Genomic DNA, 72089 nt, shown 5'->3' on the forward strand with positions numbered 1-72089 from the left:
TAGAATAGTTCTATCTCATCTCTCTCGAAAAAGAGAGATCTTATATCCTTCGAGTTCTGATCAAACATAAAATAAGTAATCCTTGACAGCGTTTAATTTCATCGATAAATATTAAATTAATAATTAATTTTAATTTTTTATACCAATATTAAAGCATAATATTATACAGAGATTTTATAAGAGATATCTGATTAATATTTACTTCAATAAAAAATATTAATCAGATCTCTTATAAAATTTTGTATAAAGTTTTTTCAATACCATATTGCCCCACGATTACAATGATTTTCGAGGTAAATTTTAAGAGAAAATTTTCTCCGTGTACAATATTATAATTTAAAATTGCATGGTGTTAAAAATTAAAATTTAATTAATAATTTAATATTGATGAATTTTATAAAATATTTTGTAAGAGATCTGATGAAAACCTCAATAAAAAATATTATACAATATATATACATATACCTGTATATATAGTAAAATTTACTATGTACATATATTAATATTTTTTATTGAGGTGAATATTCATCAAAGATCTCTTATAAAATTCTTTAGTTTTTTCTTAATAAAATTTACTACGTACATTATGTAGCATATCTTATTATGGTAGATATTTTAATATTTTTTATTGCGATAAATATTTAATCAAAGAAACTCTTATATAAAATTCTCCTAATACTTATCGTATTGTCCCACGATTACCATGATTTTCAGGATAAATTTTAAGAGGAAATTCTCTCTGTGTAATATTTTATAATTATATAATATTGATAAGAAAAAGAGTACGAATTTTTTTGTCCAACTCTGAAGAAAAGCCCCGCCTGTCGCGAATAAATAATTTTCTTCCTAATTTAGTTACATTTTCCGAGATTCCGTGCGAATATAGCAGCATCGCGAGCTCCAGCGACCTCGCATCTCGAAGAGATGACGAACCTCCTCCTCGAATCCGGTATGTGCGAACGGTTCTCGCGTAGTTACATAAAGTCGTAACCGGCTTATCGTGCCGCGTTATCTCGCTTTTTCGCGCTGTTCCGCGACGATGAGACTTCCTCCTCGCGACCGGATTTTTTCCGCCGAGCTTCCCACAAGCTTTCACGAGGACAAACGTTTCATAGTTATGTCGTACCAATGCGGTACCTGATGATGATGATTTATTCCAAATTGAGATCGCTCTCTTAGCGTTGCTGTAATCAAGAGAATACTTTCAAGATACTAAATCGAAGAAAATTTATTTTTTTTTTATTTTATCGAGCGAAAAAAATTGAAAAAGAGGAGCAAATCTTATCAATTCTTCTTGTTATATACATATATATTATTAATTCTACTATACTATTTATATATATACGATTAACTATTTTTGTATGATTGAGGGAGAAAGAAGACAACACTGAATTCATTTTTTAATGTATCATTATTAATCGTCCTGTCGTTTGCGTGACATCGTTATATTGACAATTCATCTATATTTACACGTTTCACATAATAATAATATTAATAATATTAATAATAATCGCAATTGTATACTTCTACTACAAATATACAGATGTGCTGCGTGTGGGTCTGTGTATGTATACGCTGTATTATCTTCTTGTTTTATACAAAAAAAAAAAAAAAACGAAGGGGTGGGATAGAAGTACGCGCCTGGGGAAAGTCTTCGCAATCTTCGTCGATATGCCTCGTCGCGAACGAAAGGCCACTATTCAAAGGGATCGGGGAAAAGTAGGAGGAAGGAGACGATATTTTTCTCGGAGAGAAACGTATATATCGCTGATAGAAATAAAAAAAGTGGTATGGGAAAAATTAACGCGAAACGACAAGATGAGGCGGGAGGATGGAAGAAAAGGTCAAGGAAGGAAATATAATAGACGAAGGGGGGATGATATCGCGGAGGGGAGAATAATAGAGACCTGTCAAACGATAGAGCGAGACGTATCGAATCGTCCGAAGAAGTTGTAAGTACAGAAAAATGACAACAGCTCTCTTTTATTACACAAAATCGCAATTCGTATTAATAACATAATCTCGCACTTATACGCACGCGCTTCTCATTAATCCGGAGTCTGCTACGCTGGACGGCAAAGAGGGGTGGGAGGAGGGGGAGGGAAAGTGAAAACCGAATGTTTTTTTATTTATTAATTTTTTTTTGCACGTCCGCGCGCGAAAGAGACCCGAAAATAAGCCTGACTTAGTCGATACTTGCATTTCGTTTATTTAATTATCATTATCTCATAACAGGAACATCATCGAATCTTTGTTCGCTACAACTCTCAATCTCTCTCTCTCATTCGCTCTCACTCTCTTTTTTTTTATCATACATCGCGCACACGCGTTTCTAACGCGTTAATATCGTCATCGTCGATTATCGTCGGCGCGCAAATCGCCGCTTATTCGTTCACATTTTTTTTTGTTTACGCCGTGTAAAATCGCAATCAGCAGTCATAAATAAATAATTAATTATCATCTTCTCGCAACCGTGCGACGCAACAACACGCAAAATACAATCGTCACCTTATCTATCGCGCGTTCGCGCGCGAAGTCAGCGAGCCGTGTCGCCGAAATAAAAGCGCGGCCGACGTGAACAAATTTTCACGAAAGTCGAATCGTGATGTCCAGGTAGGAGGAGAGAGTTTTTCCTTCCCTTCTCGCGCGAGAATCGACACGCAAACTTCGATTTCTCGCGAATGCGTCCATTCCAATCACGAGAGGGAGACGGGCGAATTCGCGAAATCCTAATTAATTATAACTTCGAGATCTCGGTTCGACCGATTCCTCACTTCACACTTGCCAGAAATAGATATATTAGTCGGAAGGAGACGCGAAACAACATGGTAGAGAGACGGACTCCGAAAAGGACATTTGTGAAAATTAGGACGCCTCCTCTTTCTAAAGAGATCCTAATTTTTCAGACGCCCGGTTCTCGAGACGAAGATCCTCTCTCTCGACAAAGTGTTCGCGTCGTCCGGAAAAGAATGGGTCGCAACCGAGATCAAAGACGGGTGAGAAAAAAAAAGATCGGCCGATCCGATGTTCCTTCGCGCGACGATGGTCAAGAATCCTCTTTCGCCCACCTTCGGTTTCCTTTCAAATCGCCCCTCGCTGATTTCGGCGCCGAATCGCTTTGAAACGAACCGCATCGTCGACGACGACGTCGGCTCTTTATTTCTCTCACTGTGTTCATTTTTTACGTATATATATTTTTTATTTATATATATATATATATAATCTATATTTGCATAATTTATACACACGTCTACTCTCGTTTTGTGTTCGCTCAGCCGTACGTAGCGCGAATATTTTCATCGAGTGTCGTGTCTATGTATGAGAATGGCCGGAGGATACTTTGCGTAAGAAATAGATTACGTTGCTCGAGGAAAATGCGCGCGATTTCTTCGGAATTTCTATTTTTTTTTTCTTCTAAAAATGGACAAATTGATCGTTCGTATGTAACAAAAATTCGACAAAAATATACCGAAGAGGACACGCGGGCTTTCTCCTCCGTAGGATTTTTGATATTATTTTGATGTTTCGTTTTGTCTCTCTCTCTCTTTCTCTTTTGTTATAAGCGCATTTAATGGAAGAAGTTGTGAAATCACCTCGTCGATCGGCGCGATTGAAGTGACAATTTCCGGATTTAAGGATCGTCTTTCGTGCTAAAGTTGAAGAAAACCGTGAAAAACAGATGTTCAAAGTGACTCGACACCTTGGGGTTGTCGAAACCGAGAAACCCAAAGAGTCGAGCGAACGTTTCCTGTTCCACGTGATTTGTCTTTTCTCGCCAATTTTTCGTCGACATCGTCGACCTCGTCGTCCCTGTCCTAAAATCCGGAAACTTATTTTAATTCGCGCCGAACCACGGTCCTCTATACGAGAAAAAGGAATGCAACTATATAAGTATATATAGATAGTATGTAAGGAAAAAAAGAAAAAAAAATAAGGGAAACATTGACGCAAAACATTAATCTCGAAGAAACGACATTGTTCGAAGATGCTGATCAGTTGAACTCTCTCGTTCGCAACTACGTATACACGCGAACAACACAAATGCACATGCTCTCTCTTTCGCACACAGACACATACACTTTTTTTTCTCATCTCACTCAATCTCGCTCTGATCGGCAGCTGAGAGAGCAGCTCGGTCACGCAATTTTGAAAAAAAAAAAAAAGAAAAAGAAAAGAAAAACTAATATCGGGAACAATGACAATGCGATACGCGCGCGAGTTGAAATAATATTAATAATAATAATATTAATTAATAGCAATCGCGATAATACAATATAAGTAAATAACAATAATAATAAATTAGTTCTGTACAGAGTTTCGCGTTCGAGCACGATATAATATTAATACCTAAGAAATCGGGTCGGCGGCCATCGAGGGAACCAGCCGACCCCCACAGCATCGCGTTAATTCCTCTTCATATCTCTCTCTCTCTCTTCCTCTCGGTCGAATGTCTTTGTCGCCAGTCTATCGTCCTTTTTGTCCCGGCGCAGTAACGGGACGAAACACCCTACTCTCGTCACCGGCGGCGCTGATCACGGATGCACAACGTACTTTTCGCTCGCAGAGGAGAATTGTGATAAAAAATGAAAAGAAGAAAAAAAGAAAGAAAAACAAACGTTCACTGGCATCCGCGAGACGAAGGCGTCGCGACGGCGCCGTCCGAAAGAATCGAACGGGAAATCGAACAGGATGGTCCGGTCAATTCGCACGCACTGGCTCTATAAATCCATCTCGCACTCACTCTTCCACTTTCTTCCTCGTCTATCGCTCTAAATGGAGTCTACTATATACGTCCGGAGGACACTACTACACCTCTGTCGCGAGCGTCGCCGCCAGCGCGGCGTCGTGCCTGTAATGATCGTCTATCACGTACACTCCGCAACTGCTATTGTCCGTGACACCACTACTACCACCGCCACCTCCGCCGCTTCCCGGTGGACCGGTACCACCAGCGACGACGGTGATGGTTTCCGATATCGTCGTCGGCCTCTTCATGAGCGCGGCTTCCGCGGTGCTGCAACAGTTGTCTGTCGCGGTGCCGACGAATACGGACGATCTCTTGGCGCTTTCTAGGACCCCGATGCCGAGGCCCAGGCCGAGACAGTCCTTCTCCTTCTGGTAGAGATGGGCCGACGCCCGATGGGCAGCCGCCTCGGTGTTCAGCTGCTTCGTCGTCCTCGTCGTTCGGCCGTCCTGCAGCACCGGTTCCGGTTTGTAACCCGAGCACGAGCTATCGTGCGTCACGTCGGTCTGAAACGACGAGTCCAGGTCGTCCTGTCGCGCCGCTGACGCAACGTTGTTCACGCTCTTGCTCGCCGTCCAGGTGTTTTTGATCATGTGCGCGTCGCCTGTCCCTAGGGCGCAGACACTAGCGCTGCCCGTACCCATCAGACCGCTTCCGGCTCCGCCGAGAAGACCTCCAACGCTGCCGAGACCGCTGCCGCTTCCGAGACCACCGCCTCCACCGACGCCGATGGTGCTGGCGCTACGTTTGCTCATACTGCTGTGTACAGCGTTTCTCTCGTTTTGCAGTCTGGCCTCTTCGTCGGCCTTTGCCTGTTCTCGCTTCTGTCGTCTCTTCATGCACATCACCGTGACCGCAGCGAACAGCACGAAGGCCGGCACCACCGTGGAGACGGTCGCGATTATCACCACGTGTTCCGTAGACAGGCCGACCTCTCTGGAGGCAACGTGTTTGGATAAATTACCGGGCCAGTGTCTCGAGGACGGTTCTTCCGGTGGCGCTTTCGAGATCGTAGACGCCGATGGTAGAGCCGCCGGTGCGGCGCCGGCTTCCTCGCCGCAGGTCTCGCCGTGCCAGCCGTTCGAGCATTCGCATAGGAAACCGTTGACGCGATTCCGGCACGTGCCGCCGTTTCGACACGGCGCGCTCCGACACTCGTCCACGTCCACGCTGCAGTCCTTGCCAGTGAAACCGGGCTTGCACATGCACCGATAATCGTTGATCCCGGAGATACATCTGCCACCGTTCGCGCACGGTTTCGCCAGGCAGTAGTCCACCTTATCCTGGCAGAGCCGGCCGACGTAACCCGGCACGCACTGGCAGCGGAAGCTGTTGACTTGATCCATGCAGGTTCCACCGTTCAGACAGGGATCGCCTTGACAGTCGTCCACGTTGTTCTCGCAGCGCTGGCCGTCGAAGCCGATCGGGCAGGTACACCGATAACCTTCGATGTAATCCGTGCAGGTGCCGTTGTTCGCGCAGGGATTCGGCTTGCAGTCGTCCACCTCCGATTCGCAGTCGGCGCCGTTGTAACCGGGCGGGCAATGGCACACGTAGCCGCGTACAGAGTCGTCCTCGCAGGTGGCACCGTGCCGACAGGGCGAGTCCCGGCAGGATTTTGTCGTCGTTTCGCAGTGTCGACCGCGCCAACCGGGCGGACAGGTGCAACGGTAGTTACGATGATGTTGTTTCGACGATGACGATTCGCTCCCGTTGACGTAGCCGGACGACTCCAGCATCGAGCAGGTACCGCCGTTCAGGCAGGGCTTCGAGTTACAATCGAAGAGCGGCGTCTGGCACTCGGTGCCGGTGAAACCTGACGGGCACGAGCAGGTGTACAGGCCCTGGCCGGTGTTGAAGCAGGTGCCGCCGTTCATGCACGGCTTATGATTCGTGCAATAGTTGAGGTCCTGGTTGCAGAACAATCCGCCCCAACCCTCGTCGCACGCGCACTCCCAGGGTTTTTGGCAGCTACCGTGAAGGCAACCCGGGTATCGGACGCACTGATTGCACCGCGGACCCTTCCAGCCGTTGTGGCATCTGCAACAGAACGCAACAGGACGTGGCTCCTTAGTAACGCTCGGATGCTCGCTTACGCATAAAGGGAATGAGGAATCGATCAAAAACCTGACGCGTATCGTATCTATTACAATCAAAGGAGGGTGAATGGATACGATGGAGGTATGTTCACGTTTCCGCGAATAGGCTGAATCATCCTCTCACGAAGATAAATCTCTCTTCTCCTAACTGTACATATAACATCGAGCCTGATAGGGATTTACTGAAGTTGTCGCGCGCGGATGGATGATCCACGGCGCTGGTATTATTGAATTAGGTTAGATTATTAGCCGCGTCACGTTGTTGTGACGGAAGTTGAAGCTTCGTACTTCAATATACTCGAAAGAGTTCCTACTTTTCTCTCTACACTCCCTCTGTCGCTCACGAGGAGAGAGTTTCACCGATGATGGACGGAAAGCAGTCACGGGCAAACGAAGAAGAGGGTCGACGAAATCCCGGTGCGCGAGCTAGACTCTCGCAGGAGGAAAGAAGGGATACACACACGACAGGAAGACAAGCGGGGACAGGAGAGACTTCTCGACACCGAAGAAAGAAAAGATTCGCATGCGGAGAGATAGATAGAGAGAGAGGAAGAGCAACGTGTTAGCGACAGAGGGATCTTATCTTAAAGGTGGATAAAAAGGAAGAGAGAGAGAAAGAAATCAAGAAGGAAGAATGAAGAGGGTGACGTGCCAGGAGACGAGGAGGATATCGGCCATTACATGCGGGGGTTATGCTTCACGAGGAACGAAGAAGAAGGAGATAGAGATGGCGAAAGAGAGAAGGAAGATGGAATGAAAAGAGGATGTTATATGTGTGCGCCACGTACACATACATACAATTACAGAGAAACAGCTTCACCGCGAGCGCAGGGGACCCAAGGTGGCATAAGCGGGAAGAACCAGCCGCCAAGGGATGAGGGAAGGGGCCCGGGATGCGAGAAAGAGAGAGAGACAGAAGACGCGGGACCGACGACGCGAGGAGAGGGGAAGAAAAGACCGGGAGAGGAGAAGGAGATAGAATTCTCCGGCCGAGAGGTGGGGAATGAGTTGTCGAGTAGTGTGTTCCCACGGTTCGAGCCTCGGCACAGCCGTTCAGTATGCGGGTCAAGGAAAGGTTACGCTCCTCTACGTGTGTGTGCGAGTGCGCGCGCTCGCGCGATGCCCACTCTACTACTCGTGCACGTCGCTACGGCTTCTTCTCTCCCTTTCCCTCTATCGCACTCGGGAGAGAGAGACGGTAAGAGGATGGAGAGTCAGGTAGAGAAAGATGAACCAAGAAGACGAGACGGCGGAGGGAGAAGAAACTGCAGCCGTCGCATGACTATACTATTAAAACCCTATGTGTACGAAGAGGAAGAGAGATGGAGTGAGCCGCGATAAAAAACGCGAACGAAGGGGGTTGAACGTCGAACTGTGCCGCTCCTTCAAAGAGACGAAGATGAAGGAGGTATCCATCTAGTAGCTGGTAGAATATCTCCCCTGGAGAACCGAGCGACCATCCACGTGATTGCGCGCATTCAACTTTTGATCGGCATCAGGCCGACAGAAACGGAATCGCGACTATGCCATAATTACCGCTGGGAGAGATAGGTCATGCACCGACGAACCGAGGGAGGAGAGAAAAAGAGGAAGGGATGCACAGCGGCTGGTCCGGCCGTTATGGAAATTCCGAGGGCTCGGTTAAATGTCTCTCTCGTTGGACGAGAGAGGACGATCTTTCTCTCTCTCTCTTCCGAACGCGAGTGCGTTCTTTGACCTTTGTGTTATTACGCGGCCGGGATTTAAACGGGATGCCGAAACGATATCAAGAGAGATCCGTGAAGATTCGACGTTATATTATCGTTTTCAGACAAGGGTGATCGAGTAAAAATTCGGTATAAAAATTTCATCGGTCTCATCTCCCTTTGCTTTCCTTTTCACGGGAATTGATATCGGTCGATCTTTCTCGCACCAAGGAGACGTGTATCATCGTCGTTGCACCGTCATCGGTATTCGCGGCCACCGCACGCACGCACGACTCCGAAATTTCAATGGGAAAGAGAGACCCCGACGATGGCCGTGATTCGTTCGCGGGAGCCCACGATATTTCATGAGACCTATCGCCTTCAAAAAAAAAAAAAAAGAGATCGTTATCGTCCTTTCCGAGTATATCATGCCGCGAATATACGCCTTGCGACTGAAAACGAGCGTATCGTAATTCCGTTCCCGCAATCTACGTAATTATCTATCGATCGAGGTGGCGTGCGGCGTTAGCTATTGTCCTGTATGTACACGTGTTGGAGTGCGATCAAGGTTAACACGTCGATCAAATTCCGTTACAACCCCCCTCCCCTCGGTGTAATGAAACTTTTATTCATCGGCTTTCGAGAGCATCGAAGAGGCTACGCATGTATCTGTGTCAAAACGATGATTTAGAGGATGGTCCGGTAATAATTACTATACCTTGTATAATTAATTCGAAAACTATAGCAGTTGCGAGAAAATTTATTTATTGAACAAAATTATATGTCGAAAGAAGAAACAATAATGATAATTTTTTTCTGATTTTTATTCGTCAATTATATTCCCCTAGAAAATATTTAAGATGGGATCAATGATTTATACGAAATATGTCTTCTAATTTATTTTCGGAATTTTGCTGCAGTTTACTTCTTATTTACTTCTCGCCGAGAATGCGGGAAAATATCCGTAACGTAATGATAATGAAATGAATTTAACGATTGATGTTTCATATGAAGAACCGAGGAAACTAAAATCGTGTGGTTCCGCGAATCTCGCGTTGCATTCCCGGATTGAGTCATTCGGCATTCACGGATGCATCATCATAGGCACGCATAGTTCGCATAGCGCGTTCGCCGCGAGAAACTCTCGATATTCATATGCCTAGAACTCGCGGCGACGAGGCACATTTCGCGGTGCGGGAAAATCCACAGTCGTTCCTCCTTTCACAATCGCGCACCTTCGAACCTCGCGATGACGCGACGGCATCAACGACTTCAACTACGAGAGAACGGCTGCTCGAGAGCCGAACATTATACATGGAGAACGGGAAAGATATTTAATATTAAATCGTAAAGAAAAAATTTAATCAAATTATTATTCTAAAAAATTCAAGATTAAAAATCGTGAGAATTTATATAAAAGGATTGAAATATCTAAATAAATTAAATATGTATTTTTCAGGGTTGGGTAGGCTAATTATTTTTTAAAACTAAGTTGAGTTAAAGTTAAGTTAAGATTAAATTAACTGAAAAGTTAAAATCAAAAGTTAATTTTAGAAATATATTTTTTAGTAATTACAATTGATGACAAATGAATATAAAAGTTAATATAATACTTTACTTGAAAAATAATACGTTTATAACTTAGAAGTTAAAAATGAATGAATACATTTTAAATTAATTAAGCTAAGTTGAAAGTTATTAACTAATTAACTAGTTATTACCCAATCCTGGTACTTTTTCTTTTAAAAATTTATAAAAACGCAAGAGACTGAGTAATTGAAAAAAAAAAAAAAAAAAAGAACGCGAGAACGAAACCCGACCATGGACGAGACGCGACTGACAAACTCGTGGCTGCGACTAACGGGACAATTAACCCCGGTCGTAGAATAATTAGATGATCGAGTTAACTTCAAACCTTCGGGTTAACGCTTGTCCAGGCAGAGATTCCGAGAGGCCGAGAAACGCGTGACATTCACGATGCATCCGGGAATAAGACGAGTCATCATCGTATTATTTAACTGCATTCTGCATTCCGCAATTGCGTTCTCGCGGCAGAAATAAGCTTTAACTACTTGATATCAAGTGTCATCATTATTTTTTATAAAAATTAATTTTTGCAAAAAAATCAATTACACGGATCTCTTTAATTTTTCTATTAACAAATTTGACAAGAAGAAAAAATTAAAAATGTTTCAAAAATTGCCATCTATAAACGGAATATTATTTTTTATAAAAATTAATTTTTGCAAAAAAATCAATTACACGGATCTCTTTAATTTTTCTATTAACAAATTTGACAAGAAGAAAAAATTAAAAATGTTTCAAAAATTGCCATCTATAAACGGAATATATATATATAATCTGGCGAATAAGAAAGGGAAAAAGATTAGACCAGAGTTATGCGGAGGATTTCCAAGGCGAGTGCGGAAACTCTTTCGACGTCTCGGGGATCCCGGAATTTTGCCAAACGGCGAATTAAATCGGAAGGTTCAACGGCATGTTGGGCGGCGAGAGACAAAGACGGCGGCGAAAGAAAAAAGGGGGAGAGAGTGCAACTCCCGAGGAGGAAGAAAGGGCAGGAACGATTGGCACCTCGGAAACTGCCTCGTTAAAACGGGAAAGAGAGCCGGGAAGCTTCGAATTCCGCTCCGTCCTTCCTTTTTCCGTCCGCGCGCGGTTCACTCGTAAAAGCGTTACGAAAATATGCGTAAGATAATATATACAACGGGTGGGCGCATTGTATAATGCCGTCGCGAAATGCGCGGCGCCGTAACAGGACCCTTTCCTTTGCTTTCGTATACGTAAGGAGATGCGCGACGCGTATCTCTGGCTTTTAAATTAGCCGTAACATTATAACATTAATACCCGGCATCCCGGCGTGGAATTATTAATTAAAATTGTTGACTCGAGATTATTTAACAAAACAGGATTTTAATACTTATTCCGTGCATGCCTCCATCTCGTCGGCATAAAATGCATAACAGATTTATAGCATTTTAAAGGTAAATCAATTCGTTAAACCGGTCAACTACCGGCAGCTCGTTTCCTCGCAAAAAGAAAGAGAGAGAAAAAAAAAGTCTCCCAAGCCGTAAAATTACGAAACTTTAGGAATACATAAAAAAAAATGTATATTGTAATGAACAATACGGTTAGTTTCGTTTGCTGCTGAGAGAATAATAAATAACTGTCAATCGCTATAAACTCCAGGTTATTTATCGTCGTTATTTCATTACTCGCAAATGAAGGACATAAAAAAATTTTTTACTACCAAAATTTATTCTTTCAAACTTGAACTGCTTGGAATCGAACTATTAGCATAATTAAATTGTAAGCAATCTAAATAATTTATCAAGATATATTATCAAAAAATTTCGTAATTTCTCCTTCGGGAGAGGATATGTGCCGGTAAAAAAAAAAAAAAAAAAAAAAAAAAAAAAAAAAAAAAAAAGATTCCGACTTATAATTCTGGAGAATAGAATAATCGCGGAATACGTATATTCTCTGCGTAACTACGCGCGTTACTAACATCGTGACGTGGATCTGCTGTGGCTGCTATAGCCGACCCGTGCGCTTTTTTCGGAAACCGCGTCGAACGATAATTTACGATAGGTATGCGCGTAATTATTATCGCGCTTACATGCATACGCCGCGCCGGTGCATACAGAAGAGTGGATGCACCGTGTCGGGGGGGAGGGGGAGGGGGCCCAGGAATTTAGTCGGCGATTGTCGACGAGAGGCAGCGCAACGTGCACGCACACACACACACACACACACACACGCGCGCGCGCGCGCATATACACACGTGCGTGCGCACGAGTAATATATATCTATATATACTCACGTGCATTCGTTGGGTCGACTGCAATGTCCGTGCTGTTCGTCGCATCCGGGCAGGCAGCGGGCTGAAATGAGTAAGAAAAAATCCAAGAGGTTAAGGCAACTCTCGGCGAGAGGTCGATCGCGTCCCTCACGACTGCACGAGCGAGCGGTGCATACGGTACGTGCATGTATGTATAATATGAAAGGCCCGATGCATGCATACCAGGCGTACGGTAGTGGCCCGTCTGCCCTTATACGCGTATGTATGTATTTAGGGATGCAAAATCATTTCTTTTTTATTTTCTTCTCCTCGACATCTCTATGCTGCAATTATTTCGGAAGCATCACGCAAACGTTGAACTGATTTCTCGCTATTAAAAATTGTATTTGATTTTTTTTTGGTTCATTTATTCTATTTTATTATAATCCAATATGATGTGATAAATGTCAAGAGTTATCATGAAGTATTTCATTTTATTGTTTTTGTTATGTATTTAGGGATGCAAAATCATTTCTTTCTTCTCCTCGACATCTCTATGCTGCAATTATTATTTCGGAAGCATCACGCAAACGTTGAACTGATTTCTCGCTATTAAAAATTGTATTTGATTTTTTTTGGTTCATTTATTCTATTTTATTATAATCCAATATGATGTGATAAATGTCAAGAGTTATCATAAAATATTTCATTTTATTGTTTTCATGTTATATCAGACATGTGGCAATAATAGATGTAGAATAAATGTCGAAGAAAACAACACTGTTTATATTCTACTCTCTTACATCGACACTTCTTTATCTTTACATTTCCACGTTTCTGCTTTTACTTTCGAGACTGTTTCTCAAGTTAATAAGTTTCTCGAGAGTACCCATTTATTTTATCCGCAAGTGCCGGTGATAATAATAATTAATGTCGGGAACGCGCTAATACAGGAAATGGGATTAACGTATCCTGGTAACGATGTATGTACGCGTTTCCTTATCGTATACGAGTAAAAACCGCGAACGGAACACGACACGGTCGAAGTTCAAAGGGACGCATATGACACGAACCCTTTCTTCCCTTCGCCATGTGACTGCCCTCCGGATGCGGGTCACTTAAAAACGCGCGAGAGCGATGCCACGTGCGACCGTTTTATCACTCGGCTCGTGTAAACCGTATCGATGATGACAGTTTTCCCTGTTGGGAAAATCACCGATGACTATCGGCCGACCGTCGAGAGAGTTCGGATATATCTATTTGCGGCCCGACAAGAGACACGTGACGAAATTTCATTATTTCCGCGATCTATCGCTGCCGAAGAAATACGTGCGAGCATGCGAGGAATCGAGCGATTTCTTCCTCGTCTCATTCTTTATCGAGATAATCGAACCACGACTCTCGTGTGGAATTCCTTCTTCATTTATTTGTCAATGGATTTATCATTTTTTACTGTTTTATGAATGGGTACCAATCGCGTTGTGATTCACGTTTTTCCAGGCATGGAAATTTATTTGTATATATTTAATATAAAAAAATTAAGAAACAATATTTTAATTATGCCCCCTCCTGGAAAAAATATTGGGAACGCCCATGTGTTTCCGGGCAACTATATTCATCGTATATTAAAAGAACACGAAGCAAAATTTCGCGCGGAAAAAAGCTTACTACTATCGTAACCGTAACGCGTTAGCACCTATTACACGGGGTGCAATTAAACTTGGCCAGTCTGGCTCGTAAAAGTAAGGATGATCTCGGGGAAAGAGAAAGATCCCGGTGAATGAAGGGGTTGAGAGGACGGGGTTCAACGTTTCCGACGCGGATTTCTGCACAGGGCCCCGTGACCTTGGCATCGAGCGCAACGGCCCGACTCGCCACGGCTGGACTTTGGTGCGATGCGGCATCGCCGCTAAGGAGTATGGTATTTATAGAGCGGAGAATGAGAGAGAGAGAGAGAGAGATACGGCGGACCCCCTCGATCCCTCGTCAGGGTCTCTTCTCCCGATTCTTTCGTCCGCCCTTCCCTCGTCGACGAACGACCGAATCGCAGAGATTCCACCGACGAGAGATTCCTCTCCTGCCTCTACCTTTTCTTCGTACCGTTGTTGGCGGAGAAGAAGAAAAGGGTCCTCTTCTTCTTCTTCTTTTCTCGAAGCGAGGGAGGAGCAAGCAAGCGAGAGGGAAAGAGTGACTAAACAAATCTCGTAAGCCGCGACAAATCTTGCCCCCTCGAGGATTATTTACGGCCGATTCGCAACCGCGCGAATTTTTCGAGATAAAACCGACGCGAGGTGGGCTATAAATTCACCCGGATGTTTCGACCCTTCCTCTCCTGCGGGAGGAAAGGGGGAGGAGGGACTTTCGAAGTCGTTCCGAGGAAGAAGATGTCCTCTCGTCCTATACGCGATATTTGACAAATCTCGAGTGTGTAATCGATAAAGAAATATCGATTTTTAAAATTTTTATATAACACGTTTTTCCGAATCTTCGATTAAATGAATTGATATGAAAATATTTTGAGATTGAAACTTTTATTAGTTATTAGGTCAGACTGGTAACGAGATGCTGAAAATGAAATATAATAACAATTTCCATTTTAACGATTGTAAATTTCACCGCTGATTGAGAGCCTTAATTAGCTTGTTTGAAATATTAACTAACTTGTTTTCATTTTCGTGTAATCAAATCGACCTAATTAAACATCTGACGACTATATATTCTGCTGCATATTAGTAGTCATTATTATTTTGTCAATATAGTTGTTGATCAATTGTTGATGAAATGAAATATTCTGGAGAATTTATGCGCATGCGTATCGAAACAAAACCGAAGGTTTATTTTAAGCTTTGCTCGAAATGTTTTTTTTAATCTATTCTGCATAAAGAAACTCAGGTAGCAAGCGTACGTCAGTTTGACATTTAATGCGAATTTGCTTGAAAAGAATTCTCTCGCATCTTAATTTAAACGTGAAAAAAACATCTATCTCACAAGCGATTATCCGAACAGCGAGAACTTAAAAAAAAAAAACTATAAAATGTCAAAAAAAGACAAATGAAATATATCGCAAGGTAGATGAAATATGGAGGCTAGATGATTTTCAATGACCCAAATGACAGGTTTACAGAAAAACTACTGACAATGAGACTCTTTTGTGAAGTTAATCGGTTTCGTTTAAATACCTAACCGAGCAGATAAATTAACAGAGAAGTACGACAGAAAGAGCGAGAAAGACTACAGACATGGTGTGGCACCCCATGACACTGTTCCGGTTCTGTAACGTACTTATTGATTTTCTATCCCCGACCAACCGATTTCCCTCAGCCGAAATGATTCGAGGTATAAAGAATAATTTAAACAAAAACGAGATACTGTTTTATACACCTGCTCCTCTTCTTTCTCTCTCTTTCTCTCTGCATTATATTGCCAGAATAAATTGTCGCTGTTATTTTTCAGTATACTTGCTACTTTATAACTATTATTGTGACAAAGCTATTTTAACTACAAATTATCGTGACAAATGTAAGTTATTGGATTTAGTCAAATCCACAACGAATCGAACAAGATACAAAATTTAAAATATCCAGAATTCTTCGGAATCTTTTGACTTGCCTAATTCTTAAGGAGAGATTCTTAAGGTAAGAATTGGTTAAGGTAAGAATCTCTTTTGACGAAATCGTCACCATTGTTAAACAAAAGATACTCTCGGAAAAGCGGCGCACCCTCAGAAGTTAACACTGCTATTCTATACCTTCTTTTGTGTTATATATATATATCCGGAAAAATTTCAGCGTGATTATGTACTGAATTGAATATAATCGGGCACGAAGGATGTATAATATAAGTCGATAAGTAGACGACCGAAGAAAACTGAAGACCAGGTAGGTGAAAATGACGAAAAAGAGGAAAAGATAGGTTCGACGAAATATAACAAAAACTAAGGGGGGACAGGGAGAAAAGGAATGGGGAATATATAGAGAAGCCGGAATGAACTGTACCGCAGCTGTTGGTTAAAGCACCGACCTCGGTGCAGCTGTCAGGGCCCAGCTGCTTTCTGTCTCTGTCTCTCTCTCTCTCTCTTCGCGCGACCATCAGCAACCCCTGTATAAAACGCTGCACCCCCGAAAGAGCTCGACTGCCTGCAGACTATTCTTAACGCACCCCTCTCACCACGGGGTTAACAAGAGACGAAAGGTTAACCCCCTTGCTCCTCTTCTACGGTGAATTTATTGAAGCGAAAATGCGTGTTCGGCAGTTCGGTGACGATTACTTCGATAGGTATCGTCGAGATGGAATTCGAGGAAAAAGTCATGGAAGTCTTTAGATGAAAAGATTGCGAGAGAAGTCAAGGACGCGAAGGGATCTAAAGAAATTTAATACGCTTAAAAAGTGACTATTGATACTATATAAAAGATAAAAATTTGCTTACATGTATTTATAAAATAGCTAGTATCATATAATAATGAAATCTAAACGAATTCCTGTGTAATATCTAATTGAAAAAAAAAAAAAAAATTGACACAAATATGTTAAGGGTGCCTGCCTGCACGAACACTTGTTTTTCGCAAAATTGAATTGAGAGAGAAAGGAAAAAAAAACATTGCCAGGATTCGGGAAGATACAACGCGGAAGTAGTGAAGCTGAATCACAGAGAGATATCGCGAACGCGGATATTTCTCGTTTTAAGCGAAGAAGTGAAAGTTCTTTTGTGTTCTCGCGAGACTCGTTCCGAAGGAGAGTCTGCGCTGTCTGTCCCGCTCGTGACTTAAATCGTATTTTCCGATATTTCGCGGCCGATTGCTCTGTCGAGCGTCTCGAGTGATTTCGCAGCTTCTTATTAGAAGCCGCATAATCATATAAGGATTATATATTGCGGCAACAAATTATCGACGATTTTCTCACGTCGCGCTTTGTCAGTATCTCTTTATAATTTTCTTTTTTTCACCGTCGAAAAAAAATTATAATCGTGAGATTGAATAATGAGCTTAATCTTTTTGTCATAATTTTTTATCTTTTCAATGAATATGAATACCTGCGATGATTTACTTTATATCAGCTGTTGAGCATCGAATATTCTTTCTCGTGATATTTTAAGAGGTTTCCGAATACACAAGAATTTTAACTCGTCTGCCGGATATCCGGGTACCCGATAGAAGGGTTAAAATTCTATAAAATTCGGTTCTTTTAACGAAAATGAGATACAAAATCCATCGCTCGCTCGCGATCGATCGATCGATTCCTCGAATACGATATATCGATTCCTTGTGGAGGAATGTCCACGAATAAACGAAGCGTGAGCAGTCCATTAGTAATCGGTGCGCGAACTTTGTCGATCGCGACGAGCGGCGTGTCGAGAGTGCAACGACCGGGAGAACCGATCGACGGGCCCCGCACGCGGCCAGACTTCGCCTACGATCGATCGGAATCGAGAAAGTCGAGGAATTCGGAATCCGAGAATTGGCGAGGAAAGCTTGTGGGAAAGCCAAGACATTATAATGTATTTGGAAAATCGCGATTTATATAGCCGTGTAATCTCTAGGCATTAAAAGCCTACAGAATTCTTTCTTATTATTGTTAGAATTTATCCTGAAAATCATGGTAATCGTGGAACAATATATGGTATTGGAAGAATTTTATATAGTTTCTCTGATTAATATTTATACCACAATAAAAATATTAATATGTACAATACATAGAATAAAAACTGTGATAAATATATTAATCGGAGGAACTCTTATAAAATTCTACTATGATTTTTAGAGTAAATTTTAACAATAAGAGAAAATTTATTCTGAAAATCATGGTAATCGTGGAACAATATATGGCATTGGAAGAATTTTATATAGCTTCTCTTATGAATATTTACCACAATAAAAATATTAATATGTACACAGAATAAAAATTATGATAAATATCAGAGGAATCTTATAAAATTCTACTATGATTTTTAGAGTAAATTCTAACATAAGAGAATTCTCTTTGTGTATGTTTTAATTATACGTGACATAAATCGGGGATAAATATTTTGGGGATATTTATATACACACGTTAAGCATATTGCCTGTCACATTAAAAGAAGTATTCGTGAACAATAACGATCGGAAACAGTCACAAAAAATGATTTTGGTTGTTTTTCGAAAGTGGTTAAACGAATTCTTATTGCATTTTGAAGATAAAAATATGAAAAGAAAAAATAACTCATTTGCGGAGGCTTAAATGAAAACGGTAATTCAATGATCGTACATCAATGAGCTTAAACGAGATTAAGTAAGATCAAAGTGCTCCTTTAAAAACGAAATCTTTCATTTCAGATTATCGCATTTCCGTTTATTTCTTTCTCTGCCTAAGAATAGCATTTGCTTTTAGAAAGAAATTAAATGTTTTTTTAGCCTTTTGTACTTCAAATATAAGAATATGAAATGGGAAAGCTTGATTGACAACGAACGTTTAAATAAAAGCATCAACAATACGATAATTATTGGTCAACATAAGCGAGATCGAGTGTTTGTAAAATAGGAAACTATCATTCACGTTTTTTGTATATATAAGTATATTAAATATAATTCTTTTTTTCGTCTTAATTTTAGTTCGTCTTATAAAAAGTGATTAGATGTAACACCACGATAAATACAATAAATATTTCTAACACAATAAAGTTTCAGTAATACAAAATGTGATTTCATATTTTAATAAGGACTTAAATTTCACAAATTATAACTACTTGGAAATAAATTAGAACGAGAATTCAATGACATGTATAGTCAATAATTTTATGTATAAGTTAGTGGCACCGTAATTTGACTTTTGTAAATTCCAGTTTTTCGCGTTCTTTCTTCACCGATTTCTCGTGGAACGAAAAGAATGATACATATTGTAAGAAAGCGGTTTTGCAATTTCCCGAATCTGTCTTCTACGTCGTGAAAGTATTCGAACAACAACTGTAACGCGGTTTGCCTATTGTCACGAGGACAATTCGGGACAATCTGACCCGGGTCTCGAGTTCCCCGAATCAAAAGGGCGGGTAACGAAATCGTTTCCTCCGCGAGTGAAAACCACCTTTGTACGTGAACAGGTACGCGGTCAAACACCAGGTGCGGACATACCTGTACGTATCGAGAGAGAGAGAGAGAGAGAGAGAAGAGAGAAAGAGAGAGAGAAACCGGGAACTTTGGCATCGACGACTGTCCGACTCTAGCCATCCCCGTTCGACTCGCGCAGTCTTCGGAGCGAACGAGGACGAAAGAGAAAGAAGAAAGATGAAGAGAGAGACTGCCACACACGAAGGCAGATTTCGCCTCCTCTCGCCTCCTTCGCTCAACACACAGTCTCGCGGATCATTACACGTGCACACAGATTAGTTAGTTCTCGGTCGGCACGCAGGTATACGGGAGAGAAAGAAGGAGGAGGAGAGAGAGAGAGAAAGAGAGAGAGAGAGAGAGAGAGAGAGAGGGATGCTGCTGCTGCAGCAGCAGTCGGGTCGCGCGGACAAGAGGAGGCCAAGAGAGCTCGAGAAGAGACGAAAGACGGAGAGAGAGAAGGAGATAGTCGCACACGCGCGAGCTTAAGCGTGGGAAGCCCGCGCTGCACCGGGCCTCTCCTTCGGCCGGGCTTTGAAACGGAGCGCGAGAATATGGAGAACGTTCGCGCGAGAGTACGATGGAATCAGCTGTCTGTCTAATAGTCGCGCCAACTGTCAAAATTGACGAAATCCAAAAATCATCCCATCAATCATATCATTCAGTCGTGCATGATTAATCAACAACTTGTTGGATGGTTTTTTTAAATTAGGATTATATTGTAATTATGTACTTGGACTTTTTCCGAGTGATTTAATTAATATATTTAAATTTATAATTTATAAGATTGAATATAAATTTGATAAAAATTGGAACTCTCGAGAGAAGGGATCGAGCATGATTAATCAACTTATTGGACGGCTTTTTTTAATTAGGATTAAATTGTAATTATGTAGTTGGACTTTTTCCGAGTAATTTAATTAATATATATTTAGATTTATAATTTATAAGATTTAATATAAATTTGATAAAAATTGGAACTCTCGAGAGAAGAGCTCGAGCTGTCAGACGCGCGTGCAGTCGTGAAGGGAGACGCAAGATGAATGAATATCGCGGGTAACCATTCGAGTAATTGCAATGGTCGAAGGCGATATTATATATATAATATGCCGGTCGGACTTACCTTCGTTGCAGTAGTCGCCCTTCCAACCGGACACACAGACGCGCTCTCCGCTCGGACTGCAACTGTAGTGGCCGAAGTTGTCGTCCCTAGGTCGGCACAGATTCTCGCAGCCCTTGCCGTAATAGTGCGCCGTGCACGTCACCCTGTACTCGTATTCCATCTGTGAGTGGGCACTTTTGTGCTCGTCCACGGTCCACTCCGGCCCGACGTCAAGCCATTTCTGGGTGGTCAGCCGCGTGATCAGCACTTTCTCTGGAAAGATCATTTCTCGTTTCAGCGATTTTTCAAATTTTCTTATATAAATGTTTATAAATAATGCAAAAGTAACGATAACACATATAGATAACACACAGGTTCTCATATGAGTAGAATACAGATTGACATTATTGTATTCTCCAAAACGAAGCACTTTTCACAGGAAATTTACTGTTACCAGGTATATAGGTATCCTACACGAAACAGCCTCTATATAGATACAAAAACACATTTATTATATTAATAAAAAAATATATACTCGCGAGAATAATTCGTCAGACAGAGCAACGAGGTGCATCCAATGATGCGATCGAAGTGCATCGGCCCTCCGAGAGAGAGAAAGAGAGAGAGGGCAGACCGGACGTTCGTCCGCTATTGCTACTCTGTTGGCGGCACGCATCCGGCACAAAGAGAGTAAGCGTATACCACGTTGCGGCTCTGGGAAAGAGGCGTCCTTCTTTCCTCTCTCTCCTTCTGCCTGTCCTCGTCTTCGCCTGCGGCTCGTCCTCTCTCGTCCGGTGTTGTCTCTACTCGCTTTCGTGTAAACTGAACGAGCGGAGGCTACGAGAAAGAGAGAAGAGGCCTTCCTTATAAGGGCGCATTATCGTAATAACCCCCGGCAGATTAGGATCCTCTACTCCGGTCCGAGCTACTACGCGATCAGGTGCCCTACCGAAAAACCTGCATCTCACGGCACCGGTTTTCGGTGCACGCGCGTCCACGAACTGGACCCAGAGAGAGAGAGAAAGAGAGGAACTGGTAGCGTACCCAGGGTCTATCGCGTGCAGCAAAGGTCAGTGGCGTAGCCGCTTCAACGAAAGATCGACCTTCACGTGCTGATGAGAAAATCACGCTCGAAAGTCATCTAGATGAGACGAATAAAGACTGGGCGATAAAACTCACTCGAACGTTATACGACCGTTCATAAACCTTCCATGCATCCGTAAAAAATAGAATTATGGCCAGTATTCTTCGAATTATTGCGCGACGCGCGATCGAAGCACCAATAAAATCTATTTCACCGATATATATGACGAAGGAATTTTTATTAAATTTATCGTCGAGCTTGTCCATAGAAGGGTCTCATAAAGCACAATTTTTGATATTGAATATATGGTTATTAAGATCTTAATTGAAACATCGTCGCTTGTCACTCTGATTTTCGTGCGCCGTGAACATGATCGAGAAAAATGATCCGAGAGAAGGATGTGTCCGACGACACTGATGATGCCGTTGTCACCTGATAACGCGACTTACTGACAATGAGATGGGCCCCCTTCGATTACACGTCATTGTGCGCGAGCTCTTTCACTCTTTCTTTGTATCTCGCGCGTCGACAAGAATGAACGAGCGGAGGGAGGAAGAAAAAAAAAGGACGAAAGTTTTTGCCGATGGCGTGCCCGAGGATACTTAAGAAGGGAGCCAGACCAGCCTCTCTCTTCTCAGAAGGGAAGTTTCGCTGTCGGGAGTCGAGCAGAGAGAGAAGGAGAGCGAGATACACAGACACGTATATGTATATGCACATGGGATGGGAGAGGTGGCAGTTTACCAGGCTATCTTCCCAGGTGATGCTGTTACGAGTTCCGAAAACGCCGATCTTCGCACGCTACGGGATAAGCAGGGCTATATATATGTTCGATCCCGAACGAGATAGAGAGATGATCGAATACAGGCTTTGTATATGCACATTCAACATTTTTTTATTTATTAAAAAAAGATGTCAGAAACTATAACAAATATCTAACAATATCACTGACAACGTTGGTGATTACTTTTTTTAATAAAAAAAAAAAAAATGTTATAGTACATAGATCTATTTTATAAAAAAAGCCTAAATAATTTGGAAAAGAGAAGCCTGTAAAAATGTTAGTTAAAAAAAAACTGCACTGTATTTTTTTGACGAACGTGAGAGACTTGTGCACGATGCGTGCGATAGAGAAAGTGAGGTTTAATGATATTCGCAGCGAGACGCCGGGAAAAAGAAGATTGATTGGCATTTATATTCGCCTGGAAGGTGGTTGCGATTACCGGTGTGCATATTTGTGTGTGTATGCGTGTATTGAACGAAGTTACAACTTCCTGCCGCCGTTTCCCGCGACCGGACCGTTGGCTACCACGAGCGAGATCGGTTGTTTCTACTTGACCACGATATATACACACCCGGTAAACACCCGGCGTGCTCGAGGCCAGACCGATTCAAGGTATTCATTAACGACGCATAGCAGCGCCGGCGCGTAGCAGACATTTTCTATTGTTCGTTCATTCAGAAACGAGCGGCTGCCGAACAAGGATAGTCCGTAAAGAAATGAAAAAAGAGTGAGAGAGAGAGCTGGCATATAGCCAGCGGCGGCTTCCACCGCTGTTTTCTGCGCGGAAAAAAAAAACGACGTGTTGATTATTTAGCGAAATGGATCGTAAAATCCAGAGAACGCGCGATGGATCAACTTCCGAAACGCCAACGGAACCGCCTTTAGGCATCTCAAACGGGGAAATGTTTTTTTTTTTTTTTTTCTAAACGTGTTTCTAACGCAGATTCTTTTATCTGTAAACTCATATTTTACAATAAAGATCAATTCGATCTCAAATAATATAAAGAGATATATAAGTTCGTGTATCTTAATTCTACATGGAAAGAATTTTTTATATTTTATATTTGGTAGATGTTAACACATTTTTATTATGGTGTAAATATTAATCAGAGAAACTCATAAAATTCTTCCAATACCATATTATCCCACGATTACCATGATTTTTTCAGGGTAAATTCTAAGAGAAAACTCTCTGTGTAATAAAATACGTAATGCTTATTCGCTCAATTGTTCTTAAATTAGCAGTAATAATGATAATATTATAATTAAATTCAATTATTTATTTAACCTTAAAAATAAATTAAAAGGACAATCCATCTCATTTTTCTTTAAACTCGTATATTTTGATTAAACGAAATCAATTAATTTCAACGGTTTCAACATCGATAATTTTACAAGATTGACAAAAAAATATCTGGATCACTGGTTTTTAATGCACCCTAATCGCGCGAGGTAAAACGATTTTTCTCTCTCCCGCCGATTGACACGTGGAACGTACGCGCGGAGAGAAGGCGGCCAATTATCGCCGCCGTTATTATCATGCGAAAGGAGGCAGGTGCGCTCTCCCGAGTGCATCGGGCGATGTGCAGCGAGCGAGTCGCGCAACGCAACGGTGCGGTGTCCCGTTTGCGAGGGAGTGAGAGAGAGAGAGAGAAGCACGGAGAAAGACCGGCCGGGGAAAAGCGACAAGTTGACAATCGGTCGGTGACGTAAGCCGCGCGTGTTGGAGTGTCACGACCGCTTGTTCCTTTCGCCCGCGTATGCGTCTCCGATGTGTATGTACGCAGCGCGTATCACGTGGAAATTAATAGCAGACAGGTCGCGTCAAGTCCGGATGCATCCCGGAACAAGATATTTCTATACTTGTTTAATTTGGAGATACTCTGGAAAAAGGATTTTTTTCATTCGAAATTATAACGACGATTTCTTTAAAGTATTTTTCCCTTCAAATTCATGCGGTAGAGAGTTGTTTATTATTATTATTTTAATACAGAGAGATCAAATGAGGCCCTGTTATATCGCGCAATTAATCTTCAAAAGAGCACTTATGCAAGGATAATAAAAATGAGAAAGTTTCTCGCGAGATAAAATGGTAGCAATCTCCTACGAGATTTTTCCCGCGAGAGGCGTATTTCCAAACGAACATGCATACAAACCCTTATAAAGATATGCACCTCGGAGCGTCCACTCGTAAGTTAACGAGTGTTACGAATCGTAGAAACGCGTTAAAATGAGGCATAGTAGCTCGGATGTATCGCGATCTCGAATTTAATGTATACTTTACCACGCGCGTTATATATCCCACAAGGCATACACCTCGCGTAACAACGCTTGTTGATTCACCGCGAATGAACGAACGTACAAACGAGACCAAGAGAGAGAAAGAGACTCTCTCTCTCTCTCATCCTCCTTTTCCTCGCTGATGCTATGGCAGATGAATGAAGGAAAGGAAGAGTAGAGTAATCCGATCGCGCGATGATCCTTTATACCAAAACAACGAGCAACAATCGAGCACGGAGAGAAAGAGAGAACCGTCGTCATTAGCGACAAAGGAAATTGGTTCGCGTATAATAAATAAACACCACGAACGCATGTGACGAATCGATCGATGAGCCTTTATCGACACGTGTAATCGTTCGGGCGCGCGACACCTTCTCCTGCGATTTATAAATAACGTCGCATCGTGCTGGAATAAAATTAGACCGGGAAGGAGGGGAATAAAAAGAGAGAGAGACTCTTTAAAACCGTTCGATATATTTATTTCAAGTCCCTCGTATTTTTACTCGAAAAACCTCATCCCGCGAAGAAATGTAGATCGCGATGCGGTAATTAAAACGAATCTAAATGCGAGGAAAAAATAGTCCTCTCCCTCGATGAAAGATCTCTCTCTCTCTCATCCGCTGCGAATTGGGATCATCGCCGTCCTTGAGGCGGAATGTCGGGCGACGCGAGCGAATTCCCACGAAATTTTTCGCGACACGCGGAGAGTGAATGCAACCGCGGGAATGCGGCAACTGCGATCTCCGGAGTGCAGGTGCAACGAGTCGACGCGTGCACCGGCACGTCGTAACACGTATGTATATTATATATATAATACGCAACGTAATGCAACGCGACGCAGTTTATGGGACGGCGAAAAAACAAAAAAAACAAAAAACGAGGAGACCCGAAAGGGAAGGAGACGAGAAACAGAACGTCGGGGGCGGTGGTTTAGAAGAGAAGAGAGAAGGAAGAGATGTGTGTGTACGACGATGATGATGGTGTGTTCGCCTGAGAAAGGAAGCAGCATCCGAGCAACGCGGCAATAAAGGGCTCGTTTCGCTGTGTAGGTATTATATCGCGCCCGGAGCCAGCACGGAGCACACAATGTGCGAGCGCGGATGTATCCGCGATAAGGGCCCCCGGGGATAAGGTGCGTATCCGGGACACGACGGATATTAGCGCGAGATATATGTACGTTTAACGTTTCACGCTCCAAATTAATGTCTCGAGCGACCAAATTTTTCTCTCACGCGCCTTCGACTATTCGATCGGCCGATTCGTATTAGGAATTAAATCGAAATAATTCATCGTGGAAAAATAGTAGCATTTTGTTATATGTATATTGGATGAGAAATCTTCATATAATGGTAATTAATATTTTTGTCGAATTTGGATGAAATGATTTATCAATTGATATAAGTAAATCATACAAGTAAATATAATCGTAATTAATCAGGTCGCTTATAAAATTTATTGTAAAATTTTAGAAGACATCTGATATAAGTAAATTAAATCGAAATCTTTTAATCGTGAAAAAATATCATTTTGTTTCGCGGTTATTGGATGAGAAATCTTCATATAATAGTAATTAATATTTTTCTTCGAATTTGGATGAAATGATTTACCAATTGATATAAGTAAATCATACAAGTAAATATAATCGTAATTAATCAGGTCGCTTATAAAATTTATTGTAAAATTTTAGAAGACATCTGATATAAGTAAATTAAATCGAAATCTTTTAATCGTGAAAAAATATCATTTTGTTTCGCGGTTATTGGATGAGAAATCTTCATATAATAGTGATTAATATTTTTCTTCGAATTTAGATGAAATAATTTACCAATTGATATATAAATAATTATTTTTTTCGGTCGCGATGACATTCGTAATCTCGTGATGCGAACGGGACGAAACAGATTTTGGGAGGCGACAGATTTCGATACGCGTTAAAGATGATATTTCATATCAACATCCGCGCGCTAGAAAAAGAATCGCAGACGAATCGAGACAGCAGGCTGCAACGATAAAAGCAGCATGTCGACGATAAAATCCAGAGGCCAAGAAGACAACACTCGTCCCCGTTGTAACGCGAGCGTTAACACCGGGAAACATCAGACGGCGAAAACTTATCGTTTTCTTATCCCTCTAATGGGGGAGGATAAAATGCATCCACTCTGTGTAGAAAAGCGTACGCGCAAACAGATTAGCTTTTACCTTCGTGATAAAAAGCATCTTCATGTATCTTGACTAAATGGATCATATATTTTTGATTATTTAACTACATATTACTTCACGATAATAAATATCATCTTGATATTATATAGGTATACACAGAGAGAATTTTTTCTTAGAATTTACCCTGAAAATCATGGTAATCGTGGGACAATATGGCATTGAAAGAATTTTAAGTAAATTTCTCTAAAGTATAAAAATTACATGTGTACATATTAATATTTTTTACTGATAAATATTTATCAGAGAAATCCTTTTAAAATTTTTCCGATATCATATTGTCCCACAATTACCATGATTTTCAGGGTAAATTCTAAAAGAAAATTCTTTCCGTGTATAATATTACTTTATATATAATATACTTTAATATTCGTATTAAAAATTATTATTTAATATTAATAAATTTTATAAGAGATCCGATTAATATTTAGCCCAATAAAAAATATTAATCAGATTTCTTACAAAATCCTTTCAATACCATATTGCCGCACGATTACCATAATTTTCGGGACAATAAGTTCTAAGAGAAAAAATTCTTTCCGTGCATTAAAAATTCTCATGTCAATTTGATTAACGACATAAAAAACGCGTACGTTCCTCAAAAGGCAAGATTTCCCAAGTTTTCCCGCGGTCTTCGTTAATCTTATCGAAATTCGTCGTCGTCGAGTGGACGGATAACGCGGGATTAGGCAAAGTATGCACGTGGCGCCGAAACAGTTAAATTCGGTTAATTGGAGTCATAGGCGACGGCGACGGGCTAGGTGACACGTACATGCGTGTACGCGTGCGTATGCGTGACACGCATGAGAGCGCGCGTATATGCAGCTTCCGCTCTCTCCCGTCGGCCGATTCTAATTATTCAAAGGGGGTAGGGAAGAAGGGGCAAGGAGCCCGCGGCGAGACTCCTCGAGGTAGGAATTGTCTCGCTCTTCTTACCCCGTTTTTAAAGCCGGTCTCGAGAGTGAACAGCAAACGCGAGGCGGATGCGTATGCGCTATCTGCGCGCGAGCGCGTACGGAAAACCGTAACGCGCATTTATTATAACATCGTATATCCGCCTCCGACGAGGTTGCTTCCCCTGTGCCGTCATTATTTTATCTGTCATCCAAGATTGGGGTAGATAAAGATTACACTATCGAATTAAATTCTGATCACGTTTTCCCAAATTTTCACGCTTCTCTTCAAATATTTGGTATACAGATAAAAAAAAAAAAACTGATACAGATAAAAAAAAATTAATAGACATTTTTATATACTCTATCTACTCCCTTTTTTTTTTTTTATTGAAAAAATATCCAGCGTACTAAAAGTCCGAGAACACAATTGGCGGTAGGTTAAGCTAGCCTCGTTGGATGCGCCCGTATATACTCGGTGTCGAGTTACTACAGTGCGATAGAAGATGGGTGTACTACGGTTACACAGGAAGGAAACACTAGTGTGCCGCCGCCGCCGCGTCTCTCTTCTCTCGTCTTGCTCTCGCTTTCTCCTCTCTCTTTTTATCTCTCTCCGCAACGCGCGTTCTAGAACCGCTTCTGGTCGACGGCACAACGCTATGACACAACGTCAAGAGACGCGCGTTGCCGTAATAACGCGGTTACAAACGAGGAACGGCCAACAGCATAGAGGCCGAATAGAACAATGAAAACGCGACGATTGTTCGCGGAGCAACGACCAGCTTAAGATTTTACACCCCGATCCACGTTTTGCTTTACGAAATATCCCAAGTAACGTCGTCAACTCGAGAAAATGTGTCTTTAGATATATATATCGCGACGAAATGTATACGAAAAAACTCCGGTGCAAATCTGACTTTTATTTTATTTTTATATCTCTTTCGTACACAGAGAGAAGATCTATAATGGCTTTGGAAAAATGTTTTATTAATATCTATCGCAATAAGATATATAAAATATGTTCGATTAATTTCACGTATGTTTATAATATTTTTTTATGTAATAAATATTAATCAGAGAAAAACTCTTATATAAAATTCTTATAAAACTCTCAAAATCTAAAAGAAAAAGCTCTCCTTGTATATATTTCTCGAGGTAAATTATTTGTCAAGCAAACATAAATCCAGAAAAAAACCGAAATATTAAAATTATAACATAATTAAAAAAAAGTTTTAATCGAAAAGAGAGAAATGTATCGGATCAGTCTTCCTCTTTCCTTCTCCGATTCTCGTTTCGAGAGGAGATTTTAAAAGGGATGAGGATCAAGAGGTAGTTGACGAAGGAAGGATGAGGAAGAGAGAATGGCCGGAGGATGCAACGTCTCTGGTGAGTGTCATGGCCCAGGAGGGACCGGAAGCGCCTTCTTGACTGGTCTCCACGAGACACACCGTGTCGCTCTCTCAACGAACCAGCTGGACCACACATGCCCAACCGGCAGGACCGACCTTCCTCTGCCTTCTCTCACGGCTTTAAAACACGCGCAACGCCACCGCGACTAATTTTACGATAATCCTTCGTCATCTTGACTTTTTACGAGCGCGTGCGCGCGCGCACGCACGCATGCACGCACTCGTGGCCCGACGCAACGATATGCGATCTAAAAAAAAAAAAAGGTAGAGAGGAAAAAGATTGCATGCTCACCGGCCGACTGGTGCGTGCTGTTGTCCGCGTCGTGATAAGCCTCCACTATCAGCGAGAATGTACCCTGTAAGCAGAAAAAAGAAAGCTGTCGTGAGTCTTTGACTTGGAAACAACAAAAACAATTAATGATAGGTTTCCGATATTTTTTATATATATTTATATCATATATTTAATATCTTGCAATCAAGTATTCGTTTGAGATGATTCATGATTCGTGAATAGAATTCAGGACAAAATTCTATTTATAATTTCATGTGTCATCTAATACGAAGAATTGGGATACAAAAACACATATTGCAATGTGTGACATTTTATTAACAGAATTTTATCGGGAATATGAGATTGAGGGCTTCTTCTCTTCACATCCTGATAATTAAAAAGCCGCGAGATATTTTCGAACTTTTCTCGACCGTGACTCGCGCGTATACACTTTCGAAAGGTAACGGTAACAACGGTCGGAGGAAATATTTCCGCGGTGAAAGGGTTTAATGATAAATTAAATGTTTCGCACGCGGGGACGTGCTGCGTCACGTGCGCACCTGCCACGCGTGCGTTCGCCACGCGTGTGCCCGCCGGCAGAGAACGACGACGTAAACGCGAGGCGTGCACCATCACCATCACCATCATCATCATCATCGTCGTCGTCGTCATCGTCATCAGTCATCAGAATCATCATCATTAAAATCATCAGAATCATCATCATTAAAATCATCAGAATCATCATCATTAAAATCATCAGAATCGTCATCATTAAAATCATCAGAATCATCAGAATCATCATTAAAGTCATCAGAATCATCATTATTAAAATCATCAGAATCCTCATCATTACCATCGTCATCGAGTACATCGAGGAGAACCGATTACGCAGGTAAAAGGGCGGAAAGAGAGAAGGGGACCTAGGCACACGCGCGAAAATTCACCCCCTCGAGTATATTATCGTTCAGGGGCGCAGGAGGGAAGCCTCGGTACCTCACGGGGGTTAACTAACTTCCACTAACCATGTGATATACCGCCGTTCGTAAATCAAGCGTCGCGTTTAAGGCACGCACGCACGCACGTGCGAGACACGTTATTCGCACGTGTAAATTAACCGACAGACAATAATCAATTATACTATATAATAGCTGAGGGTGAGTTTCGGCTGACAATAAGTCAGTTGTCTGTGTTTAAAGGCATCCCAGCGTGTGTTCTTTGTTTTGACCCTGCTTTCGACTCCGTGTCAAAAACCCTCAAACACTTGATCTAAAGAAGAAAGAATTGGAGGTGTCAGAAAAACAAAACGACTCGGTCGACGGGGATCCTTAGCTCTTCTCATTATGACAAAGTAATATCCTCGCAAGCAACAGAAGCAAGTTAAACACAGAAATCCCAGAACGAGAAAGGAAATGGAGCTCGTGTACGCACATGGCTCTCTTTCGCCGCAACGTAACCTGCAGGTCGAAAAATACCATCCTCTCGATAAAGATATCTGAAACGACTGGTCGTAAATCCCATAACGAAACTCTGGTCGCGCCGACAAACCGCACATCGGTGACTTCGGTCAGGACGTGTGTGTCCGTTGTTGTGTAACAGTGAGGTGACGCGTCCTATCCCCTATCCGGGTGCGGTATACAGTAATGATAATGCGTCGTTTAATTATTAACGTCACAGCACGAACATGCATGAAAAGAGAGCGACCCCGGGCCAGCTCGACGGTGTATTATGGCGCGACCTCGTTAGAGTCGTCGTCGTCGTCGTCGTCGTCGCGCGGAGAATAATAAATGTTTATATCCGGCGACGGTGGGCGAGTCCGCAATTTCCCTATGTGTATGTGTGTGTGTGCCCGAGTTCCTGTAAACGAGTCCCCGGTAATCCCGCGCGAATGCCATTTCGCACATGGAAATTTATGCAGACGCCGCATTACGCTCTCCCCCGAGAGCTTTCATTCGGCGTAATGCGCAATCTCTCTCGAGGACGAAATAAATGATCAAGGAATGTAAAGGAAAGAAAAAACTAATAAAACATCATAGACCCGTAAAAAAATAACACGCGGAAAATTATATAAATTTCGAAATAAATTAAGTCTGAATATACATTTATTTGATACGAAAATAACATGCATTAAAATTTCATGAATGTATTTTCCTTCAAAATTTTTGAATAAGTTTCTTAATTTTATGTTTCTTATGAACATGCAGTCAAACAAAAAAATGAAATGGATTATAACGATGATCATTCGCTGCATAGTCGTGTAACACGAGAGCGGAAGATAAAAAATAAATTTCTGAAAATGTCAAGTGTTTCCCAGCGAGCAGACACGCTACGTTTCGATCGAATTTCCTCGGTCGATTAATTCGCGCGAAAACAGACGCGTAAAATGCGTTGAAGCACTAGCGAGAACAACACCCGTATTTCTAGCTAAAATTAGCCGAACGGTATTGGTATACGCGAACGTATAGTACAGATAAGGCAGATGCCCTTCGCGGCGAAAGGGTTGAAGGACGCGCGAGCAATTTGTCTCTGTTAAAAGAAGCGAAGGAGAGAAGGCGAAGAAGAGAGCTACAGAGGCGCAGGTTGTGGTGCACCTTTTGCGACGAGACACCGAATGTGTGCGGCCGAGAGACCGGTCCTCTCGGATCGTGCACGCCGAGAAGGGCGAACACAAAAGGGGTAGAGCGTGTATATAGCCGTAGTAGGCGTAGACGGAAGCGAGACGAGAGAGAAAGATAGAGCTATACACCCGTCTTCTGCTCTCGCGGCAAGGACGCGTTCTCTCCGGAGGCGGCTTAGAGATGTTCTTTTCTCGTACCTCTTCCGAAAAGGAGAGAAAAAGAGCTCTCTCTCTCTCTCTTTCATAGCGGAGCGACAAATCAGGAATAAAAGGGAGAAAAAGAGAGCGGGAGGAGAATAAATCGCCGGGAAGACAAATGCCACCGTGATCGTCCGCTAATTTATTACGGGGGATCGGAATGAAATCGGCGAGGAATCGCGGTCGAAAAAAGGCGCGGTTCTCCGCCGGGAACAATGCGCCCTCGACTTCTGCGTGTGCGCGCGCGTATATATATATGTACGTACATGTACGTTTGTGCGGCGATTACTCAGGCGTTGGAAGGAGGGATAGAAATCCACAGGACGATAAAGACAATCAAGGCAGAGAGCGGAGATGAAGGAAAGAAACCGCTGTTGTTCGTTCGGCGGCCGATCCTCGCGCGAAGAGGAAAGAAGAAGAATCGCGACGAAAGATCCTCGACGAGAGAGAAGAAGGAGGTTGCGATAGAACGAGAGGCCGGCAGGCGCGGCTGATAGAACGAGAAGCGAGAGAGGTTCGCTAGCGCGGCAGTCGGTTCCCACGGCTGCGCAGCATACCTCCACCTTCTCTCGCCTCTCTTTTCCCTGCTTCACCTCCCCGGCTGGCCCGTTCCTCTTCTCGGGTCCGCGTGTGCTCCTCTTTCAACTTATCTCCCTCTCTCTTTCTCTCGCGCACGCACATGCACACACACAAATATTTGCCGTCGTTCCTCTCTTCTCATTCACTCGCCTTCTCCTTCTCTCTCTCTCTCGTTCTCCGTCGACTCGCGTTTCTTCACGTACCAACAAGACGTATAAGCTCCAATCTCGCCGCGCACGTATTAATCATCCGGGGGAAAACGATGGATCGTGGATTTCTTCCCTTTTCGACAGGCGGGTCGCGAAAATTTTACTCGATCGGAACCTCCAGGAACGAGCGAGGACGCGGGCAAAAATAGACGACGGACACATATACACGCGCCGGGATTTGTAAAACGATCCCTGAAGGTCGAAAGAGAGGATCAAGCGTAAAGGTATAAATCGGCGGACCCGAGTACACAGAGTATCATCTTGGAGAGAAAGATGGAGAAGAGCTGTCTCTCTCTGTTCGGGATACAATGGGATTACTCACTAGTCGTGTCGAAATTCTCCGAAGAGTGAGAAAACACGTTTGAAAAATAATATTATCACTCGAAAGTGGAACCGAAGACCTGCCTTTGTGAATGTGCCTGCCGCTCCGTTCCTTCCTCGTTCGTCGTAATGCGAACAAAAGTCACGCTTTCACGGGCCATTCTTAATGCGAAACGATGTTGGCCTCCTGTTTTATTAATCCACGCTTCGATTGGGCCGGTTACCGTTTCTTCCAACTTTCGATTCTTATCGTAATCAATTAAAAGCCGTTACATAGAACGAGATTGTATTATGAATGTGAAAAGAAAACCCCACCTTTCATTAAAGAACGAAAACGTTATGCCACCGTCGCGCATGTTACGCGTGTCTTGCTTCCAAAAAAGAAACTCGTTCAATTTAAGGATTGTTAAAGGGAGAGCCTCGCAACGCACGATGGACTCGATGATGGATAATGGTCAGCTCTATCGTTCGTGTCGAGCGACAGTATATCGCCCAAGGGAGACGAGCAAGCAGGCAGGCAGGCAGTCAGGCAGGCAGGCAGGCAGGCAGGCAGGCAGGCAGGCAGTCAGTCAGTCAGTCAGTCAGTCAGTCAATAAGGTTCACCCGCGCGCGTGTGCATCAGCTGATGCGTATACCTGTCAGATGACCACGTGATACGGGGACCCAGAGAAAGAGGTGGGGGTGAAGCAGATGTCACATGCTACATTTTAGCGGAAAAGGGGTCGACTTCCAGGGGTCTCCATCCGTAAACGATGTTCCTACAATTTTTAAGTGCTTTTTCATATACGCGGCATGCTGCAGCAAATCAGTCACGTGATCAACGTTTATGTGGAGCATATTTCTGTGTTCTTTTATTAAGTCAAAGTTAAAATTACGATTTTCGCTTTTATATTCTCATAAACTGCTGCGGGCAGCATACTGCACATGAAATGGTCCCTTTTAACGGTGACATTTCTCTTGCATAAAAAAATTAATTTTTTTTTTTGCGCCGAATAGAGTCGCAGGTTGCCACTCGGAAGATGCTGCGTGTCGTATTTCGCACACGCTGAGCGGCAGACAACACAAGTAGCCCTGGGACACAAAAACCTATTTTCACCATTATCGCGCGGGACCCCCCTACTTAAAGGCTTCCTCATTTTTTGTCCTCTTTTCTTTTAAAGCCGCAGAAGAGGCGCGTGACAAAAGAGCGGCAGGAAACAACACCCTTGGGCATGGGAGAGGAAACGGGTCGAAGAAGCGCGCTTCTTTCGAGCCTAAACGGCGCCCCGGGCGACGTCGTAATAGCGATATCTGCTGAGAAAGAGAGAGAAGGAAAGACCGGAAGCGTGTCGGAGAAACACCGACGCACCCGGACTCATCTCGCCTCTTGAGGGAATAAATTTGAAACTTAAACTCTCGATTAGTGTCTGTGGCGAAAGGGGACTCTGAGTATTTTACCGTGACAAGTCAACAGCTCGAGTTTTGTTTGCTTCGATTGCGAAGGGACCCGTTGCTGAAGAAAGGACCTGCTTTGTTCTCCTCAACAACAGACGATTCGCAACATCTCTTTCACCAGGGTACATGCAGTGTTTACCGATTGGATGTGATCTTTTAAAATGTTTCGAAAATTAAACTAGGTCAGGATGAATATAAAGAATCTGTCCGGTTTTTAAATAGATTATTCTCTTCATGCAAATTGATGAATCTCACGAATGATGAGTCGAGTCTCTCGGGAGGATCAAAGCGCGCTTCACAGTCTCGAATCCAAACATGAAAACGACTCGTAATAGATTCCAAGTTCTACAGTTCGTGCACGGCGTTATGCAAAAGAGAAAAAGAGAGGAAGAAGGAAGAATCGGCCGGTAGGGAAAAAGAGGTCGATCGCGTGCGAGTCTCCCTCCCTCTCTCTCTCTTTCTTTCTTGCAACAAGAGACTAAAAATACGCGCCGGTTTAGTTTCGGGAACGTCGGCCGTCGCCGTCGCCGTCCGCTTTCCTCCATCGCACGTAATTTATGTTAAACATCGGGAAGTCGCGTCGCGATGCGCGCCCAAAGTTCGTTCGTTCGTTCGACCTTTCGAGCTCGTGCGGGCTCTCCTCGTCTGGGACGCGAATCACGCAGCTTTTTCGGCCGTGGGACCCACCTTTCCTCCCCATTCCCCGAGATTCCCATCACTTTCCCCTCGTCCTTCTCTCTTTTCTCTCTCTCTCTCTCTCTCTCTCTCTTCCTCGAGTTTCGCAATCGCGTTCCGCGAAAACGCATTTAAGAATGCATGCGACTGCTGCTTTTATCAATAGTATCGTATGTTATTTATTTACGAGAGGCGAAGGAGAAGGAAGGAACGCGAAGATGATCGGCAACACATTCCTTCATCACAGATCTCTTTAAAACCGACGCTTGCGATTATTCCCGTTATTTCCTTTAACAGGGTGTCTAGCAGACTCGATGAAAAAAAGTTCCTTGACTCAGGGAAGAGTTTATAATTATTTAATAAAAAATTCAAATTATATATTGAGAATAATGTGAAAAATTTCCCGACTTTTCCCCGACAATGTCCGGTTTTCCAGATTTCCCTGATCGTTAGACCCCCTGTTAACCTACGTGATATTTCTTTCGTACAGCATCACCCCCGACAGTAACAACGTTCCTTTCGCGATAATAACGCGTGAGATTATCGCGGAAGGAAGTTACGATGATCGAGCAAAAATAGAATGGCGAATTCCCAGGCGACCTCTGACGAAAGCGAGGATGAGGAAAGAATGGAGGACGCGCGCCGTGATCAACGCGCGGAAAATCGCGCAACCCGCGAGAGCAGAGCGCGCGCAACCATCGAGAGCACAGTAGCCGCACTGTCGCGAGTCGCGCCTCGTGCTGTTTTAATAAGGCGGCTCGCGTATACGAACGTAAAGCCAATTAAGGCGCGCGCGTAAGAGACTGTTGCCGACCGGCGCACGCATAAGAAATTGCCGCGAAGGTTACGATTATGTATCGACACACGCCGCATGTTATATATTCGTAGAAAATATCTGCAATCTCCCTTAAAAGTATTTTACTGCACGGAATTTTCTCTTCAAATTTATTTGGAAAATCAGGGTAATCGGCTGACAATATGGTATATTGGAAGAATTTGATTATAAGAATTTCTCTAATTTATATTTTTACCGCGATAAAAAATATTCACATGTAGGTACCATAGTCAAATTAATCAAACATATTTTATAATATCTCGTTGTGGTAGATTATTAATATTTTTTAACGTGAAAAATGTTAATCGGAGAAATTTTTAAATCTCGTAAGTATTAAGAATATTTTTACTGATTTTTACGTTGATTTACGTTTAAAAATCTGTTGCAATCTATCGTTGAAGGCTTCTGGAGAACTTTATATAGAGCTTTCTAAAAAAAAATAAAAATAATATAGTAAACATATGCGATTAATGAAAAAATTTCTTTCGATCGCGCACACGTTACTGAATTTTCGTCGCGACTCGAGCCGTTAATTAGGCGAGGACATTTAATGAACCTGTCCGGGGATGGTGAACGATGAAGAAGGCTGTTAATTCGCGCGGCACGGAAGTGATTTACGCGCGTAGCACGCAACTATGTTATTTCAGTGTATTTTATCGGTTCTTGCTCGTCTAATGCTCGCGCGTATATATAATACACACACGATCCGAGCGAGTCATTTTACTAATTGCGAACTCGGCCGTAATCAGCCGCGGTAACAACGAGTTAATTCACTTTTTTTGCCGTCGACTCGTTATATAGATACGTCGCGTCGTAAAATCGCTCGCAGAAACGAGCGAGTTATAAGTAACGAGCCGTTTTTGTAACGATATTTGTCGCGATAAGCTTCAATAAAAAATCGAAAAACAGGTTAATTAGCGATAAAAATAGTATCTATCCGTGATGTAATTAAATCGCAGTCGTCATATTGACTAGTGGAATGAAATTTTTTAATAACATCGCTTCTCCCCACGCGCACGCATACTTATTAATATAACTCTTGATGCGAAACCGATTTTACCGAGACTTAGAATATAGAAGTCGAAGTCGCTTCTCGCGCGCTTTTCTCTCTCAAGCTACGAAAATAAATCGAGTACTCTAAATAGCGATTGCGGGGCTTACGTCGGTTTCCAACTATTTCGCGCCCGACGATATCCGGAACGAGCCCCGTCCGTCCCCGCCGAAAATCGGTCAGGAAACCGGCCAAAAAGAGATCCATCCGCGGAACTGCGACCGCGTGTCGGATCGTCTTCCGAGAATTCGAGAGGAGTATATAGTCGAGAGTTTGACGCCGCTACATCAAACGCCGTCCTCTTCCGACCGCATCGGCAACCGCTGCTCTCGGGATCATTTCGACATTCGGTGCGCGATAATCCTATCGGTCGCGGAGCTGCGGGTTCACAAGTCCGCCGCGCCGGTGTAAATGAACGAGGAACGCACGTGCCCGTATATCATCCGGCCGAGAAAGAGAGAGAAAGCAGACTTATTTTGCCTTCGCGCGGGTCAAAAGTCTCGTCTGCTGAATATACTTGCGATATCTAGTGTAGGGGCAAACAAATGTAGTATATCGTAAAAGCGTGTATTAATATATACCATATAGGTATATGCAAACATATATACGTATATATTCAATGTTTATTAATTATAATATTATTTATCTATAATATTATTAATATATTATTTATCTATATGTAGCGAAGAAAAATATATTTATTAATTATAAATATATGTATATACTTAAAATTTATTCTTGAAATATACATATATATCCCAAAGGAAAGATTGATGCTAAAAAATAATTAATAAATAAATTTAAAAAAAAATTTTTAAATATGCAGATGCTGAAAAAAAAATTATATACGTACATAAAAGCAAAGAGAAGGAAAAAAGATGGAGAACGAGAGAGACGAGCGCTCGTTAGAGACGCGAGGGGCGCCATATGGGTTAGTAAATTTAACTTTGCTCGCGAGAGAGCCACAAGGAGAGCGAAAGAGAGAGAGAGCGCGCACAGAAGGCAGAAGGAGAGTACGTGGGAAGTGTGTAGAGGCGCAAAAGAGGCCCCGGCCATCTGCTGCCGGCGGCAACGACGGTTCTGCAAGAACGACGGGTCTCGTAGTCAGAAAATGTGCGAGTAGCGCCGACACGAGAGGATTGACGTACGCCCAAGGATGCTGCTGCACGTCGACGCGTCGCTTGTTAGTTTTAGCACAATGGCCAGATCTCATTGAGTCATCCGTTAAAAAAAATAAAAAAAAAAAAAAAGAATCTCCTTTCTTTGCCTCCGTCTGACCGCCCTCACGGACTTTTCACGGACCTCCCCCTCGAGTATTATTTATACTTCTTCTCTCCGCGTGTTTACTTTAAATCAAGCGAAGATATGTATATAAATCTCACTGACAAACAATCTGCACGATCAGATATACATTCCAATAATGAATACTGTAAAGCATGTTTAAATTTTTATTACGTATACAGCCTTGAAAATGTTTATATCGTCTCAAGATCGAATTATCGCGTCTTATCATCGACGTTAAATGCATAACATCGGTCATGGCTAGGAACTTTACATGAAGTTATAAAATGCATAATGAATAATAATAATAACGAAAAAATTTTATGGAGAAAAATGTCACATTATTTATGCCATTGATATTTCTCGAATAAATTACAAATAAGTATACATCTGCTACATCGAGAAGTGGATAATTTCTGGATCTTCATATTACTCATGCTCCGATTTTCCATGCATTTAAGACAAGTCGTGAATTTCGGCGCCCAAAGCATCGTGAAGCAGCAGCATCAGCACCAGCAAGAAGGAGAGACAAGTGTTACTCTCCCTCTTGTTGTTCTCTTTTTTAAGCCCTCTCTCTCTCATCATTGCACCGACGGCTGCGTGGCAAACGCAACCCCTATATATTCTTTCTTTCTCTCTCTTGTTCCTCGAACACAATCAACCTGTCTGTATGAACGCAGTGGCAGGCAGCAGCGCGCGAAAGTAGGAAGGGAAAAAGCAGATGCGAGAAGAGTGCGTCGATCCTGCGTCGACGCACGTCGCGCGCACGCGAGAAGGAAAAAAAAGGGAGAAGAAAGCAACGCACGCGGAGAGACGATAGAAAGTACGTAACTAACGCCCGCCCTTTTCGTTAATTGCGCGCGTCGGGCGAGACGGGAAATCAAAGTACTGCACCGCCACCGCCGCTGCCGACCTGTTGCAAATGCAACCGGCGACGCGTGCAACGTCTTCCTGGCCGGCACTTCCCGCACGCATCGCACGTGCATCGAAAAGTAGGGTGACCGCCCGGGTAAACATCTAGCCCCAACGTACTTTCAACCCGTCGACATACTTCGGTTCAACGTCGAGTAATCGACGTGCGTAATTCAGTCTGGCGGTGATATATAAAAAAAAAAAATTTGTTTAGAGTATTATAGACGCGCTGTTAAATGACACATGGATGACATCTGTTAAAAAATGAATTTAAATATAAAGACACACAGAGAGAGAATTTTCTCTTGAAATTTACCGCAAAAATCGTGGTAATCGTGGGGTAATGTGTCTCTGATTAATAATTGTCATAATAAAAATATTAATATCTATACCACAATAAGATATAAAATATATTCGATTAATTATACATATTAATACTTTTTGTATATGTCATGAACATATAAATATATGAATTAACTATTAAAAACTTCAATTTTAAAAAGACTATTGACACATGAGAAAAATGAAAAAAAAAATTGCACGTGGTTGACTAATGTCATCCACGAAAGTTCAGGATTAATTGGCGATCTTCGGAAATCTATACGAACCGAACGGATTCTCTCGATCTCGAGAGATTCACCAACAATTTCTGCGTTAATTAATTGACCGATTATATGCAACCGAACCGAGAACGAGACTTTTTCACGCAAGATAACATCAAGTACCCGTGTATGTACATATATCCATACAGAGTTTGCGCGATTTGGTTTTCGCGTGCGTAATTTCTCGCGCAATTCTCGCGCGTGTCCCTTATCTTTGTTCCGGCGTTTGCTGGAACGAGACCGTCAGGTAAATACGGTTCCGATTAGCATCCGTGACCAGCTGCGCGGACGAACGAACGGAAAAAGCATTGTTCTTTTTCATTTTTTCCCCTCTTTTTTCTTCTACCTCTGTCGTCTTATTTTTGCCATTAAATGGGATCAACAATAAGGGCAACCACTCGATAAAATAATAATAAATGCGTTTGTTTTATATATCATAAATCTATTTGTTTTTAAAAATGAAAAATACTATGTCGAGGTAATTCATTGTCAGTCCTTATACGGTTCGTCCTTTAATCGTATAAAGGCGTCGCGTAAATGTTTACGAAAAAAATATATTGGCGGATTTTCTTTCGCTTCTTATAATTTATATCACGTTTTTTTATGGAACATGCAAAGTTATCCATTAACCACGGTCGTCGACATTTCTCACTTCCCACATTGGAAACGTTTATGCTAATCCGAGACGGCAAAAAATCTCCAACGCCTCTCGTAAAACCTATCGCAAGACGTTGTTCCCGAGCGTTTTGTGAAAGTTTATAAATCATCGCGTATAATTCGACGATGATATATATCCCTCGGGTTCATCCTACGCGCGTACAGAAGAGGGTAGACGATGTATCACGATTATTATTTTGAAGATACAAGGTGTCTTGTCATTATTACAAATCGATCGTAGAAAATTTGATAAACTTGCTCTCGATAAAGAATTTGTCGCCAAATTAAAATCATCTTTCAAAATTTTTATCCCGGAACACTTCCACGGTTTCATCATTACTGCTTATGTAGATTCGTTCTTCATTTAATTTTCAAAAGAGATTATATATGGAAATGCAATTAATTTGATCGACAAGAGAAAAATAAAATATTAAAAAGACTAAAAAGAGTGTGTTCCAGGATTAAGAATATTTCATTAAATATTATAATTTGATCAAATAAGAAATTTTGTTCGTTCAAATATCGCAATTAAGACACTGCAATAACCCTTCCGTCAATGCGTAATTTTTCACTGCATCATTAATATATGTCCGCACAATGAAAACAAATTGTTAACTTAACTAAACCTTCCAAACTAAATATTATTTTCTTAATTAAACATATAAAAATATATTAAATTTATTTAAATTATTTCACTTATTTAAATTAAAATATATATTGAATCTAACAAAACATATATATTATATAGTAAAATCAAATTGAATACTTAAAACGTCGCTAGTGGTATTTAAAATAGGAACGATATATTTAATTCGACCCAAACTAGCCAAGAAATTTTTATTTTATTTTCACAACGTTTCGACCATCTGTTTTTCAAACTAGTTTGGGTCGAATTAAATATATCGTTCCTATTATATAATAATTTAATTACCCGTTCATTGACAGAAGGGTTAAACGGTTTTGACGTCAAAATGTAAGGACTTACCGGCCACGTGAACTCGAACGGGAACCTGATGGGGTTGCTGAAGCTCGGCAGGGCCGCGTTCGCGGTGAGGTTAACCACGTTCTCGCCGAGAACGGGCGTCACGACGTCGCCGTACGTGCACGGCGACGTCGTGTCGATCTTCACCTGGTACTGCTTCAAGCAGACCCGAAACCTCGTCTTGCATACCCCGGAGCATTCGCCCGTCCTGGACGCGCTGCCGGAACAGCACTTGCCCAGGCTGTCCTTGCCGTACTCGTTCACAAAGGACTTTAGCCTCAGCTCGAACATCCCCGAGGCGTTCACCTGTGAAACACACACACACGCATTTTAATTCCCTCGAGCGAGCGCACGCACGTCGTTTTCCGAGAACGACGCAGCACGAATTAAAAAGGATTCAAAATATTAATATATTAAAATTCAGAAAGTTCCAAGAAACCAGACGTTTTTTTTTTTTTTTTTTAATTAAAAGGTAACTTGGATTTTTTAAGCAACATATTAAATTGATTAAATCCGCAACAATTATCCATTGACAATTCAGAAAAATAAATATAAAAAATAAATTTTAAAAAATGTTGAAACTGTGTCTGCATTATATAATTAAAAGCTTAATCTTATAGCGAATTCGGTCGGATGCACTAGTGCGCACTGACAATGAGTGCATGTAAAGATTTATCGCACAATGACACAAGTAATTAAAAAAAGGAAAATAATTAATAGTAAGAGCTATTATTATTGTTGCTCGATATGAATAATGATAATAATAGCTCTTACTATAAATGATTTTCCTTTTTTAATTACTCGTGTCATTGTGAACTTGTGTGTGATAAACCTTTATATGCACTAGTGCATCCGACCGAATTCGCGATTAATCACAAGAATGGAAAATGGCAAAAAGATGTTTTCGGGGGGCGTCGAAAATATGGCAGGGCATCCGCGAGAGTATCTTTAATAGCTCCGCGTGGGATCGTAATGCAATCTTAATAACGGCGGTCTGGTCGACAGTTGGCGGCGAATCGTCATGAGACACATGAACGGGAGACTCGCTATATCAAACGAAACCCGCGAGACGGGGGGGTCATCGTCGTCTCGTGCCCCACGACGTGAAACGCCGCAGGAGCACGTGTGCGCGCGCGTTTTTGCGGACGTGTCACGCACGTCTCCCAGGAGGAGAGAAGCGAGTCGTCGATCCGACAAAAAGCGCGCGCGCGTCGCTCTCTCGATCTATCTCTATCTCTCTCTCTCTGCGCACGAGAACGCACAGCATCCCGAGATTCCATTATAATCGAATTACGAAAATACGCCGCGATTTACCGCAGATTCGACGATTTAGCTTTTTCTTCGTGTCGATTCATGTTACGCTCAGTTTAGTCGATCGCTTCTCTCTCTATCCATCTCCTTATAGAAGCGGAAATAGTGGTCAGTGGCTTATAGCGAACGTTCGAAATAACAAATTGCAGAATCACTTTTTCTCTAATGCCTATGTACAATGTACTAAAAATGAAGGAAGGTTTATTGTGCGTTTATCTCTCAGAGAAATGTACCTACAAAACTTTAATATCAATTCAAACAATATTTCTTATTTCTTATTCAAAGAATCAATTATTTTCTCCCTTCTCGTCATTTCATTAACTGCCAGGGTGCTATTACTAAAACCTAGGAGTATATATATATATTTCTTTTTGAGACCCATGTAGGTGCAAACTGTCTGCAAAAAGAAGCCGACCAAGCTCGTAAATGCATCAACGCTCTAGTTGGCTCGCGAAAGCGCTGCTTGAATAAAATTGCCGAGTGAAGGACCAACTCGCAGAATCGCAAAGAGAAAAAGGGCGCATTTTTCGGCGATTAACTGGCGCAATTGTTGCGCATCGAAAGATGGTTAAGTGTAAAATATAACTCCCCTATCCGTTTCTTTTTTTTTTTTTTACAACATTATTTGATTGAGAAAAATAAAAAAAGCTCGCTGTATAAATACGAAACATAAAACAAAGGGACAATTTTTTTATTTGAAAAAATAGACAAAGCACACACGGCCAGTCGGGGGTTCAACGATTTCTCCCCGAGCTATCGATATACATTTGCCCTCCGGACATCGTTTTTAGTTTTTATATCAGTGTAAACAGCGCCGACGTCCAATACGGGTCTCCCATTTTTCCTGTCATCGTCGTCGCGACGCCGAGAGTGCTCGACCACCAAGTGAACGCGATCAACCCCCCGTTTGAGTGTATACGAGTGCATGTGTGTAGAAAGGAAAACACGCGCACACGAGTGCGCTCCTGAAACAGAGCTTCCCACGAGATATTGTATAGCCGAGAGCGAGTGTTCCTTAAGCGAGATCCGAACGATGAGCTCGGCATTGGCTTTCCTCTTATCGAACTCCTCGTGTCTCGCGATCGTGTATCTCTCGCGCGTCGATTGCCACTGAGAAATTCGCGGTTCGCCATCGGAAAGGCGAGAATACTCGTGTGCGATATATCGAACCGCATATTTCAATCAGCTGATTATTACAAACGTCATTTTTCACGTCGGCGGAATTTTGAGAGAAAGAAAACAAATTCTTTCATATATATGATTTGCGTGGTCGTGAAAAAATGAGTCAAGTTTCCATGTCACACATAGGCTGTAAATTTGGAATATAAGATTCTTCACGCGACCTTGCACGATATAAATAAACGTTCGGATGTAAAAGCTGCACCGCGAGACAATTATTTTTAAAACTAATAATAATAATAATAAAGGCTTGCTCACACGCTTCGTTCTCGATGATATTACTTTTCATTATATATTCTTATATTGTAATAAAAAAAATACCATGTACTTTTGTTTGACGCTAAACGCAGCCTTCGTTCACTTAAACATCGAATATCAACGCGGAGGATATCCTTCGAGTGATAAGAACGGGTCTCTCTTCCTTCGCACGACACTCTCCATATCGCGCGATACATTTGCAACGGGATTTTCACAGCCGATATATGTGCACTTGGTCGCGAATCTCCGTCCCGTTAGTTCGCATCTCGCGAAAGTAAACGATTAAACGAGCACGCACCGAGGAGTCTCATTTTTGGCGCGCTGGAAAGTTATTCTGGGAACGGAGAATGGCCGCCACGCGTATTTACGGACACACAGACGTGTAGACTAGAGGGACGATGCAAATTAGTCAGAAACGAATTTTGACCGCCCGGGTCACCTTTCAGTCGCCTTCGAAAGTGGCGTTTCCCCCATTGATCGGAATTGTACGACCTTTCCTACTTGTAGCGAAGTCACAAAGAACCGCCGACCGAATCCTATACGCGACTGATATATCGGGAATAAGTGTTTAAGACGTTAAGAACTTAATGCGGCGGTTTCAAACCATCGCCAGAAACACCATCGGGGAAGAGAGAGAAAGAAGCCGGGAGATAGAAAAGCGGGGTTAGACACTTCTAAAAGAGTGCATCTCCAGATTTAGAGTTGCGTGCGCCGCCGAATCCTCCGTTAGGGTCGGTCTTACTGTGGAGTATCAGAGAGAAGAGAATTTTATATGCGCGTTCGAAGAGAAAGGAATCCTTCAAAGAGAAGAGGAGAGTATCTCGATGGAACATTGTGAACTAGATCAAATTAACTGCACCATCTCTCAAATGCGTAATAATAAATAATAAAATGATGATAAATCGTACCCCGAAGACTGTCAATATGAATTACGTGAAAAAGCGCATGTATTGTTTTAAGATTAATTAAATTGGAGAAATTCGATTTAGGGAGGATTCGAGAAACTGACTTTTGCGTGCTTCAGCGAATAGCGGGTCTCGGCACCGCCGAGAGATAAGGCAGAGTCGTGCGCGACGAAGGATCCGCAGCAGACGAAGAGACAGAGCAGAGGAAGACGCGAGAGAAGGGGTGAGACATCTCTCCCAGGAAGAATTCCCTCGGAATCCGTGCGGAGAGGAAACTGAGAGAGAAAGAGAGAGAAGAAACGGGCCGTATAATACGCGAAAAATGCGCTACCTCCTCGTCGCATTCACGTCGCACGTTATAAGAAACGCGGCTTCGAGAAACTTAAATTGCCGAGAATCTACAGAAAAAAAAAGAAAAGGAAGATTCTTCTTGATATCGCGACTCGCTGTCAGACGCGGGATAAATTCAAAAATATTTTATTTCTACCGCCGAGAATGAAGAGTTTCTCCCAAGATTCTAAATGAAGAATCTTAGAATCTAGCAAGAATACAATCTTCACGTAGGAATCAGAACAAGCTGTCATTGATAAACCCCGATCGAAATTTTTCTTTCGCTTTCGCGCTCAATTTTCAATCCAATATCCACTTTGATATTTTAAGCGATCAGATCGTACTTGTATAAAAAAACTAATTATTTCTTATTTGAGATGTAAAGAATTCAATTCCTAAACTTATCTATAAACGAGAAAAAAAGTACAAAATACAAATTTCGATTCGTATGAAATTAATACAGATAAAGAGATCGAAGGAAATAAAAAAAAAAAAAAAATTCGCGAGAGCTATTTTCTTCGTCAATGATTTTAGCGCTAATGCGAATTACTATTGTAAGTTGAGGGCGGTTAGTTTTTGATAGCATCAAAGCGAACATAAAACGCGCTCGGTTGCTTTTAATGCGGATAGGTCCGAGTTTACGTTACGAATAAAGTTATGAAACCGCGAGCGAGATTACGTCGATGCTATTCCAATCTTTCGCATCTTATATATATATATATAAAGGAAAATGCGAGCGTGATATATATATATATATATATGTATATGTATGGACATTTATTCCGAGTATCGAACATTATCGAGCCAGACTCATTCATCGAATCGCGATGCCAAGGTCGAGCACCGGCACAAGTTGACAAACCTCTCGCCCTAATAATTACGACAACACGCGGCGAGTACTACGCACGATTTACGAGATAACCTCTCTCTTCATTCGTATATACAATACTAGAATATTTCGAGCGAACTATTATTCCGCGCGTGTTCGTCATTTCCGCGAATCGGAAATTATTATCGTCTCGCATTTTACACTTCTCGCCGCCTGATCGACATTAGGATACTTTTGTTTGCCCGAGTACAAGTCGAGTGTTATTCATCATCTCCGACAAAGAACCGCACGAATCGCAGCCTCCCAACCACTACCGGATAAGCTGCGTCCTCGCTGGAGCAACGACCGACTTTTTGTTCATGTTTTGTGTTTCTTAAAGAAGTTGCGCTAGCTATTGCCGAAAGTTTCTTAAAGTTCCTTACTGTTTCTCGTTGCCAGCAATAAAAGTCGCCGTTTGTTGCGTGTTTCGAAGCGGTAAAGATAAAAGAAAAAATTAGGAACACGCGTCAACAATGTCGCAAATTGACATATCATTCGAATTATTTCGAAATATTCAGCAACAAAAGTTGCTTATTGTTGCTCCAGTGAAGACATAGTTTTCAGAAAAATTAGCAACGCGTGTCAATAAGTCGCAAAGGAACAATGTCGTAAATTGAAATATTCAAATTATTTTGAAACATTCAGCAACAAAGTTGCTCGTTGCTGCTTCAGTGAGGACATGGCTTAAGAAAAATTAGCAACGCACGTCAACAAATCGCAAAGGAACAAATTGAAATATTCGAATTATTTCGAAACATTCAGCAACAATAAGCAACAAAAGTGGCTCGTTGTTGCTCCAGTGAAGACATAGTTTAAAGAAAATTAGCAACGCGCGTCAACAAATCGCAAATTGACATATTCGAATTATTTCGAAACATTCAGCAACAAAAATCGCTTATTGTTGCTCCAGCGAAGACGAAGTTTCAGAAAAATTAGCAACGCGTGTCGATAAGTCGTAAAGGAACAAATGTCACAAATTGAAATATTCAAATTATTTCGAAACATTCAGCAACGATAAGCAACAAAAAAGTTGCTCGTTGCTGCTTCAGCGAGAACACGGCTTAAGAAAAATAAGCAACGCGCGTCGAAAAATCGCAAATCGATACATTATTCAAATAATTTCGAAACATTCAGCAACAAAAGTTGCTCGTTGCTACTCTACTGAGAACACAGCTATATAAAAATACATCAACCGTAAAAATGTTTACGGAAACGCCGAATTCCTCTACACCGACAAAGAGAGGCTAAATCTAAATCGGAAGAACAAAAAAAAAAAAAAAGAAGAATCGAAACTTACCGCTCGGGGCGTCGGCATGAGAACGACGGCGGCCGTCCACACGAGCATCGTGGTCCACATGTTGACGCGTCGCTTATCCCACGGTGATGTTTCACGCGCCGCCCGGCGCTTGTCGTCGTCGTCGTCGTCGCCGTCGACGTTACCTGCTGCTCGCGGCGGCGCCGCCGGGCCGCTGCTGCATAGCCGCGTATCGCCGCCGCGGTATCGTGCCGAGGTCTTCCGGTGGTGGCTTCCCTGTACGCGGGCCGTCGCGGAAGCGCGACGCACTCTCGGGAATCAGGGGTTGTTTCTCTTTAACTCTGTCTCACCACTTTTTTTTTTTTTGCACTCGCGCGGGACACACTATCTCCCTCTCCTCTCCCTCCGGTGCGCAAAAAGATCCGATATCTCACTTATAATTTTTGTACACACTTTGCCGTTGACACACTTTATTCCAGTATATCCGTGGGACGATAGACTCCGCCGCGCATAGGTGGTGGTGTATTAAAGGTAGAAGGATTCTCTTCCTTTCTCTCTTTTCCTCTTGTATATCGATATTCCTCTTCTTCTCCCTTTTTTTCTATTTTCCCCTTTACGAACGCGACGAAACCGTCGTGCTTGATTCGAAATAAAAAAAGAAAAAGAAAAAATTCTGCCAAACGACAAGCCGGAACGACAAGCTACGACGCTCTCGTCCTCCGCCAACCGTCGCAGCAACGACGTGTCACGAACTGAATCGGCGCGCCGCAAGGAATACTCCCTTGGCGATCAGCAGCGCCGCGTGCGAAGAGGGGGGGGAGGGCGGTGGTGGGGGAAGCGGCGGGGTGGGGGTGGAGCCAAGGATGTCCGCGAGTCCCGAGGATCAAACGGGAGTCAATGCGCCCGTCTCCTCGCCGAGGAAGGGGATGAACGAGGGGATGCTGACAGGGGTGGTCGAGTCGGTTTAGTACCGATTCTCTTTCCGGCGAACCGGCGTCGTCGTCGTCGAAGCGTGAAACCACCAAGAAATGATGATGATGATGTTGAAGATGCACCACGCGCCAAGATGTAGCGAGTCGCGTGCTGGAAGGAATCCTCTTTTTTTCTTGCTTTTCCGTCGAACTGTAGATTTTATCGCGCGCTTTTTCCCTTCTCTCGAGTCTTTTCCCTCGGGATCCACCGGTGTTGATTCGAATACACGTCACTAAATCGGTCGCACTAACGCCACACCGCGGCATCCGAGGGCACTCGCGAGGTACCGGCGCGGGTAACTGACAGATGGCGAGCTCCCGCTCGCTCCCTCAAGGGGGGATCGACGCGTGTATATATATATATATATATATATATATTTTAAAAATAAATTTTTACATATATATATATTTATGCGAAATATATTTCCGGTTCTTCTCCACCACTCGTCAAAACGCTCTCGGCGGCGGTATACCGCTCCTAACTCCCTCCTACTTTCGCGCGTGTATACGGGGTTGAATATAAATCGCGCGCGCGCGTGCGTGCCCGCGACGAAGTGCAACCCTCGACTGGAGGTAGCGAGGCCGGGAGCACCCCTACTTATAATTGTGGTCCCGCCGGCTCCCCCCTCGCTCGGCGCGGGCAGACGGGAGGGGTTGTGCCCTCACCGAATCAGAGGGGTGGTGGATGGCGGCTGCGCCGGTGGCGCGATGCGGGGGGACCGCGCGCGGGGGGGAGGGGGGGGGCAGCGACAGCGGGCCGGAGGGGAGGGGGAAGGAAAGGGGGGCTGCCGCGAAGAGGCAGCTGCAGGCCGGCTGCACGCGCCCACCTCCACACCACCGTGCGTGCGTAGTCCCTTGCGTACGACACCCTAAGCCACTCGCGCCTCGCTCTCGGACACCTCGGGGCGCCTGCCCCCCTGCCTGCACCCCCCGTTCCCGCGCGTTGTCCACGGTGGCACACACAGCTCGCTTGCTCGCCCCCCCCCCCCTTCCCTTCCCGCTGCCGCCGGGAGCGTCATGATAATTCGTACCCCATCTACGGATCCAGCGGCACGCGCCGGGTGCCACCACCTCGCGCGTGACGTCATGCCCTTCTTTTTAAGCGTATTACGTTTCTTACGCGTACATCGCGTAGCGATTCCGCGGAAGATCGATCGATCTGGATGAGGGAGGAAATCGAAATCTAAATTGCGGAAAAGGATTATCTCGCGTATCTTCGATGATATTATATTAATAAGGATATCGCTTGTTAAAAATCGTTCGAGTGTGTATAAAATTATACGAGGAGGTGAATAAAAAAATAAGTGAATGAATATAAACGATTATTGAGAAATTTTTCACGATATGAGGATACTCTAAGTAAGAATCGAGGAATCGAATTGTCGATATATATAATTAAGCCGCGCGATGCACCTGCAACTTATTGCGGCCGCGTAATGTGTATCTCGCGGAAATATTTAAACTTAATTTGTCGGGTCTGAAATTTCGCGCACATGTCAGAAGGCATTTTGTGCTAGTGGTTCGATCGAATTCGATAAATCAGTTAATGAAACGCCGGAGAAGTCACGCGAGGAACTTTCGGAGACTGCTGACTATAGTGTCTCTTGCGTGAGATCGCGACTATCGATACTTAGTCTCTCCGATTTATCGATGATTATATATCATCGAATATTTGCAAATTTGATATAATACATTAATATATTTTTTGTCATCGGAAAGAAATATTTTTATCGGCTCTCACTATTAAGAATATAAATATGATGTTTTTTAAATCGGCCAACGGAGCCAAAGCGCGAAAAATTAATTATTCGGAACTGTATCTCTTGGTTTGAGATCACTATATGAGTTCCATATATAAATTAATCTCGAACCTATATTTTTCGCGCCTAATTCTCCATATGTAAGTTTCGAGATTAATTTATATGTATATATGGAACTTATTGTTAGTGAATAATTAATTTTTCGTGCTTTGGTTCTGTTGGCCGATTTAAAAAACATCGTTATTATATATTTTTTTTCAGTTAAAATTAAATTTCGATCGAGCCGAAATGATGCATCGCGATCGGAAATCGGATATACGAGCTAATCTTTTTCTTTTTACGGATAAGTTCGATAACTCTGTGGTACGTGCCGCACGAAATAACCGAGTTTCGACGGAGATTCGCGTGGAAGACCCCTAATCTGGATACTTGCCAACTGCCCTAATTCAGGGGTTCACCTTCCTAATACCGAATAACGTTTGGGCACACGCCGAGGCAGCGATTGCGCGTCATCTGCGCTTCCTTCCTTTTTTTCATTCTTCGATCTCTTCGTATCCCGACTCGTCAGTGTTCGGGAAAAAAAGATTAAAAAAAAAAAAAAAAAAAAAAAAACAATCGAATTTTTTATCAACATTTATTTAAATATCAGGAATTAAAATTTGAACGGACTCTATGCTGACAAAAAATACTCTCTCGTTATCTATATAATAGTACCTTTCACCTTTCAAAGAGTTCATTAATTCACGAGATCTGTCATTTTGAATAAAACATATTCCCAATCGCTTTTGAAAGATCCATTACAAAAAGAACCGCGCACTCTAATTTACTTTCTCATATTTACACTATTTACGTTTGATATAAATTGTTACATATGACGCACCTACAGACACACGTACACTTGCCCTGCAATTTTTCCGACACCCTTCGCGAGCATGAACGAGCTCGTGCTACGCAAAAGTCTCTGATGTCATTCCGAGTCGCGGAACGAACGAATACACAGCGTGGTCCAACCCTCCTTTTCTTTTTCTCGCTCTTTGTCTGTCTCTGTCGGCGCGGAGCATACGCATCGGAGTGCTATACGGGGTGACAGATTATTATGGCGCGCATACCCCGGCTGCAGGGTATTGTGCCGGGGTACACAATGGGTCCCCGGACCTGTCTCGGCCACGCATCCATGTCCCTCATTGTTAGTTGGAGCGCGCGGAATCGTCTGTCTCTCTCTCTCTCTCTCTCTCTGGCTCAACCCTATCTCACCTTTATTCCGGATTTTGCAGGGCTGCCCCGCCAAGTGCTGCAGCCAATAAATCCGCTCCGCCATTAAAGCAGATGCCCTTCGATTTATTTGCAGCCTCCTCCTGACGCACATTCTTATATTAAAAGATTGATCGTTATCTCCGTATTGGACCCCCTCGTTTTTTTTTTTTTTTTATCAAACACATCTCTTTTTTAAATGTGAGATATACAAGGAGCGCGTATAATATCTTTCCCTTTTCTTTACGTTATAAAAATCTATCGTGATATATGTCTGGAGATAAACTGGAGAGAAACACGCGGGAAAATGAAGGAACAAAGCCACCGACTAATGTAGAATCACGGTCGCGTAATCGGGTAAACAACGGGATGATAAGGTGCCGCTATACGCAGAACAGGAAGCCTTTGTTGTTTTCTTCACCGCATCTGAGGGAAAGAAAGGGGACGAGGATGAGGCAAGGCATCGTCACGATGCCCGTAGCTTGTACAGTGTACTTCCGGTCACGAGGTGGTTCAACAGGTCAGACCGACGGGGGAGCCAGATGAAACCACTTCCGGCCCCGTTGTTCCCTTCGTGGATCCCTCTCCCCCGTTTTTCTTCCCCATCTCGCTCCACGTGGTTGCGCGTCTTTCCGTCTCTTCTTTCTTACTCTCCCTGGCCATCTTTTACACTTTTCGACACCCACAGATGCTCATCGATAGGGTATCGATATTGTTTTTCGGAGAAGAAATCGCGTTCTCTCCCCCAAAAAAGATTTATTTATTATAGAACGCAATGCTGGAAACTTGAATTAATTAATTAAAGATCGAGAGGATAAAAAAAAAATAATAAAAAGAGGGAACATTATTCGCCCCCCTTGGAATCATTAAAAAATTATTTTTGCGTATTTAATATTAAAAAAAAAAAATAATAAAAATCATACTGAAAAAAACATGAAGAAAAGAATAAAAAAAATTGTAATCGTGCTTTCCCCCAGAAAAAATCCTGCGGACGTCTGTAATGTCAAGTCACACGTTCGTGTATACTTACTCGCGACCGTGCGGCTATATCTTTCCGTAGTACACGTACAAACGCACACACGCGTGAATCCATCACGCGATCCATCTCCCTTCTCTTCGCGTTTCCTTCATCATATCCGTCGCTCTTTCATTCATACATACGCGTAAGCACGCGCGCAAAAGCTTACGTGCGGCCGAGACCGCAACTCCGTCTCGGCCAGCACACATGTGCGTTTCTCGCTGGTGTGCGTGCACTTTCTCGCGCGAGAAACGCGCACCTATCCGTCCGGGGGTTGCGTTTCCGCCGATCGTAATACCTCGGGGACGAAAGATTTACGGGGATGCACGCGCACGATACAATCCGTGAACTGCGATAATTTTCACACATTTCGAGCGATATGCATCTCGTTCAATGTAGAGCGGACTTAATCATTATATTTTATATTAAGTAGTCTTCTTTTATTCCGAAAGTATTATATATTTCACGTTCTTTGGAGAGTGTTTATTTTTTATATTTATTTTTATATTATATTATATATATTATATATATTATATATAAAATATATATCATAAATATATAAATATATGTTACAGAATATATATTTTAAATTTAATACAAAATATATTTAAAAAAATAATTCTTTACATATAATATCATAAATGAAAATTGTAACTTTGATGCGCCACGCGAATTGTATTTTTATTACACAATGTAGTGTAATTGCGAAATCTTGCGCTACAATCGCGACGATTGAATTTCACCGTAGTCTCTTTTTGTCCCTCCGGCATCGGGTGCAGTCGCAAAGTTCGACATGGAAGTCCGATAATACCGCTTAATTACCGACATTCGTTACGCGAAAGCAAAGTATGTTAATTTGCGAATATTATCGAGTTTAATCTCGGACTTACGGACGACCAGAAAGATATGCTGCAGCTGAGCCGCGAAGAGATCAGACCGCTCGATCTTAATTGAAGTAAGCTTCGTTGAATTTTATGCGACGATTATGCTAATCGGGGATTCGCCGATATCCCCCGTTCGAAAGATAGAGAGTTTTAATATTGTAATATATAATATTATTTAGATTTTTTGAGAGAATTTTTCAATCATTTTCTATTCTCCTCTCTCGCGCTTCATCCTCAAATCTTTGTTTCATCGCAATTATATATTCATTATATTTAACAAAAAAATTATGAATTTTTTAAGAGATTATTTACATCTGAGACGCGTTAATTAATACACACCTTGCGTTTTCTACCTCTTTGCGCCGAATTAATTTATCAATAACTTATATATAAGAGAAGGCAATTTTATGAGTGCGATGCGGGGAAGCATTTGATATTTGGATTTAAAATTGACAATCCCTCTCGCGTTCTGGCGGGGTGCCGAGAGTGCGATCCCGCGATAAAACACGACGGAAAGCCGAGAGCTGGGAAAGTAAACACGGAAAAGGATTAAGTCGAGTGCTTGCGAATCAAACAAACTGCGGCGCGCCGCAGTGACTGCCTTTTCGGCTGTGAGAATTCTGCCGCTCGTGCAAACGAAATATATCCGTCCGAAAGCCTCGAGTTCCCACTCGTTTCTTCCTTCCGGTTTCTATCTGAGCGTCATAAAAAAAAAAAAAACACTGCCGTCGCTCTGCTACACCGGCATGAAATCGCGCGGATCCACCTGTCGTCGCGTCAAGTTTTCTCGGAAGATCGCTTCGAACCGCGACGAATATTAAGACCGCTGGTCGGAATAGAAAGTTGGAAAGCTCAGGAAACACACATCATTTTTAATGGCAATCTAACTCTGCTTTCCAACCTAATAAAAAAAAAAAAAAAAAAAAAACACGTATAACGTGAAATTGCAATTATAAAGGAAGAATACAATTTTTTTATATTTTTTTGGAGTCGACTTTGTATATCTTTTTGTTTTTACATGGGTGTGAAAAGAATCACGTTTCATTAAATGAGCGAGAATATATATATATTCCCGTCACGTAAAGGCGCGCGCGAGGTCGTGCTTTATTGAGCCATTTGCTGTGAATCAGCGAAATAATATTTTCCTCCGCCCTCTTCCGTTTCTCTGACAATGAGAAGAAGAGGGGGTACGTGACGAAAAATGCGCCCAGGTATTTATTATAACGATTTAATGTGGGCGAGTCGCTCGGGGCAGCGTGATTCTCTCGTAATGACTCGTAATCCTCTTGTCGGACCCACTTAATACTTATTGTGCGTTTCCGAGCGATTGGTAAAGATTCAACAAGGGTCGTGATCGGAAAGGTAGGGAACAGGGGGCAGTCGGATAGTCCCCCGGGGCATAAAGTGGACGCACGTATCCCGGACTCCACCTGGAGAGACCCAAAGACGGCCCGGTTGCTTAATCGCGATTTCGTCGCAGCTGTCAATACAGCGCGTTCCAGATTGCTTCGCGAGAGTGTCGCCTCTTTCACAATCAGTCTCGACGAGACCGAGATTGGAAACGCAGTTCGCATCGATGAAGGTTGGTCCCGGGGAAACTTTCATTTAATCGACTTGTTTTCACTCGATAAGATTAAAAATAAGATCCATTTTCTCGCTTTTGCGAATATCTAAGAGTGCAGGGTCGAAATCGCGCAAGTTGAACTATCCTATAAGATACAGGAAATTTCATCTTCGCTCTTAATTTTGACAAGACCGAGATTGAGAATGCAGTTTGCGTTGCTGAAGGTTGGTCCCGGGGAAACGTTCATTTAATCGTCCTGTTTTCACTCGATAAGATTAAAAATAAGATCCATTTTCTCGCTTTTGCGAATATCTAAGAGTGCAGGGTCGAAATCGCGCAAGTTGAACTATCCTATAAGATACAGGAAATTTCGCATCAAGGAGTATCATCTTCGCTCTTAATTTTGACAAGACCGAGATTGAGAATGCAGTTTACGTTGCTGAAGATTGACCCCGGGGAAACGTTTATTTAATCGTCCTGTTTTCACTCGACAAGATTATAAATAAGATCCATTTTCTCGCTTTTGCGAATATCTAAGAGTGCAGGGTCGAAATCGCGCAAGTTGAACTATCCTATAAGATACAGGAAATTTCATCAGGTATCATCTTCGCTTTAAGTTTTGACAAGACCGAGATTGAGAATGCAGTTTACGTTGCTGAAGGTTGGTTCCGGGGAAACGTTCATTTAATCGTCCTGTTTTCACCCGACAAGATTAAAAATAAAACCAATTTTCTCGCTTTTGCGAATATCTAAGAGTGCAGGGTCGAAATCGCGCAAGTTGAACTATCCTATAAGATACAGGAAATTTCGCATCAAGGAGTATCATCTTCGCTCTTAATTTTGACAAGACCGAGATTGAGAATGCAGTTTGCGTTGCTGAAGGTTGGTCCCGGGAAAACGGTTATTTAATCGTCCTAAGATGATTGAAAATAACATCAATTTCTTCGCTCTTGCGAATATCTAAGTATGAAGGGTCGAAATCGTAAACTATCCTAGATAAAAGACTTCCGTATCAAGGAGTATCGCTCTCAATGGCTGCGTTCAGCAAAAACAACTGCTTGACAACTGTTGTAAAATTTGTGAATCTGATTGAAGTATTCTTAGATTCAGCCAAGATCGAAAGCATACACCAATCAGATTCACGAATTTTACAACAGTTGCAAAGCTGCTGCTTGACCAGACCGAGATTGGTCCCAGGAGAAAACGTTCATTTAATCATCCTGTTTTCACTCGATAAGATGAGAAGTAAGATGAATTTCCTCGCTTCCGCAATGATCCAAACTTGAAGAGTCTAATCCAAAGTTGAACTACCCTAGATAAGTGGAAGCCTCTGGATCACATCCCAATGTACAAAAAAATGATTTTCTGCTTAATTTTCCGAATGAACCTGAACCGATCTCGTCCATCGGTGAACGGAGGGAGAGTTTCTCGTCGGGAAGGTACTCGCGCGCGTCTGGGACCTCTTCGTCTGGACACGGAGCAAGGTGGAGGGAGAGATGGCACGCGTGCCACGCGCCCGAACTCGTCCGAAGGGCGACGGGCGAGCACGAGGTGCCCCGATAATAATCTCTCCCGGAGTGACTCTACCGGACGGGCCCCACCACTTGGGCCCCGGCGCGATACGTGATCGGCTGTTGCAGCTGCTGTTTCTCCCGGCCGAGGCGAGGCGAGGGACGCGTCGGACCCTCTTTCTCTCCCTCTTCCTTCCGTTCTCCCGGGTTTCCTTTCTTCGTTCGCTTACGCGCGACGCAGCCCGATTTCTTCCTTTTCATCTGCACTTGGGCCCCGTTCCGAGATGTAGCTTCCCGAAACTACATAAATCGCGCTCTCGGACGGAAGTTATCGAAGGCGCGATAAAATCACGATAATTATAACGTTGGGAGGTATAGGAGAAATATATTTCACCAGTTTCAGAAAGTATGCATCTATATTGCGTGACAAGTGAACATTTATCTTTGAAGGAAGTAGTAATAAATGAAATTAGATGGTATAAATAATAAAAGAACTTGGCTCTGAATGATCTGGCTGTAAGCGATGAAAGGTCGAGCGATCCGACAAAGGACAGGACATCTCATTGTCTATATATTGACGTGAGTTCCCTTCGCGATCGTCGCAGGACGTTGAATCCCGTTGAGAGAAGGGATGAGAATGCCCTCGATAGGTACTCGAGCAGAGCGAATCGGGACGGAAAAGCTTGCGATTTGCATCTGACTGCAACCTTCAGGCTTACCTGCCTGCTGTTGCTGCTGCTGTTGGGATTGAAAGAGAAGAGAGAAACGAGAGAGAGAGAGAGAGAAGAATCGCGTTTCGGCGAGAAAGAAGCATCTGTTCTTTGGGTTTTCTTTTGGCTAAAAGGCTCCGTGGGAGTGGTACAACGGGAAAAGAAGACAAGGAGAAACGGCGTCGGAGGAAGCAGGACGATCGACGGAGCCTGCTGCTTCTTCTTAAAACGAGACGGGTCCTTGAGCGAAGAAAAAGAGGGAAATAGCAGACGGGAGGAAGATGAGACGTCAGTATGAAAAGCTTTTCCTCCGCACGCAGCTGCCGTTCTCCAAGTTCATTGGAAATTAATTGGTCCATCGAGTGGGAACTCTATCGACAGCGAGGTTTCTTTCTCGAGAGAAGCGAGAAGAGGAATAAAAACTTGCACCTTTCTCGCATTTTTAGCCTTCGGTTCGTTCGACGACGTGTGTTTTGTAATTGACGGAATACCCGGGAGAATAGGTGATTTCTCGGCATAAAGTAAATGCTAATGAACGGTCTTTTCAACGATGAGTCATGGCTCGCATTTGAAAAACCAGCAGCATGCAAGCATCGACATGGACTGCAGTTCTTTTTTTTTTTTTTTTTTTTTTTTTTAATATCCTTTCGATTTGGTCGCACGCCACACGATTTCCATTTATTTGTGCATGTACGTTCGCGGGAAAGTACGATGGATGCATACTAAATGGGAAATAAAAATAGAAAAGTAAAGAGATAGATTCGTTTCTTTTATAAATTTTACATCAAACTTTGAGAATTAACGATATTGGAAAAACTAGATATTTTTCTTCGTGTCATATTAAATGCCTATAATCTATTATTTTACACTTTTATTTTAAATCTCTACATTTTGCTAATCACAATCCAAGAATTAAGATTGATTTGGAATAACAATTTAAAATTATATTTTAAAGAAAAGATATAATCTGTTTCCGCGTGTCTCACGTTATTAATTAAATATGGATACGTCGAACGGCCACTATTAAAAATCGCCAATTAAATTCATTTAAACAGAATATTGTTGAAATATTTTTTATTATTAATATTATTTTGCCTATCTCAAAATTAAAAATTCTTAAAATTGTCGAGAAAGAAATAATTCTTCCCTTTTTATTCACGCTAAGTTACGAATCCAAATCTCGCCAATGCGTCGAGATCACTCTGGCGCCGGAGTCGTCTCTTTCTTTTTCTCTTAGGAGTCCTAAGTTAGGACACGCGTTTAAAAACGCGCTCTACGCCCATTAACGCGTATGAAAATCCGCGTCACGTACGCGCCGCGTGTGGGAATCCTGAAGTATAATACAATGCGTTTGTACGCTTTAGCTACGTTGTAACGAACCATCTATTGTTATGGTAAAAACAGGCGATACGTCGCCTTAATCACCGACGTCGCCGTACGGGTGTTCCTGTCCGAAAGAGAGAACCCGTCGAAATTATTAGCGCCCTGACCGAGGCGAGCGGAATTCCAAATTAAGGGAAATACCTCGCTTTTAAATAAAACAGAAAATGTCAATTGAAGCAATGATTTTGACTTTTCAGGGTAGTTCATTGCTTCGGTGCATGAAAACTCATATTTCTGTATCTTATATCCCATTGATTATAGCAGTAAAATTTCATTGAAAAGTTAGTAATAATTGTATATATTTGCATGATGAATTGTATATATTTGTTTGCTATTTTTTAGGAAACAATATACACCTATATGTAGAATAAAACACGTACAATTAGTATTTAAATTCAGAATTACACATATATTTTTGCTCTCTTAAGATATGTAAATCTATAAAATTTACATGTATGACTCTCGATAAAAAAATTTATATATATATATTTTTAAACAAAATATTGCTATTTATAATGTTACAAGACAGATTTTAAAATATCAATGATCAAAATAACCACTGATTTTTAATATTTTATTGGCGTTATATCACATATAATCAAATTAGCATTAAAGATATAGATATATATTTATTTCTCTCAATGTTCGAAAATTAATATTTCTTCTCACGCATAAAATTCGTATATCAGTAAGGAACACTGTGTATATGGAAACGCTTGTCGTGTAAAAGTACGAACATAAACTTGGCATTATGTAGGAACGCCACCAACGACGTCGACTTTCCCAAAGTACGGATCTTTTGAGGTAAACGGCCTGTCTTATCCCTTCTCCTCGGTCTTACTTTAGTAGCCGCGTGTATTTTATGCGTACGCCGAAGAATGTTACGTTGTACTTTGGACAACAAAAAGAGTTCCTTTTTTTTTTTTTTTTTCACGCGCCATATAGGATTCATTCTCGCCTCTTAATTATTTCCTCGAATTAAATTGTAAATTATTATATTTGTCTCTGATAGATGATTTCTGTATTTTTTTTTCTCTGGGAATTCGCGCGATTATCGTCTCCATTTGTTTCCGAAAAAATTCTGGACGTTTTTCTGTTGACGTATGGCTTCGTCGAAATAATTGAAAACGTTTACATCCGGAAAGAAATTAATTATCCCAGATGGCGAAAGCGGAGGAACGTCGGAGGGGAAGTCTATATAATCATCCGCCAAATCTATTATCCCGGGAGATACGACGGGCAAATGAAGAGACGAACGAAGCGATCCGGCGTGTTCTTTCATTAGCGAGCATTCGAGTCCGTTTAGTGAAACTGACCATCTGACACGAAACGTAACGAACCGTAACCTTGTTAGGCACGCGCGATCTTTTCCCACCCTCCGTCGATCATCCGTCAAGATATATATACATTGGTACCTTCTTAATTGACTTAACCGAAATCGACGATCAACGCGTTCGACGCGATTACGCTTAAAAGGATGATTGGGTCTGTTTGATCGAAAAGTATTATTATTTTTATTTTCATACTTATTGGCTGTGCAGAATGAAAATATTTTTACTAGAATTTAAGTATTCATAATAATAAATCTAGGCTACTATGCATATATGTATATAAAAAAAAAAAAAAAAACAAGAAAGCTAAATAATTACAGTTCAGTTTCGAGATTAATTTATATATGGAACTTGGTGATCTCAAACCAAGAGATACAGTTCCGAATAAATAATAAAAATATTTCTTTCTAATTATTTAACTTAAATTCTAGTAAAGGATTTTTCATTCTGCATAGCCAATAAATAGTTAAATGAAAATAATATTTATCGATAAAACAGACCTTATATCAACATCCCCTTAATTCGATAATCGATTTAGCGTTTTATCGAGTCGACGACTAGGAGGCGGACGGTGACGAATGGACGACGAAGGGTGTACGAGCAGAAAGTAAACAGGAAGTACATCCCCCGACGATGATTTTGCCAACAATTGACGACAAAGCTTCCGAACAACAGAGAGAACCAACTTCGTTGGTCCACTTCGGCTCCTCTCTTCACGGCGGTTTTTTGTTTTCGCGGCGAGAGAAGTTCCGGTTAATACAGAACAAGCGCGAAAGGGCGACAAAGGGCGAAGGAACAGAAGAGAAGCGAAGTACGGAAGGAAGCGAAGTCGCCGGCCTTTATTTCGCACACCGTTCCAACCGCGAAGTATAAACGAGGAACTTGGTTTCTTGAATGGACGCGCGAAAATTTCCGGAAGCTCCCGATCGCGTCAAAGGAAGTCGAGGGAGGTTTCGAAACGAAGGGAGCGAGAGAAGAAGACGTCGAGAGGCTCTTTTTCTGGACCCTCTTCCTCTCCCTCTTTTTTCTCCCTTACTTAGATATTAGAGAGGAAGCGGCGAACCTCTCTCTTCGTAGAACGAGAAGGGGACGACGAACAACAACAGCACGTGTGTCACGTGAAAGTGCGAGTGGGACAAGGTGGTTGTGTATATCCTCAGCGCTCAATATAGCGGAAGCCAAGGTGGTTCCAGCCTCCCTGTACGGGCCACTTCCGCCCACTAACTTCTCGACTCTTTCTCTCTCTCTCTCTCCCGTCTCTTCGCAAAGATCTCTCCTTCCTCTCCTTCTATAATATATCTATGTATTTGTCTAGGTATTTTTTCCTTTCTTTCTCTTTGCTGTCTTGTAAAAGTGATCGCGCGGTTCCGAAGTTTCTTCGTCCTCTGGTCTCAACAAATCCACGATATTTAAGTTGCGAGAAAAATTTATGAAACTCGAATGTTATCCTATTTATTTGATTTACTCATCACGTAACAAGAAACAAAGTTTGTATTTTTCTAAAATTGCCAAGATAAAAAAAGTCATGATTTTTCTTTCGTTTCTTTCACTCAATCGTAATTTGAAGCAACGTTATATACGATACCGATCAACGTTAAACTAATGGGATAAAAAAATACCGTTGGACAATCGGCGCTAAATCCAATCAAAACTGCCTACTATCTGGAGTTTAATATCGCTCGTTCCCCGGAACTTTCACGGATCGTGTAATCGCCATCCGATCGAGATCCATGAATCTGCGCAGGCAGCGGTGCCTGACTAAAGACTCCGTTCCGCAGATTGTACCATAAGGATATTGCCTGACGCGAAAAAGAGAAGTCAAGGATAGCACGCGGAATAATAAAAGAGATTCTTCGACAGCCGGTAGTTACGCGCACCAGAAGGTACGGGTTCTGTTTACGAGATAGAGACCGGATATATTTGAATCGAGTGCCCGAAAAAGAGAGAATGAGAATATGCGGATTTTCAAGGAAAGCAAATTGCTCCCTTCTTATTACATTATGGCAGATCTGACACATATGCGAAAGAAATTTGTACATTTTGTTCGCTCTCATTATCTCTGCTAAAATAAAACGTAATATTGTTTAAAAATATAGTTATAAATATAATTATATATAAATATATAGTTATATATATATTTAATAGGAACGATATATTAAATTCGACCCAAACTAGCCAAGAAATTTTTATTTTATTTCCACTTCTGTTTTTGGTCCTTTTTAAGTGAAAAATTCCTTGATAAAAGCGCAGTTCGTTGACACTGTTGTCATGATTATTAAACGGAATTTTTTTAAAAACATTTGAAATAATTTTTGAAAGTAACCGCATATCTTATCGTTATAATGGATCGTCAAAAAACTACTCAATTAACGATAAGATGCGGTTACTTTCTTTCAAAAGTTATTTCAAATGTTTTTAAAAAAATTCCGATAATCATATCCGTTTAATAATCATGACAACAGAGTCAACTAATTGCGCTTTTATCAAGAAATTTTTCACTTGAAAAGGACCAAAAACAGATAGTCGAAACGTTGTGGAAATAAAATAAAAATTTCTTGGCTAGTTTGGATCGAATTTAATATATCGTTCCTATTTTAAATACCACTAGCAACGTTTTAAGTATTCAATTTAATCATATATTTAATCTTACGACGAAGATAAATGAACATCGAGATCTCCCGAAACGTCCTTTACGAGATGTAAATTTTATTATTTAGTCGTGCACCAATCAGAATGATTAATTAATCAATGAAAAGGGGTTACCTATATCGAAACCGAGAAGGAAAGAGAGAAAGAGATTGAGGGAGCGAACTTCAAGGCCAGATGCGAGATGTACAGACGGAACGGAAGGAAGCACTTTTTATTATTTTTGTTGCGTCTCTTTTCGGGCCCTCGAGAGCGAGCGAGAGTGCAGAAGGGCACACGCAGTGTAGGTATATGGATGCCTATGCGAGGCCTAAGAACGAGGGAGGCAGAGAGCTTCCTGTCCCGCATTCGAATGTAAGATCGCGTTTGATGTCACGTGAGCATCCGTGTGAGCGGACACGGGGACCGTGCACAATGAGAGACTTTTACGTGCCGGATTAGAGAATCCCCCTCCGTATTTATAATCTCTCTGTTTGAACAGGAACTTGAACAATTAATAATGAGACCTTCGCCGGTTCCTTTCATCCCGCGGGACAGGATATCGCCATGATTGTCGCCATCGTGATGCCTCCCATCTGCGATCACCGGGAATCGCGAGGCTAATCCTTTCGATCGCATTGAGATTTTGAAAAAAAAAAAACGCGGAAGAACGCAATATATATCTATAAAACAATATATATCTATAAAAGATATATATTTTACTTTATATATATATATATATATTTATATATTATATATAAAAGCGTATAATATATAGTATATATTATATATAATATATATATATATATTATATATTTATATATATAGTATATATTATATATAATATATTATATATATATTATATATTTATATATGTATATATAGTATATATTATATATAATATATTATATATATTACTATATATTATATCTATATATATAGTCTATATTATATATAATATATTATATATATTATATATATATATATATAATATGTGTGTGTATAATATATAAAGTAAAAACGAAGGTAGGGTGAAATATTGAATTCCTCAAAGGAGATGATTTCTCCCTTTTATTAATGATCGCCGTAATGGGGATGACCACAAAATGAAGGAAAAACCGGGACAAACGAGGCGCTTGTTTTGACAGTTCTTTTGTCTACCGCGATCTCTTCCCAATGGTTCGAAACTGCGTCGCAGAGGAGTAGAAGCCACCGCGTGTTTAGGGCGCCGAAGGGAACGAGCTCCCACGGATGGACCGAGCGATCGAGCGAGCCGAGCAGGCAGAAGCCAGCGGGGCAAGAAGAAGAAGAAGCTGCAGCCGCCGCTCGCTTTTTGGGGCCCGTTCAGCTCGCTCAGCTGCCGGACCTTCCCACGCTACGCGTATGCACCTACCTACCTACCACCTACCCACCTTACTACCTGACTCCCTCGTACGTGTATATCCGCGCGCATGTGTCTGTGTATCCTATATTTCGGCCGTTTCTTATTGTTAGTTGTCAGCTTGTGCTACAGATGAATCGCGTATATATATATATATATGTAAGTGCGTCGAAATTTCAGTCCATTTTTATATTCGGGTCACCGAGACCTCCATCTCTTTTGCATCGCGTGGGAGGAAAAACTTCCGGACGGAAATAGATATTTATTGTATACGAATAGATATTTAAATACTGGAAATAGATATTTATTGTATATTTATATACAATAAACATTTATTTCCGTTACGCGATAATTTAACTAATATTCGATTATCGTGTATAAGGCGAATCGGCTATAACTTTACGACTATTAACATATAGTATCTGTTTTACGGTTACTTAAACCGAATTTATATGCTTTACATCTTCCCCGTGTAACGCGATGTCTTATCGTTAAATGTTTTAGTATAATCTCCAGTATTTTTTCCTTCACCGAAACAAAGTTACGGGGGATTATCATCATTATCGCGGTAACAGATATACAATTTCAGCGTGTATCGTCAAAGACGAGGCGAGGCGGAGTATCCCTTGGCTCTGTTATTAAACGGGACTTTTCGAGAGAGTGCGATCGCTTTATCACTTCGACATTATTACTTCCTTATGCGCGCGCGCTCGTGGACGGAATCGAAGTGAAAAATGTTCATAAGCGCACGGGCACGCGAATTCGCGCGCAGAATCGCCGATGGTCACCTGCTGCATGCATATTCCAGCTACCTGCTCATCTGTTCCCTCCGGACACCACGGTGGCGTAAGAGCGCGATTCTAGCATTTTTTGCTCGAGATTTTGCTAAACATACCTTTTGTAATCGTGCAAAGAGTTTTTTATTAAACGGAATTAGACCATTTTGGGCACGACAAAATTCGCAGGTTAAAATATATACATATATGTATTTTAATATATAAATTTATTTTATATATTTATTATATTTTAAATATATATATATATATTTAAAATATAATAAATATATAAAATAAATTTATACATTAAAATACATATGTACCTGTATATATTTGAATTTGAAATTTATTTAGACATAGATCTATAATATATTTTTATCTTATATATATAAGATAAAAATATATTATAGATCTATGTCAAAATAAATTTCAAATTCAAATATATATATCCCTTAATGCGCAAATCGCGAGAAAATTAAAAAAATATGTATATAGAAGAAATATATTATAGATCTGTATTAAAATAAATCTGAAATTCTCCCGAAATATATCGTTCGATATTTTTAATACGCAAGAGATGTGGTGTGGTAAATCGTCCACGAGGGGCGAAGAAGAATGAATAGAGAGTTGGAACAAGAGGAAATTACAGACTTATTTTTAAGTACTTCGCGCGGTTTTACGCGCAGGAATACGCGCATATATGTATAGGGGCACGCAAGGAGGTAATCGCGAGTGCAACCGGGTGATGCCGGCAGGAAGAGGATCCTCTCGCGCAGAATTCCCTGCTCTCCCACGCCCAAAACGCTTCGCGCTAATGTAATTCCTTTTAACCCCGTTGAACTTCGAAAACCGTGGGATGCTGCCGTTTTGCGGCTGGACCCACGAGAGCGAATTGCATCTCTCTTCTCTCATCCTCTTGTCGCCGAACTATATCGTACGAGTGATAAAAAAGACGCATTAACCTTTGACATGCATAATTCTCCACGATATACGTATATCGGGAAAAAATGCTTTTCAATATCATTCTCTCGTAAGAACAATACTTTGAGAGGGAAATCGGAATGAGAAATCGAATATTGTGTATATTTATGGATGGAGATATGTAGCGCGTTACTTTCTAAAGAATAAGAAATAAATTGAATAAGGAGAGAATAAAGAGAGAATGATATATAAATTTAATGAAATGCACGTCGGTAGCGTGAAATAAGTATATGTACGAGGGTAATGCGCCAGCAGAAATTTGCAAGCGTTTCGTTTAAAGTGAGAGACCGTCCGCGGTCGCACGAAATATACCCGCCGAAAATAAAAATCTCCGTTTGCATCCGGCATTTCCTTTCGTGCGGAACGTCGGTCGGTCGAGAGAGAGAGAGAGACGAAAAAAAGAAACGGGACAATGGGATTCTCATCAATTGCGTGTATAACGTTCGAGGCCGCTAATTACTGGCGAGAAACGAAAGTTTTGGCTCGGTCGAAACATTGCGGGCTCGTTTAGAAAGCCCGGCCATAATTCCTCCCGTTTACGGAATCGATTTCTCGCGATCTCCCGTTCGTCACATTGTTCGTTAATTTTTCATCATACGTATATGTATTAAACACCATGGGCGTCCGCAGGAATTTTTTCCAGGGAGAAGCATGATTACATTCTTTTTGTTTCCTATATTATATTATTCTTCCTTAATTTTTTAAATTCAATTTTTCAATTATTTTTTATTTTAATATTTTATTATTTTATAATTATAAAATATTAAAATAAAAAATAATTGAAAAATTGAATTTAAAAAATTAAGGAAGAATAATATAATATAGGAAACAAAAAGAATTTTATTATTATAAAATAATAAAATATTAAAATAAAAAATAATTGAAAAATTGAATTTAAAAAATTAAGGAAGATTTTTTAAATTCAATTTTTCAATTATTTTTTATTTGAATATTTTATTATTTTATTTTAATATTTTTATCCCCAACAGCACACGTATCCCGAAGACGTTCAGAGAACATCCTGAGGATGTCCTCTGAATATCCTTTGAATATCTTTCGGATATGCTGTGCTGCGCTATTAGGGATATTAAATAAAATTACAGATAAATTCCAGTGTTTATTCACAAGGAGAGTAAATGCTTCATTTTTTTATTGATTCCTAGGAGAGGCAAAATGCCCCTTTTGCGGACGCCCATGTTACAAACACATATCTATAATATTTAAGTAAAACGGCATTTTTTTCTCTCTCTCCCTTTTTCTATTATTTTTCTATTACTTTTCGAAGCGTACCCACTTTGAAATTAGAGGACGATATCGCGGTACGAGATTACAAAAATTACATCACGTCGCATGAATAATTTACATATGTATTTCTCCTTCCTTTTCTTGTTTTACTCGCCATCTCTCCGACATACCATCATACCATGCGTGCGCTACGAAAATATCTGAGAGATGTATTATATACCTGTGCGGTTGCATCACCTGCGCGAACTGCAGATACGCTACTGTTACGAAAGTCAGTCGCATCGAAGAGTTTTGCCGCCGGTCCTGGAGTATCCTTCTCCCCGGGTTTCGCCGGGCTCATCCATCTCCAGTAATAATCAAGTTCGCGGGGAAGGGATATTCGCGCGCGAGCGAGAGTATAAATAACTTTCCAATGATACAAACAGAGCAGCTGTGAAAGTAGAAACTTTTTAACTTGCCGGCAAACGTAATAAGGGCGAGTCGCGTACGCAATTTTCGTTCACTATGGGGAAGGAGAAGGAAAAGGGAGACTCGACCAAAGTCCGCAAATTTTGTTCCCATATTTACGAAATTAAAAAAAAAAAAAACAAATTAAGTATATTACGAATAAAATTGACATCTATACAAAAAATAGAAAAATTTATATATATAATTAAAATGGATTAAAATTGATTTTTATATTAATTTGTTATATTATATAATTTATAATCATTTATTATAATTTCTCGTAATTAATTGAAAGCCCTCAATTTTAATTTTATTTATTGTTTATTTGAAAAATAAAACGGTTAAAGTACAATATCGTTCTTTAGAAAATTGAGGGCTCTTTCTGCGACTAATATGATTATGAATTAATTATAAAATATATATATATGTATAATGTAAAAAAAAATAATATAATAATAAATTTTTAATACACTAATTTTTTTTTTAAATTGTATCTTTGTATACATAATTTATTTTTCGCGATACAATTTCTTTTCTAAAAAACTCTCCACGATTTTTATCCCTGATTTCGCACGCGGGACACTTTTGCATATTTTCACTTTATTTGACTGTAATCACAATGAACCGCATACCTGTTCTCCAGGTATTGAAAAGAATGCGAGCTGGTACCCTCTTCTTCTCTTTCTGTCACCTTTCCTTCGGCCGCACAACAGTACGTCCCATTAACGCATTTTGTCCGCATGATGCGAACAGCCCGTCGTTCCGAATAAAAGAATCAACTGGTATATATTTTACGGACGGTATTTTAGGTATATATTGAGCTGTGTGTGTTATAAACATGTACATACATATATCGCCAAATGCCGAGATTTTTTACGAAACTCTCGAAGAGCGTCGAGAAATGTTTGTGACTTTGACATCGTATGTCGAACAAAAATGCATATAAAAGTGTGGTGATTGAGAGAAAAATAATATGGTTAAAGTATGGTTAAATTATTTTTATTTAATATTTTATTATTATAAAATAATAAAATATTCAAATAAAAAATAATTGAAAAATTGAATTTAAAAAATATAATATAATATAATAATAAAATATTCAAATAAAAAATAATTGAAAAATTGAATTTAAAAAATTAAGGAAGATACAGTAGAATAACACTAATAATAGTCCCTCATATATAAGTGAAATCGAAAAAGTATTATATTAGAACTACACTATCAATTTTGCCCCGTTTACTTAACAGACTGTGGAAACTACAATCAATACCTAGTAGTAGTAAGCATAATTCAAGTGCAGACTATTAGAGAATAACATAGATAGAAAAAATATACGGAAACAATTTTTCTGAAGTGCAATAATTGAAATTATTAATTAAAATTATAAAAAATCTTCGCAATTAATTGTTGATCGCCAGTGATAAAATTTTCACAAATAATAAGATGCAATTTAATTCGACCAAAAACTGGCTATAAATTTATCGAAAATAAGTACACACTACGTTTCGACCCACATTGTGGTCCTTTTCAAGTGTTATTCTTATTCAGCAATTACATTAATTAAAAATATGTCAGTAGCTAACAGATAATCGATATGACAGGACAACTTTCATGTTTCTATTTTTAATTAACGTAATTGCTTGAAAAGGACCACAATGTGGGTCGAAACGTAGTGTGTACTTATTTTCAATAAATGAATATCCAGTTTTTGGTCGAATTAAATTGCATCTTATTATTTGTTAAAATTATAATTTAAAAAAATATCAGAAACATTCTGACTTCAAACTTGCATTTTGTGTGTATGTGTGTCGTTTTACAATTTCATCAATCCTTAAATTTTTATTAATATTTTTTCGTTCATTTCCGTCAACATCATCTTTCAAATTTTGTTGTACAAACATTTTAATAAAAATAAAAGATCGCACACACACACAATCAATTCTAGGAACTCCTCTAATTAATTTTCCTGAAAGATCACGATCTTTCCGCTTGCGTATATAATGAACTTATTCTAAAATCTCGAATTACCGCATATGTTAAGAGCAATCCGCGCACGTGGTAGCAACTCGATAGCACCGAGAAAACATCCACCGCGTGTCGAGCAGAAGGTGACCACGACGAGGACGACGAAAAGGATATTGCTCGCGAGTAGGAACACGCCTTCTGCATACGCACGACGGAGAGGAGGATCGTGCAGGAGTAGCAAAAAGGACGAGGAGGGATGGCGTGAAGGTGCAGATGGTGGAAATCTCGGGGAATAAAGCTCAAGAGTAGGAGAGAGAGAGAGAGAAGTGGGGATGGTTTTCTCTCTTTTTTTTTCCTTTTCGAAGATACCGATGGGGAGAGAGACACGGAAGGTGAGTAGCACCTGGTGGTTGTCAGGGCCGGTGGTAGTGACAGTGCCTTCTGGTGGTGGTGTCAGTGATGATGATGGTGGTAGTGCTTGATGGACGATGCAACAGATGCTCCCAAGTACCTTTTTGCGTGTACTAGGTGATGTTGGGAATTTATGACACCAGCGCGCAAATTTCGATCGATTCTCTAATGAATCGCAGCGAACCTGTCCAAGTAATAATAAGTTCCAAAGAAACACCATAAAAGATTGCGACTTTGTCTTGAGAAAACTTTCGTAAAATTCTACCAAATATCTTGGATATTTTCTTTCTTAAAATTTTAATTAATGGACTTCTACCCCTGTTAAGCTCGCATACAGATATAAATACCTACCCAAGCACAAAAATATATATAATAATTCATCTCGCGGTTGAGAGAAAAAAAAATCTTTTTTTCCAACTTCCACCCTTTTCAAGCAGACGGATATAGATTGAAAAAATAAAGCAAGACGAGTGGGAGAGGATCGTAAAAATATACGATGACGATGTTTTCTTCTTCCCGGACGGAAAGGATTGCCAGGATTCTCTGGCAGCCCGTTTTGCTGCGCGCCGTCTGGCGTCGAGAATAACTCTCTCTCTCTCTCTCCCGGGCTTAATGAAAGAAAGGGGTGCGGCGAGATCCTCCTGTTCCTGGCATGACGCAAGATTTGTGAAGCTCCTTCTCGCCCTACCCTTTGCCAGCCCTCGGCGCGTTCGTGTTCCTCCGCCCGTCTTCGACGAAGGAGGCAAGCAGAGACCTTCTGTCGGGCCCAGAAGGTCCCGCAGGGTGAAATCTTCGGTAGCAGAAGGAGTCAGTCGTGTAGCGGGGACCGATTGAGCAGAAGCAACGATTGAACCAGGGGGAAACAACTTCGCCGGCTGGCGAACCCTCGTCCTGTTGTGTTGTGGCGATCGTTGCCGACAATCTATATTCTCTCCTCCGCGTGCACGTCGTTGTTTCGCGCGATTCCCCTTTCGAAATCTGTGTTCTATTCCGGCCGAATCCTTTCTTCCGGTCCCCAGCACCTGTCCGAGTTAATCTCTCTCGCGAGGAAAAAATGGCGCGAGGGTGGATCCGAGATATCCCGTTGCACGATTTCAACGCGTATCGGACTATCCGATCGTTAGAGGGAAATTTTAAATCAGTCATCGTAGTTAATTGTATTACTTTTTTTCGGAGAAATTATATCATAGATAATAATATAATTTGTAACAGCTCTTTAAAAAATTAATATACATATAAAAGGCGATAAGAGCTAATTTAAGTTCTGTTATTAATATTTATTTGTGGAAAAAATTTTTAACTTAAAATATTAGACAAAAAAGTTCGTAGATAATAATATAGAATTTTTTCGGAGAAATTATATCATAGATAATAATATAATTTGTAACAGCTCTTTAAAAAATTAATATACATATAAAAGGCGATAAGAGCTAATTTAAGTTCTGTTATTAATATTTATTTGTGGAAAAAATTTTTAACTTAAAATATTAGACAAAAAAGTTCGTAGATAATAATATAGAATTATATTGCCAATTGAGGAAATTTATTAAAATGCGACAATTATTATACTGCAAGATGTAATGATTAATATTATCATAAAACGCGACGCTTTTCGAATCGTATAATTTATTGAAATAAATGTGAATCTATATGTTGATCGGATTATCTCATATGTAAATAAGAAACGCTCGGCAAGACAGACGCGCATAGAGAGCATAACGAACAGCTGCAAGACATTCTAAAAAGCATGGAGAATCTTTTGAATCACGGCCCAGGTTCCTCCCTCTCGTCTCTTTTATTCGATCTTCTTCATCGAAAGTTTCAACGTCAAAAAAATACAGTTACATTACAGTTTACAGTGACGAAAATATTTATTCGAATTGCAGCCGAATTAATCGCGTATATAAAATCGCGTCGAATAAAATATAGAAATTTAATAAATTAGATAAATGTGTAAAAAGAAAAAAATATTATTAATGAAT

At 41.3% G+C, this 72089-nt stretch overlaps 1 protein-coding gene across 1 annotated transcript; it reads right to left on the reverse strand.

Annotated features, from left to right (window-relative positions):
• Positions 1 to 1392: 1392 nt before the first annotated feature.
• Delta (neurogenic locus protein delta) lies at positions 1393 to 48689 on the reverse strand. Its single transcript, XM_029299538.2, has 6 exons — positions 47936 to 48689; positions 41791 to 42093; positions 29459 to 29522; positions 20524 to 20775; positions 12370 to 12430; positions 1393 to 6784 (listed from the first exon to the last, which is right to left on the reverse strand). Exons 1-6 carry the CDS (start codon positions 47993 to 47995, stop codon positions 4807 to 4809), a joined length of 2718 nt encoding a protein of 905 aa, XP_029155371.1. The 5' UTR covers positions 47996 to 48689; the 3' UTR covers positions 1393 to 4806.
• Positions 48690 to 72089: the final 23400 nt, after the last annotated feature.

Source organism: Nylanderia fulva, unplaced genomic scaffold (assembly GCF_048542155.1).
Source record: "Nylanderia fulva isolate GAGA-0341 unplaced genomic scaffold, ASM4854215v1 Scaffold1, whole genome shotgun sequence".
NCBI classification, from domain to species: domain Eukaryota; kingdom Metazoa; phylum Arthropoda; class Insecta; order Hymenoptera; family Formicidae; genus Nylanderia; species Nylanderia fulva.

What these genes read in the sequence shown, in the direction of transcription:
- Delta (XM_029299538.2), bottom strand. Translation starts at nt 47,995, where the DNA reads ATGTGGACCACGATGCTCGTGTGGACGGCCGCCGTCGTTCTCATGCCG. An exon ending in TCATGCCGACGCCCCGAGCG is followed by an intron (nt 42,094 to 47,935) that starts GTAAGTTTCGAT and finishes TGTGTTTCACAG; the next exon opens with GTGAACGCCTCGGGGATGTT. An exon ending in CAGCACGCACCAGTCGGCCG is followed by an intron (nt 20,776 to 29,458) that starts GTGAGCATGCAA and finishes TGATCTTTCCAG; the next exon opens with AGAAAGTGCTGATCACGCGG.